Source organism: Platalea leucorodia (assembly GCF_965183815.1).
Source record: "Platalea leucorodia genome assembly, chromosome: 13".
Lineage (NCBI taxonomy): Eukaryota > Metazoa > Chordata > Aves > Pelecaniformes > Threskiornithidae > Platalea > Platalea leucorodia.
Window position 1 is genome coordinate 9612236 of NC_138835.1, and position 70765 is coordinate 9683000.

At 45.8% G+C, this 70765-nt stretch overlaps 3 protein-coding genes across 7 annotated transcripts in view; 2 read left to right on the forward strand and 1 right to left on the reverse strand.

Annotated features, from left to right (window-relative positions):
- Window positions 1–7799: 7799 nt before the first annotated feature.
- CEBPB (CCAAT enhancer binding protein beta) lies at window positions 7800–21610 on the reverse strand. The gene is made up of 2 exons (XM_082326156.1): window positions 19221–21610; window positions 7800–7886 (listed from the first exon to the last, which is right to left on the reverse strand). Exon 1 carries the CDS (start codon window positions 21349–21351, stop codon window positions 20365–20367), a length of 987 nt encoding a protein of 328 aa, XP_082182282.1. The 5' UTR covers window positions 21352–21610; the 3' UTR covers window positions 7800–7886; window positions 19221–20364.
- An 8722-nt stretch (window positions 21611–30332) lies between these two features.
- LOC309597007 (plasmanylethanolamine desaturase 1-like) lies at window positions 30333–56110 on the forward strand (the record flags this gene model as incomplete). Its single annotated transcript, XM_082325837.1, has 6 exons — window positions 30333–30600; window positions 34223–34342; window positions 45656–45747; window positions 47288–47432; window positions 48079–48291; window positions 51445–56110. 6 exons carry the CDS (start codon window positions 30333–30335, stop codon window positions 51564–51566), a joined length of 960 nt encoding a protein of 319 aa, XP_082181963.1. The 3' UTR covers window positions 51567–56110.
- A 1347-nt stretch (window positions 56111–57457) lies between these two features.
- Window positions 57458–70765, forward strand: part of UBE2V1 (ubiquitin conjugating enzyme E2 V1) — a 17948-nt gene continuing 4640 nt past the window's right edge. The window contains exons 1-3 of one of the 5 annotated variants that reach the window (XM_082325839.1): window positions 57486–57500; window positions 59116–59257; window positions 69085–69233. In XM_082325839.1, coding sequence (XP_082181965.1) covers window positions 59191–59257; window positions 69085–69233 — 216 coding nt within the window. In that variant the 5' untranslated portion in view covers window positions 57486–57500; window positions 59116–59190. Of the gene's footprint in view, window positions 57507–58092; window positions 59258–66635; window positions 66903–69084; window positions 69234–70765 lie in introns of those variants that run through there. The other 4 variants (XM_082325840.1, XM_082325841.1, XM_082325838.1 and 1 more) reach the window with 4 other exon arrangements.

Sequence of the window (70765 nt, forward strand, 5' to 3'; positions counted from 1 at the left end):
ATTTTAAAAAGATGCACTCCTTGCTGCCAGCTTTCGAGAGCAACACCATTTAAATTAGATCAGAGTCTCCTTGAATTCTTGACACTCCGTTGCTGCCTTTTATTTGCCAAAAATTGTTGGATTGATGGTATGTTTGAATTTAAAGTATGAACTGCAACTGTATTAAATATGCTGCTTAAATGTCATGCGGATAAACAGTAAATTACCTGCCTAGGATTCATTTTGAGGACAGGCCTAAAGAAAATCTTGAGGGAAAAGAACCATTGTTTTAACTATGGTACTTTATTTCTGTGCCATCACAAGAAAGTATTTTCCTGTCAAGTGGAGTTTACAGATTTGTTGAGATCTAACTTTGCCATAGCTAATAACATGCTAAAAGGGAACCATGGCTTCCTCCTTACTGTAGCCACTCCGCCTTTCAGCTGAGGGGTGTGTAAATGTCAGTGATAAAATAGTGCAGTAAACTGCCATTATAGACCTGTATTCGGTAATACCGAAATCCTGATTCCGACAGCAAGTTTTTTCTTCACAGTAATTTCCTCTTATTATTTATCATTGGATAATCTTAGCCAAAATGTTCAAATCTAGGAAAATTGAAATGCTTTGTGAACTAGAACCAGTTTCAACTGACTGTTTCAGTTATATCACCCTGAAATTCCAAATAAATCAAATTATACAATTTTAGGATTTTCTAAGTGAAACGTTTTAGCGTTGGGATTCAGAGTTTCCATTTTAGTTTAGTGCTTAATTGTATTTATAGAAACCCCTAAAGCAAAATTAAATATTTGAATCGAAGCATTTCCTTATGAACCAAAACGTCTTTTTTGTCACTGCTGCTGGTGAATCAAATTTAATATATTTTTAGAAGAAAGAGCCATCTCTGATCACAACCCAAAGAACCTCCTTATATAATCAGTGTTCATATTCTTCAGACTCCCTCATTTTGCACCATGATAGAGATGGACTAGAGATGACATGGTTATTAGTGGATCACGGTTATGCAGCTTTGCAGTTTTTAGTTGGATAAAGACTTTGAAATAACTTAGGAAAAATCTGTTCTTAGATAAACTTTCCAGGTTTTATGTGTAGGCCACCACTTGTTTGGAACCACTTTGTTAATTTATAAGAGGATTTTGAAAGGCAGAGAGGGCAGTTGTAGGTACCAACCCCAGGGAAGCAGGCCCTTAAAGAAGGACCACAAAGTTAGGACTGTTTTGAAAGCCACAGTACTGAAATAGCAGTGCTACGTAGTGAAATCATGAGATTTCATTTTCAAAAACAGTAATACATTTTTGGTTCGTTCTTCCTTTTATTTTTTATTTCTGCTTTGGGATGATCACATGCTACATTTACAGACTACTTCTGCAGCTATGGCAGCTAGGACGGTCCAGCTGCCCTGTTCTGCTCCATAAGCCCCATCTGAGAACAGCTGAACTTGACTGTAAGGCTTATGATGAAAAGCAAGGAGAAAACACGCTGTCACTATAAGCAGGAGATGTCTTGAATGGATGCAGAAGACAATGTTTGAATCAATTTCCTCTTTTTCTGTTTTGGTTGCTACAGAAACAAATATGATCTTTAGATGGAGTTAACAACTGTTCCCTGTGTCAAAGAAATGGAGACCAAGAATGAGCATGAGTGGGGAGAGGACCAGTCAAGCCTCACAGCACGGAAAGACATGAAAAAGACCTAACAGCAGAGAATAAGAGGATGTGAGCTGTGCTGTGCTCGCAATGAAATCATTGGGAATTTGCCATGAAAGCAGAACTGAGTTGTCCTTCCAGGTATGAAAAGTACTGCAAATTACAAATATAGAACTCACATTAAGAGGTTAAGACAGGAAGCTGTTTTCTTCCTAGGATGAGCCAAGAAGTTGCAAAAGCCGGGTCCCTAAACTTATGTATTCTAGCCAAGCCTTGGCAGAAGTCTTGCTTCCAGCATTCCTTGAGGGTGATATATATCATAGTTCTCCCACCATTTCCTTGAGTTCTGGTGGCCTTCCTTCTCTTTTCCATCTGATCAAGAGCCTGCACTGTAATCTAAAGTATACTGGAGTGAATGGATGTCTTTTCATTGTCTTTAATAGGCTTTGAATCAGAGCAGAGAGGTCATAGTTCTTAGGTTTATAATTTGTTTTGCAGATAAATTGGGACATTTTGCTATTGTTTTGATTTGAGCCTCAGATAGCCCTAGAAATAACAGAAGGAGCAAATATATAAAACAAGGTTCATGCCAATGGGACAACCAAAAGAGTTTATATATGTCATCCAAACAGGATCTTGGTGGCAGAACAAGGAATGAAGGCTAAGAGTCCTGACTTCCCTCCTTGTGCTTTCACCATTCGATCATGTAAACTCTCTAAAATTATCATAAAATTGTGCAAAGAGTAACATCCAGCAGAGACCAGCTCTGCCTGACTCCTATGAGCTTGCCAAGGCTGTTGGGATAGTGAGCAGAGAGACACACAATTCATTTTAGGAAGGCTTTTTCCCCCCTTTTTGTCGTCGTCTTTGTGGTGGTTTGTGAAATGCCGGGAAGGAACAGTACAATGAACAGAAAATGTTCCAAGGAAACCAGCCTTCTCCATGCCATTGCCCAACAAGCACCCAGTGTACCAACCGCGGAGCTTTGCATAGGAGCGTATGACACACATGGGGACTGTGATTTCTGCTGGCATGAGGCCTCTCTTCCCTTCTGAATTCACAGAGCAGAGAAAGGGCAGAGAATCAGAGCCTCTCCCTGCCTGGTCGAGGCTCTCCCTCACCTCCAGTACAAATAAATGCAGGTGCAAAATTATTGAGTCCATAATTTTTTTGCATAATTTAGAGCCATAAAATGGAAGCTGCCTTTGAGCATTTGGCTCTTCCTCTCTTGCAAGTTAGGGCCAGATGCAAAAGAGGACTTAAGCACCTACAACTCAGTAGGTTCCTCCCTGCTCAGGATAACATTTCTTCCAGTACCAGCAACTTTATGTCTAGACATGCCCAGAACTGCTGTGATCTGAGCAGCTTAGTACAGAGTTCCCACCTAAAACCCATTGGGATCCTGAAAGAAGTAAAGGAGCGTCTGTTTTCTCAGGACAGCCGGTTCGGGTGGAATATTCTGAACAATAGACACCAGCAGGACCAGTCCCCTCACATGATACAGTCGTAGCTACTTTCTTTTAAAGCTGACCAGGTAGTAGAGGTGCTATCTGGCTGGACGGTTTGGTTTGGACTGACAAATCTGAGCAGAGCGAGAGTCGTCCTTAGCCATTTTGCGTAAGGGTCCAGGCCTGCCCCAGTCTTGTGGGGATTGTCTAGGAGAATAAGCATTCCCTCCGGGAGTGAGATTGTAAATCTGAAAGTTTCCAACACAAAGAAGAAACAAAAACGCAAGCCCCTTTCAAGGAAAACATAAATATAGAGAATTAAGAAAACCAAAAAACTGAGGAAACCACAGTTATTTTGCTGGCTAATATCATGAAGACATGATAGTACTTGCAGCTTCCTGCTTGGACCTGGCTTGCTCCAAAGTTATTTTGTGTGTTAATCATGTGGTTTAGATGATGAAGATTAGGTCTGAGTGAGCTGGTTCAGATAAAAGGGGAAAAGGCAGCTACCAAACCTTCACCCAAAACTCCAACCTAAACTTTTCTAAGCTTTGAATAAAAAAAAAAAAGTATTAACTTTTCTTTATTATTCCTTTGTTTTGCAATTAAGATTTTATTTAAAGGTACTGTTATTCATTAGCTACAGTTATTCATTCAAAGCTTTGAAAGTGCACAATGCTGTAAGAAGGACTGCTGTTATCACTGCAAACACAAAAGTACACATTTCAAGTTCACTAAGGCACATTTCTGTCCCTTTTCCTGAACCGGGCTTTTTAAGGGAACTAGGTTTTTTAATCCTTTTTACTGCTTCCAGTATAACTGCCAGCACACTATACAAGTTTCTTCCCAGTTTTGTTTTCTATGCATCTTGGCCTGGAATGTTCAATTACAGATTTCCTGATAAAGACTCCAGCTGAGAGCTAGCAATTTGGCCAATGTTCCTCAAAAAATAGGTATATAAAATCATGTTCCAAAACCTAAACGGAAATGTGTGAGTGGTGTGATTCTCAAAAAAACGAAGAGCTGCTTGCTGCTTGGCAACTTTGAAAATTAAAACTAAGGTTTTTAGCACTTTACTACATAACATTTTTAGATACCTATTTTTCAATGGTTGTCTCAGCTGATGGCCTACCTTTGTGCTTGATTTGCACATATTTGGCATGTGGTGCTCAAGGGAAATAATGCGTCTACTCCATTATACACAAGCTGGACAACTCTTCAGATGTCAAATACATGCATAACAAGCCTGGTATTTGCTCATGCAGACATTAGGCATATAAGTACAATTGTTGTAACTACTGGCCTCATCCTCCATTGCTTTTAAGTTATGCAGACTGAGAGCCTGGCACTTCCAGATGTGCTAGACAGCATTTTACACACCCTGTGGACTTGCTATGAGTCCATGGGTTTGACGGCACAGGCATAAGACAGTGGGGAACGAGGCTCTAGGTATATACTGTATATGAACACTTCTGTTCAGAGAACCAAGTCTCCTGTGTTACAGTCCATTATAATACACCAATGTGCGGGAAAGCTGACTTGAAATATCCCATAACGGACTAGCTATGGGGGACAGGTTACCAGTCAGGGAGATACCGTAACATCAGGCATTTCACAAGGCAGCTGGACCTTGATCCTTCCAAAGTACAGGCAAACAAATGAGATGCTCAAATTAGGAGTCTAGCTCCTTCACTGTAGTCACTGGCAAAAAGAGGTTGAGCTTCCCAAATGTTAAGGAAACGAGGATTCTAACAGTTCAGTAAGATTAATCCAAGCCTTCAAGCCTTAGGGCCGAGTATATGCAAAAGTAAAGTGTCACAGAAGGACACAAGACTGGCAAGCGCTGTCTGGAGACTGCTGTTCAGTTGGTTGATTTTTCTGCACACCTGCAATTACTGATTTTGAGTGGGTATGAAGGAGGGAGCTATTTTTCGTGACAGCTGCTGTTTGTGCAGCAGTTCAAACCCAGCTTCAGTCAGGATATATTAAAAACGCAATGAGTAAGCTGGCTCTAGAGAGTGACTTCCATCATTATAGACTAAAGAGGCTTGGAATAACATTTGAACTTTTTGAATGCTTATTCTAATTCAACCACAGAATCTTCTGAGAGCTTCAGCCATCACTAATTAAGACATGCAACCATTTATCTGTGGTTAATCCATGCGCTTAGCAGTTTTTGCTTTAGTGGGACTCAGTGGTGCAAAGTGTCTGTGCTGGGGTGAATGCCACTCAGAGAAACACACGGACTAACGAACTCTACACTTTCATATTAACTCTCTTACCCCTTCCATAGTTGGGAATACTACTGTGGCCTCAGCTTTAGAGTGAAAACAAATAACCCACTTCAAAAATAAACTGCCCTAGGAAGTGTCTTTGAAATTTTTTTTAATGCCGAATTAAAAAAACATAACATATGAATGTAAATAATTTTCCCTGCAATGAATGCAGTACAAACATCCTAGTGTTTTGCTAGTACCTGAGAGCTGGAATATAAAACTGTCTATAAACAACAGTGAATCTGACAGGTCTGTTTTATTTCTTTTCCTCCTCCATCTCCCCCCAGTGTAAATTAATAAATATTAATGAAAAAGAGAAGCAATAACACTTATCTATTAATTCTTCTCCATTTATTTTCTGCTCATGCTTAATTTAAAAGTGTTTTGGTGTTATGTTTAGTCATATATATGGTTGTTTGAGCCTTTTATTAGCCATGATTCATTCTGCATATCAGCATAAAGTGGTACTCATGCTTTCAGTCTATATCTGTTCCATGATGCTCAGTTATCTGTCTGCCCTTGAGCTATCGGTAGGTATGGATTTGCATGTACACTGTTCTCCTATGACAATAGTATGTTAGGAATGACCGGTCTGGTATTACCTGGTCAGGTGAGGTTCCATTCAAATAATGTACATCCCACCAAAACAATTCAGATCAAAGGTCTGTCTTTGAACAGAATTAAAATGTAAGGACTTCTAAAGCAATTTTAGCAGTTGGCTTTACAAATGAACTTATGTCAGCTGCTCTGTATGATGACTGACTAAATTACTTATATATCTAATCTTATCTAGCTATCTGTCTGTCTGTTTTTCAGCATTTCAGTACCCATCACCATATTATCTAGGCGCCACCATAAGATTAAGAAGCTCTGCAGTGACATTCTCAACATGATCTGTTCAAAGGTCATTAGCAGAGCCTTTCCTACTGGAAAAGATCGGAGGAGAGTATGGAAGTGAGCCGCAGAAGGAGAGAAGAAGGAAAAGGAGGTGGTAAGCTGTTGGAGCCATTTTGGTTGTGCTCATCCTGCGTGGCTTGCTTAGGTAGCACTGAAGTATAGGAACCTCATGTCAGCTGCCTTTATTCTGCTACAGGGACTATAGTGCTTGTTGTATGCTGTTGTCACTCAGAGTTATCTATCTCACATGGCCTCGAGACTGCTGTCCCTGTGCTTTCTTCAGATGCTGTTTACATGCCCGGTCTTTATGATTTCTGTATTTTGCTGCCTCAGAGCAGGACATTTCTCTCAAAAATTCCTAGTAGAGAGCAAGCACTGCAACTCAGGGAACCACCTTCTCCAAACTAATATATTAGTTAAAATTTTATTTTTAGCTTAGCGTGCAAATCCTACAAACTCGTTGTGTTTGAAGAAGCAAAAAAGGGTGGTTTTCAATGTACACAAAGTTACCTAGGACCCACAGAACCAGGAAAAATTATTTTACTCCAAAAGTCCCAATCCTGCTTCACTCAAGTCAGTTGCTGTAGTGTCTCTGCCAGGAACACAGGCTGAGGACAACCTGGAGAACTTGCATTACGGAAAGCCGGCACTGGCCGAACTGTGTTCACTGATGCAGTCTGTTGCTACTGTTTCAAGAAGTATACTGGTAAGTGAAAAATTCACCAGAGCTCTTTTTTTCACCATCACAATTAGGAAGCCTGGTTCAGTCCTGAGGAGGCCAATGACAGTATGCTGACATGTTGCTCCAGCAAACCCCTGGAGGTCTTTTGTACCCCTTTTCGTACAAAAACACTAGGGGATTTACACTAGGGGATAAATAGGTGGTTCCAAAGCGAGAAAGAAAGAGCCAAAGTTGGAAGCTAACCACAATACGTGGGTGTAAGCGATTACCAAAGGCTTCCAGTAACTCTGCTATCATCAGAGACTAGCTTTATGGGTATGGCCTCAAGAAGTTTCCCTCCACTTAATTAAAGAGGCAGATAAGTATCTAGGTGGAGTGTGCAGATAGGTTCTGAATGAGTTATCCACTAAGGCTGGTTCACTGCACCTATTGTTAAAGCCAAAATATAATATCAGATTAATGCATTATATTTGCCTATTATAGCACTATGTCATCATTATATGACATGTTATAATTAAAGCCCTGCGTTAGAAACAAAACTATTTGGCTTGGGATAAGTTGCCTTTATGACTTCTGTGGTTATGATTTCCTCCTTTTCTTAACCCCTTAAAACTGCATAATATAGCTATTTGTAACTGTACAAAGTTTCTAGTTTCAGATTCTAATCTCAGGTAATTCAATGTAAATAAAGTCAAAATCTGGCACATAGTCTTTTCCTGTGTCTGAATATTTGCTAATAGAGGGAAATCCACGTTGTTTGGGTCGAAGGAGTCACAAAGATGGGCATTAGATTAAATGACGGCGTGCATAGCTCACCCTCTAGCCCTCTCAGTTGTCATTCCGCTGTCCACATCAGTTCCTGATTTTGTACAATTCCCCATTACTTTTCAGGAGAGGAAGCCACTCAGCATACTTTCACTCTTTTTTTTCCTTCCTGGAACTACATGGGGAAAAATTGGTTATTAGACTAGTTTCTGGACCTAGCTCTCGGGAAACCATGCTCACGAATGCAAATCTGCAAAATGGGTGTGTGATTGCATGCCTAACTTGGAGATCCGATTAAGATTACAGTTTGGGTAACTGACAATGCTAATACGTTTAATTAGTGATTTGCATATGCAAGCTTTTAAATTTCAGTAGTTGGTGATTCATGCGGTTAAGTGCCAGCCTTAGCCTTGCTGTGAGATTTAGACAGACAGAGTATGCCAGCAGTAGCCCCTCTCCCCCACATCAAATGCACAGAGCAAGTCTTGTCACCAGTCAAGGTGTAATTTCCCAAAAATAGCCAGGCTTTGCCTGTTTGAGAAGCACACGTTGTAGGGCGATGATGAATCTTCCTGCTGTTGTTTGGTAGCTGTTTTTATTATTTAACGTTTTGCAATACTCTTATATAAATCTAATTGATGTCTTTTATATTAGTAACTGAACTATGGATTTGTTTGGTTTGGAGGTGACCACCTTAATGAAGGTTAATGACGAGAGGACGGTTGCCAATAGCTAGGGGTGATATCCCACTGTCTTAGTCAGTCAGTTGGTGAGAGTTGATTCTGTTGCTGCAATGCTGGTAACTCAATAGTTTGCTTCCTAATTCGTGGGTGACCTTTCACCTAGACTTGGAGAGAGCTGGATTTGGCCTTGGTAACTTGCTTGTGCAGTTTCGGGGCTTAAGCACACCAGGAACTATTTTGTTATTTCTGTTTCACTTAGATCTTGGAAATGTGCGTTCTCTTCACGGGGGCAATTTCTCCCGTGCAGGAAGGCCCCAAGTGTAAGTGCCAGATGTCTCAGCTCATCAGCCTGGGTTACATACAGACTTCTGATGTATATAGCTTACTGGAGACACATTTTTAGCATTTTGTCTAAAATAATAAAATTCCTAAAGTGAAAAGTAAAAAACTAATAATAATAATATGCAAAAATGTGATTTTTTTTTTTGCATAGAAAAGTTATTTCACCAGCTTTTGCCAATGGTACCCTGGGCACTGCTCAAGGGGAAATTTCCCTCTATGGCTGCTTACTCACACACATGTCACTAAACTTGATCCCACTGTGACTGCCCCTGTTCGCACGGAATTGGTGGCTGTGAAGGGATGACTCAGAGGGCAAAATGGGATATAATGGGCCACGCACAGGCGTTCCAGAAGAGTATTTTCTCTCCGGTGCTAATTAATTTTCTGCTCTGCAAAATACTTAACAATATAAAACACTGCTAATTTCTTTTTTCTTTAAACGTTTCCATCCGCCTCTTAAAGGTGCTTTTATGAACGGCATTCAGTCCTTTTCCATGTTGACTGATGAGCCAGGCCTAATTACATGGACAGCTTATTATCATGACGTTGTCCCTGAACAGTATGTTATTACATACTTAATAAAACTGAGACGATACCCACCAACATCAGGAATTCTATACTGTCAAAGGGAAGGGAATTTGAAAGGAAAATGCTGGGGACTCAGTGAAATTCTGTGAACACAGAGCTCAGATTCCAGGGGAGAAAAGAGAAGATGATAGTATACAAGTTTGGGGGTGATTTCAAATACTTCGAGAAGTATGAGGCATGATAAAAATATGGCCCCTGCAGAGGATTTCATCATGAGGGATAGGCTTCTCTACTCACTGGGTGAAAAAAAATTACTTTCTAATAGCATCTGCCTATTTTACATATATAATGAGCCAAACTCTGTGTGGTCATGTTACTGCCTGGGAAGTGTTTGGAGTGAGGGACAATTGTGCTTCCAGTCATTTTCACGAGAAAACTTTCCCTGCTGAATTCATTCATATTCTTAGCTTTGAATATAAACTTTAAATAATATATGGTATTGTCAAGGTCTCTTATCTCATATTGCACGGTTTTTTAAACAAGTAATACCTGAGACACCCTCCTCTGTTCTCCCAAATCCAGGAAGTATCTTTCTGCAGATAAAAGAACTGAGGCAAAGAAAGGTGAAGTAACTTGCCCGAGATCTGAAACAAGTTTGCAGCAATGCCAGATACAGGACTTTGCTTTCTTTACACCAGAATCACTGGGTCATCACTCCTACCTAATGAATGCAGGGCAGAGTCTCTGCAGCAGAGGCTGAAAAGTGCCTGGGCTTAACATTTTGCACAGGACCAGCGCAGCGCCCTCCTGCACTGTGCCAGGTCCCACTGGCTTGCTCGGCTGTGTAGTGTGGCCAAAGCCCTCCTGAGATCCCTAGCTAATGTTTAATCCTCGGGGGGGGGCTGAGAGAGGTGTTTATTTGGAGGTCACAGTCACCTCCCTTCTCCCCTCAAGACAACGTGGTAGGTAGTGGGGGGAAGAACCTAGTACTGCATTTGTAAAGAAGCATATAATAAATGGGCTTTTCTGCCCTAGATTTGCACACAAGAGTGATTTGATTATAAACAACTGTGGATCTTCACAAGCTGTGGATGCAGGAGGCTGACTCGGTCAGAGTTCCCAAGACATCAGACGGTAAAATGCAGCATTCCTCACAGGCGAGCTTTACGCAGTATGAAATGTTTTTGACATGGATAATTAATTTTCCCATTTGTCCTCTTCAATTCCTAAAAAAACTTCTACATATCCAAGCGCCAGCGACAAACTCTTCTCAGAATAAAGCCTCTTTTGAAGCAAGTGAGGGTCGCAAAGATCTGAAATGCTGATATCAGAAATGCTTATTTTGGACCAGCAGAGACTAAACGTTTGAGTGGTGAGAATAGTTCATAAGAAAGAAATAAGAGGCTGTTGGGAGATGGTCCTCACCCTCTTCTTCTTTGAATGCAGATGAGGATGAATCCTCATGCCTCATGGCAGCACGGCAGCACAGCATACCCATATTTTCACAGGCAGAAGCACATGCTGCAAAGGTAACTTTTCTTTGAGGAAGAAAACCACCCTATCATTTCTAGCCTTTATAGCAGCCAAGATAACCCTCAGAGTGGGAGCAGTGTGCGAAAAATAGAACGACATCTGCCTCAGTCTGCAGAAACCAAGAAGTAGTAGACCTGAGAGGTCCATATTGCCCTCTTCATTATAGGAATCTGTTGATCAGAAGATGAGGAAGGTACTAACTTGAGAGCACAGGTACTACCTTGATTAGCAGTTTCATAGTCTTGTAAAAAGCATCTCATTTTGCTCTCCCAAGTAGGTGGACCTTTGATGGCAGGTGGAGCCTAGAAAAGGATTAATGCTATTTTTTTTCTCCACATCTAATGCTGCCTTGAATGTTCAAGTGGAGTTATTGCAGAGGAGAGGATGCTGTGGGGGACTGTAGGCTGCATCCTCCAGCCCTACTCCACAGGCTCGCTAATAGACAGTGACTGCTGGAAGGGGGTACACAAACGCATTAAGGTATTTGGCCCTCAGCGGTTCTGTGTTGCAGAATGCTGCCCTGCTCCTGCCTGTCTGGGTGAGGTCAGGTACCCTACGGAGTGCACTGCTGCCCCCTGCTACCCCTGCTCTAGGAGTTAAATTTGTTAAAGCAGGATTTTGCCTTTTTTTTTTTTTAAAGAGAAACATTTTAGTTTTACCTCTCATAGTAAACTGACTCTAATGCCAGTAAAGCATGCCTAATTGGCAGGATTTAGAGACTGATCATTTCAATTTATGCCCAGAACAGGTAGGGCAGCAATGAAAGCCTCTCCCACCCAACCCCACCCCTTCTCGCCAATGCGCCTCAACCCTGCCCTGAAGGGACCACCTGGAGGGCTGAGAAGGGAGTTCCCTCCCTCTGCGCAATAAAAAGGCACAGTCCTACAGTAAATACCAGGTTAAGCTTATGGCTGTTTAATAGTTAGTGTACCTCCAGTAATAAAGCTCTTGCAGGGCTCGGGCAGAAGAGCACCTGCTAGTGAATTAATGCAAAAGCAGGAGCCATTTGCTAAGGTTTTGCCTTTAAGGACTTGGCAGAAAACACTAAAGTGGAATTTTCACTTCATGTTACCATGAGGTCAGTGGGAAAATAGTTCCTTGCCCCTAGCCTGTCTGTTGGAAACGGTTCCCATCACTGCCACAGCTTGCAATAGCCTTCCCAGAACCATGTACTGTTTGGTATCACTTCCTTCTTTCAAAGCCTCTTCACCACATGGAGATCTGCCTTCTTGTCCTTTTTGCCAAACCCTTTCCAATCTGTCAACCTCGCTTGTGAACTGTGTCCCCTACAACCAGGCACTAGACTGTATTACAAGAGGTTTGATTGCATCATTCCCACCTATTCTGAGTGCCCCGTCCTTCACAAGCCAAAATCCACAGGACCTAATTCTGGAGAAAGGTGCAATCGACCCATATTTGTTATTGACAGAAGAAGAACTACCAAGGAGCAGTGGGTTTCCCCTGTGGGAGCATCTGTTCATCTAAGTAAAATGCTTTGGAAAAAAAAAAAAAAAAGACAAGCCCTGTACAAACACCATGTCACTGTGAGCCTTTAGCGAATCAAGCTTGTGTAATTGCAGAACTAAAATAAAAATAACATTTTCCAGTAGCCACCGGTAGCACTCAGATTGCCCAATGCAGGCATCATTGCTTTTCTCAGCATCTGCTTTATCAGTTGTCTTCCAGCCCATAGAAGTCCATGGTTCCTGGCAGCAGCTCTTGCTGATGTGGAGTGGGTTATTGCTTAAGAATCCTTTGATCAGCAGCCAGGTACTAACACCATGCTCTGAAACGGTGGCTTGCCAGACCTGGCCAGCGTACAAACTGGATGGGCTCCTTCAGTACAGTAGGAGGAAATCAGGATTCCTTTTGGCCTGTTTGAGAGTATCTCATTCACCATCTTTCTGGACATCCAGATTTTCTATCATGTTTTCTTTCCCAGGACTTACGCCTGTGCCACAGCTGCATCGCAGCAGTGTAATCCAGAGGCCAGGCAGCTGCAGCTGAGGCTCTGGAAGGATGTGTTTCTGCAGAGCACTTGGCACATCCAAAACTTTAAAGCTTGTGTTCAGCATTGTTTTGCTTCTGCTTAGGTATGACATTCACTCAAGTACTTTGTTGAATTGGGACCCAACGATAGCCGTTAGAGCATAAGGTGTATCCCACTTGTCAGATGTTTTGTTGTTTGTTTTTTTCCTGGGAAATGCAAAAATGCTGAAGCCACTGTCATCTCCTTTTGTACAGGAAGAAACAGCCAAATCAGCCCACCAGGGTAGCTCTCTCGAATTTGAAAACACATGAAGCAAAAGTGCTCAAAATTAGCTAGGGCATGTGCTGTAAAACTGAGCAAGGGATAAAAATTTTCCCAGAGACACTGTGATCTCAGGTCCATGTATATACAGATCCATGTAAATACATCCATGTAAATACAGATCTATGCATTTATCATTACTCATGTGAGTAATAATAGTTCCACTGAAATCACTACAGCTACATGTATAAAATGAAGCACATATGTAAGATCCAGATCTAAATATATAATAGGCAAATACACCTGCAGCTATGGCAACTGCCCTTACAACTAGAGATGCACGTATGTGCATACAGCTTCTATTACATCTAGGGGCTAACTGATAATCTAAAGATATATAATAAACTGGTGAAAGAGCCAGGGCCAGAAACTGCCTCTTTTGTTTCAAAGCTCAGTATTTATCCCTTGCATCTTAATTTCTGTCAGCATTCTGCACTCATTAACTCTGCAGCTATGTAATTTGCTTTGAAAGTGGTTAAGGATACTGTGCACCCAATAGCTAGAGCCATGCATGAAGGCCCTCTGCCTTCTCTTCTACTCCTTCAGGCTTTGGGACTCATCCCAGCAATCGGCATTATTCTTAACTTCAAGCACAAAAATATTTTCTGCCACCAGGAGTGGTCATCAATAACTCAACGGCAGGACAGCAGTCCTGCTCGGAAGTTATCTTTCTTCACAGAGCTGGCACAAAAGCTGGCTTGTGTGCTGAAGTTAAGCATAAGTGTCTACAGTCCAGCTTGCATTCCTTTAAGTAACCAAACTCCTTGATAATTACTCCTTTTTTTTTGTAAGTCTACTCATCTCATTGTGCCAAGTTATCCCACAGATTTTATTCTGCTCCTTGTACATTTAAATGTTAGACACGCTGAAGTATCTTAATAAATTACATTCCAGGTTCATTTTCTGGCCTTTTGTATTTCAAAAAACAATAGAGACAGGATCTGTATTTTACTGTTCCAAATAGGACACCTAGGCTCGGAGAAGTGTGGCGAATCACTGTCAGAAACATCCAGCCCCGAGTTATTGTCTAGATGGCAGGGGCTGGGGAAATCAGCAAAACAATGTTTCTGCTCGCAAGCCACCACTGCTCTCCTTCTGCTTCTCAAACCGGCTCCAGGCACTTTCTCTTGTTCTTGTGATTCCCTTCCTGAATTACTTCAGCCAAGTAATTGTTTCATCATGTTGCACAGAAATATTTTCCCATCGTGTCACCATGACATTCATTTCTAAAACCAAAGCTCCTCCGCTCGCTTATAGAAAATATATCACAAAAGTTTTGTGGACCCAGATCCCAGGTGAGCTACAGAGGAGGGGAATACAGCAGATGAGGCCTTAGAGGGATTCTTGCATTGTTTGGAGACTGATTCCCATTACTGTGATTTCTAGACAACATCAATGAGCTACTTACCAGAGGCTTAATGACCTGCTGTTGCAATATACTCACAAACCCAAGGCAGTTATAGAAAACAAACAAGCCGTTGCGCGTGGTTGGGATGGGGATAGAGCCCATAGCATCTTATAGACTCTATCAAAAAGTCAGTTCTTTACTCTGACTGGCACAACGTACAGAGGTGCCCGTGTTCGAGCTCATCAAAGCCAGGTCTGCTGACCGAGCCGGCACTTCTACAGCGTGCCTGATGGAGGGCATGTGTGAGTCTTAGCGCATTTGTTCTGCAAATTGTATGAAATTAGGAGACCTAATGAAAACCTCTGATTTAAATACCCTGAACTCTGAGAAAGTGCTTTGATAGCTATGTAATGTGTGATACAGGAATCCCAGAGGCAAGAGCAGATAGGACAGGGTAAGGTGAAAACTGGATGTAGATCTAAGTCTTCCTTAGCTTTTAATTGGCTAGAAAATATTATTGGAATTTATTATTTATTATACAAACAATTTTAATAGTAAATATATAAATTCATGAAAATTTTAAAATAAATGAGGGTTAAATTTGGTGCTGCTCTGTCAAATTGTGGCAACCAGTTGGAAGGTTTGGAATGAAATGTCTCCTTATCGTAAAGGCAAATCAATTATTAGCTTCAGCAACTATTTACCCATTTATCCTCATTTTGAATTCCAGCCCTATTGTTTTTCACATCCAGGCAGATCCACCAACATTTCTAGGAGGGGAGGAAAGCCTTTTATTCAAAACAAAACATTCAAACAATTTAGCAGGTGGGGAAATGATCACGAAAGGCATTTTGGTTTCCAATAGTTTCCAATAGATCAAACTGAGCAAATCAGAATTGCGGCAATGCCGAACGTGAGAGCTCTGCTTGACTGCGGCTCCCGGGGCCTGGCGTGCTGGCGTCGAACCCCAGGGGTGGTGCTCCTGGCGGCCGCGCTGCCGCTTCCAGGATCGTCTCAAAGAGAAACTCTCCTGGAGTTTCACATCGTTTTGCATCAGGCGAACACCGCACCATAAATTTCACATGATCCTGATGTCAAGCCAAGGCTGTATCTAATCTTTTTAGGTGTTTACATACTCACCATAGATTGCACTGCTCGTCTACCCAGGCTGGGGCAAAACAGCCTCAGTTCACGTGAAAGAATCGGGAACCTCAGAAAACCTCGGGATATTATCCAAGTGTAGAGTTTCTACCAAAGTTTAGCTTTATGTTGCAAAGATTAAACTCTCAGACTATGTTTAGGGTCCCAGCAAAGAGTTAAATAGAACTTCTTTCTTTTAATGATTTCACTTGTCTGTTCAGCGACTGTCTCTCAAAGAGAACTAATTCCCTCACATATGTAACGTATAGTTTTGGCCACATGGTTTTATTTTTACTTTATTGATTGATTGATTAAAAAAAGGTGTTCAGAATTTGAACAGAATTGTTTCCTTGGGAATAGTTAACTATATTACTAGTTTTGTTTGGATTTCCTGATTAATGTATTAGGACCCTTTCAACATCCATGCATAGGTTTAAATTTTTATTCACATTTCACATTAGTATATGAGGTTTGCCCTAAAATTCTGACTGTTAAGCATTTGCATAGACTTAAACATAAAAAAGGCTAACACTCAGGAGAACAGTAATAAATTTTTTTTTGCATTAGCAATCGGTAGCAAAAAGAATTAGAACAACATTCGTCATTACCCCCGCCGTCCACCATATGATCATCTCTGTCCAGGACAAACTGAACGCAGAACCCTGCCACTTTAGACCCACTTTGTGTCGGTATGAATGACAGGAAAATGCAAGACAATGCTTATTGTACCTTAAGCGATATCACTATAAATAACAAAAGAAGATGTGTAATTTGGCCTCATATACATTTTTTCTCTTTATTAAAGCAGATACTGAGTTGCATTGACTTTTATTCTGGTCACAGCTAACGAAACATTGCTTGAAAACTAGCTAGTATGAGAGTAACTTCATATTTTTATACATATCCACATCAACGACAGTTGTTCTGGCAATGAAATTGTAAAGGTAAACATTGTGCACAAAGCTTTTTTCAGGTTGTCATTTCGATATCTGAAGGCTATTGCAGAATTTCGGTGAGGAAAAAAACAGTGTTACCAAATGTGACCAAGTCTCCGGCCCAATAACCCTTTGGTGCAGGTGTGCGATTTGGGTGATTTGATAGAGGAGAAACAATTAGTACAGAAACAAGCGTAAATTTTCCTGCATCTTCCAAGAGTCACTAATGGAAAGCAGTGGGAAAAGTGTGAAAGCAACACCACAGTGTCAGAGCTGCAGGGGTTATACATGCTTTGGGCAGATAAGCAGAGAGTAGTATTTCTATTCATAGATAGAAGAACTGCTAAGAAAATTATAATTGTATTTTTAAATACTTTGTATTAAAATGATACATATGATTCCTTTTGCAGAACTAAGTACAACTGAACTCAAACACCTAGCAAATGATAAACCAGCACTAGACGCTTTGGAAAGGGGATGTTAGTGCTAGGGATTTGATCTTACAGACATAGGAAAAAACTGTTATTTTAGTAGTAATGAGAAAGACCTGTATCAAGCAGTCAATGTAATAAATAATTTGAAGGGGGGAGGAAGCCCAAATGAAATGCTGTTTATAAACTTCCATAAAATTCAGAACAGACTGCTGGAGTACGTGCCTTAAACTTCTCTGCACGGTTTGCCTGCATATAGACTGCAAAGTCTTACCACAAGCTGTACCGAGTCGCTTTAGGAAAAGAAACTCAAGAGACCCTGTCAGAAGACAACTGAGACGCATGGAGTACTGCTTTCAGCCAACAGAATCTTATTTGTAATGGGAAACCGTATCAATATTTGGAGCTGAGCCACTGTTTGGACAGGGATTTTCCAATTCCCCCACTGTGATTAGAAAAGGTATTTGGAATCTTTTGTCTATTTTAGTGCTCGGAGTTTTTTCAGATTAATTTCCAAACTATTTTTTCCAGACTATTTTGTTCTAGGAGATGTTTTAATTACAGGGGCTTTTTCATATGCTTGTTTATAGAGCAGGGTATTTCATGACCTCCATGCATTTAATAGTGCTACAAAGCTCCTAAAATGTAAGTTATGTGGGTAATACAAGATTAAGAATGAAGGATTCGGGAATTCTTTTTGCAACTCTTTCACGGATTCCTTCTGAGGCTAGTGTAAAATTGGTGCATTCGTGTCCTCGATTTTCCTGTCTGTAATTGCATCTTTCTGACAAAAACTCATTGCTGCAGATTTCCTCCTGAATGAGAAATCTGTAATCCTAATTAAGAGATACATTGGAATACAGCAGTAACTTAAACATCGTTCTTTAAATTGCAGCAGCACTGCCCTGGCTCTCCTGAACGGCGGCAGGCAAAGTTTAAGGACGGGATTAGCTCATTCATGCCTGATAGAGCTCTGTCTCCAAAACTGGACTATTATTTAAACAAATATAAAGACCTTTAGTACATCTTATCTTTCAATCTACCCTGCCTTCCAGCCCCCACAAACTGAACTTTTGCTGGAAGCTTTATCATTTAGAAAGCAAGCAAGCAAGCAAGCAAGCAATGTATCTGAGGACATCTTCAGTCCTCCAGCAATTCCACCCTCAGCAGCACTCCGCTCTGACTGGGAAGGCTGCTTCAAAGTTTGGGTAACATTACATGGCCTACAGCACAACAAGAAAATCGCATCTAACGATGTGGATAAGTTTCGTAACTAGAAGAATAGTAGAATAAACAGCCACAGGAGGCTGGAGTAATCATCGTCACGAGGGACAGTCAAGACAAGATCTAACGTCTGTCTTGCCTGCAAGAACTTGAGTCATGCTGGTGCAGGAGCTAGCTCAACCAAGAAAATCTATTCTTAGGGTCTCATAAAAACAACTTAACTTGACTGTACAAATTAAAAAGCAAACGGCAGAAATCTGTATCAGGACTAACACTCCACTGCTTACTACTGCACAGCTCCTAGCAGGAGCTACGGAGGCACTGCGGGAGCAGGGAATGTGTAACCGATTTCAGTAAGGGCTCTGGGAGATTCACCCGCAGGAGGCTATAATCTTAAGTGTCAAAAAAAGCAGAACAGTTCTTTCAGGAGAAAACATGCTTTGCTTAAAGAAACACTAGCAGTAAGCCACAAATTCAAGATTTGTCCTTCTGCAATCCACTTCTGTTTGGATTGGAATGTATAGCAGCAAATTCAAGTCCGCTGTCTTTATACTGAAAAATCCCTCTGTGTTCAGCTGTCAGACAGAGCATAGACCATTAAAGAGTTTCTTTTCTGGGGCACTGGGAATCTGGATCTAAAAACTTAATGCTTAAATTTGGCCTAACAGGAAAATGGAAAATGCTGAATAAGACTCGATCATTTGCCCAACTCCCTCCACATAACCAGCTTGAGACTGTTAACGTCTTACAGACCTCGACACAGCCGCATACGGCGGGGGGACTCACACAGCCCGGGAGCCCGGGCAAGGCTGGCTTGTTCCATCGGCAGGCAGAGCCTTAGTTCTCTCTAAAACAAAGTTACGGCCTGCTACAAACCTCCTCCTCCTCTGCCACCCCCCCCGTTGTCTGTCGCTTGCCCCCGACAAACACGCATGCACACAGAAACAAACACCCCTCCACAGAGAAACTCCATCAACAGTTTTTAGAAAAATGTCTCAAGAGAAAAGATAAGGAGTTGTTCATGTGCCTCTCACCTGGCCGGGGTTCAGGAGAGATTCCTGAGCAATGACTGAAATTACCGACATCCAACAGAAATGCTACTTTCTCATGTTTATTCCTGTAAACTACAAACATAAGAAATGCTGAATCATAACTTAGAGAATATAAACCCTGTAAAGGAAAAAAAAAAAAAAAACTTTCAAGCTTCCTCCCTTACTTTTTCTTCCTCCCTCCCACTTCAGACTTGGTGTTACTTTGCCAAAGACTGGTCATGGTTTGGATAGCACATCTCGCTCTGCACGCTCAGGACAGCAAGAAATGCAAAAAAACCCCAACACAAACACCTCCTCCCCAAACAACACCCAAGCGGCAGCTAAAGCAAGTGATTAGAGGAAATAAAATGAGGCAACAAGAACTGGCTAAAGCATCCAGCTCTGCTCTTTGCTGGGTTTCTCCTGAGGTTTTTGTTTTTGTTTTCTTTTTCTTTCTCTGAGTCACAGAGAAAGTCGGAAAGACCAACAAAAATCCTGATCCCTGGTCACAGCATTGAGCCAGATTCAGCTAGAATTTCAAGCCTGCGTTTAATCTACCTTTAAATGTGCCTTCAAAATAAAACAAGCTACTTTTTTTAACCTAGTCATAAAGTTTATTAAAATTGTTCATTAATGCTTCAAATGTAGCAAGAATGCATAGATCCCAAAATATACATATGTATTTTCTTATAGAAATAGATTATTCTTTATAATAAAAAAAACTGTAGGAACATCTTTAACAGATTACTCAATTCATGACTGACAGTTACACGAGATTGCATCATGTACACAGCATTCCCAGCCATGCTTATAGGATTGCATCACTTTGCCCTTGCTCTCCTCTCGCTCTTTTAAATAACCCCAGCGCCCAGCAGCCTGCAGAGCCCGCCCGGGGCCGGGGCCGGGGCCCCACCGCCGACAGCCCCCGGCCCCCGGCCAGCTCCCCGCGCCGCGGCGGGACCTTCCGCCAACATGTAAATAAAGACCAAAAAAAAAAAAAAAAAACCCACAAAAAAAAAAAAGAAAACCAACCCCAAACCGTCCAACCCCCCCCGCCCCCGGGCTCTCCCTCGCCCCGGCGCCAGGGGAGCGCAGAGCGGGGCTCGGGGAGCCGGCGGCTCCGCTCGCCCCGCGGCCCGGCCGGGGGTCAGCAGCGAGGCGAGGAGGCGAGCAGGGGCTCGGGCAGCTGTTTGAACAAGTTCCTGAGGGTGCTGAGCTCCCGGGAGAGCTGCTCCACCTTCTTCTGCAGCCGCTCGTTCTCGGCCGTCAGTTCCAAGACTTTGTGCTGCGTCTCCAGGTTGCGCATTTTCGCTTTGTCGCGGCTCTTGCGCACCGCGATGTTGTTCCTCTCCCGGCGGAGCTTGTACTCGTCGCTGTGCTTGTCCACGCACTTCTTGGGCTTGTTCTTGCCCGCCGCGGGCGCGGAGTAGCCCCCGCCGCCGGCGGCGGACTTGGAGGACTCGGAGGGGTTGGGGGTGCCGGGGGGGCTGGAGGAGGAGGAGGTGGAGAGGTTCCCGCTGCTGCCGCTCGGCACCGACTGGTAACCCAGGTAGGAGCGCACGGTGCTGCCGTAGGGCGAGGACATGCCCCCCGGTCCCGGCCCGGCTCCCCCTTCTTCCTTACGGGGCCCTTTGCAAGAGTCCAGGGTCTCGAAGACCGGCTCCACCTTGGTTTCCACGATCTGGGGCGGGAAGCAGCCCGGCAGCCCCCCCGGCTTGTGGCTCTGGCTGGCGCAGGGGTGGCTGTGCCGGGCGAGGCTGATGTAGGTGTAGTCGGGCTTCTTGCTCCCGCCGCTGCCTTTATAGTCCTCGGCGAAGAGATCGGAAAGGAAATCTTGGCCGCCGCCGCTGCTGCAGGGAGGCTCAAAGTTGCCCCCTGCTGCTGCTGCGGGAGGAGGCGGCTGCGCCGGCTGCTGGGATGCTAAGGGGTCCAGGTAGGGGCTGAAGTCGATGGCTCTCTCGTGGTCCCCTACGGTGAGCTCGGTCATGGAGCGGCCCCCGGCCGCCCGCGGGTGCAGCTTGTTGAGAGCAGCCAGACAGTCCGCCTCGTAATAGAAATTAGCCACTTCCATGGATTTAAAGGCGGGCGGCTGGATGGGGAGGCATGCTGCGTCCCAGGCCACCAGGCGTTGCATGAAAGCAAAGGGGGATGCGGGGAGGAGAAAACGACGCAGGGGGGGCCCCCCCGGCAGAGGATCAAGCTGCCGCCGTCGGGGTGGGGGGCTCCAGACCCTGCCTCAGTCTCTGGCGCTGGGCACGGCCCCCGGCTGCGCTGCCCACCTGGGCTGGATCAGTCCCTGCGGCGCGGCGGGGCTTCACCGCTCCGGCTGCTGCGGCGGGAGCTGGCGCCTCTCCTCCGGACCATCTGGTTCTGGGTCCCGTGTCCTAAAGTCTCTGACTTAGGAAAGTTCCTTTCCTCAGTTATTTATAGGGGCGGTGGATCCCATAGCAACAGGCGCGTCACCGCCTGGCCGCCTGCCGCGCTGCACGCCCGGGAGCTGCTGGCCCCGGCCCCGGAGGAGGCACCCGCGGCGGGTGTGCCGGGCCGGGCCGGGCCGGGCCGGGCCGGGCCCCGCCGGCGGAACGCGGGGTCCGCGGGGCCGGAGCGGCCGCAGGGCCCCGCAGGTGAGGGGAGGGTCGCGGCTGGCCCGCTCGGCCCCGGCGGGGACACGCGTGTGCGGGGACGCTGCCTGCCCCCCTGCGGCCTGGGCTCCGGGCTCCGGGCTCCGCACCTGGGGCGAGGCTGGGGGCGGACAGCGCCGGGGGGCGCGCACCCCGCCTGGCTCCCCCTTTGCCCCGGGGGAAACGAAGGCAGGAGGGATTTTTCCAAGTCCCTTTGCCAAGGCAGGGGAAAAGCTGCAAATGAAAGACAGATCCCGTTATTCTCCGTCCAGTGCCTGGCTACGGAGAGCCCACGGGCGGGCGGGAGCGCCCGGGCGGCCGCGCACGGAGCCGCGTCCCCGCGGCGGGCAGGGAGCGGAGCGGCGGCCTTGGAGCGGGGCACGGCGCTGCTCCCGGCTTCGCGGCTGCCAGCGGCCAGGGCCGAGCAAACCCGCGCTCCCCTCCCCGCCTCCGTGCAGGGACGGTGGCCTTGCCGCGTGTCGCGGTGTACTGACCCGGCGTGACATGGTGCCGCCGTCGGGGTACGCGGGAGTCTGTGCGCTGACACCGGTGCAGCGCGATTCGGGAGGAAGGTGGGATACGTGCAGAGAAACATGGAATCCGAATGTTTTTAGAATCGCGGGGTAAGTTTGGGAAGGAAGACTGAATCTTGATGTCCGTTTTAATTAAAGACACCCACCTTGGGAATCAAACTTATATTTTCACTCTCTTACTCCCACATTTACCTGTCTACAAGCTGGTGATTCATCCCCAGAATAAAGGACATTAATTTAAAACAAAACATATAATTAAAGGAAGTAGGAGTGTCCTTCACCTCAGTAAAGAAGACCTAGCACTGCAGGGAAAATGACACTGCCTCTTAGAATAATGTGAAGCAATCCTGCGGTGTGGGAAATATTGTAACGTTAAGCCAGAGGAACAGGTATTGCATTATACGATTCAAACAGTCAACTGTTCATAATGTTCAAACCTCAGAACTTTGAAAAGAGGAAGAATTCAAGAATCAGTCAGTGGACCATCGGACTTTTTCTTTCTTTTATTTTTTTCGTTCGCTTTTTCTTTTCACGTTTTAAAAGGATTTTTTTTCTTTCTGTAACAAAAGCACCCTAACAGGTTTTCAGGCTTCAAATATTTCTAGTTCCATCTTTATCTACCAAGTTAATCTTTGGTGAGTGCACCAGAGATTAAATTGGAGCTGGGCCTGGCCAGAGAGCTGGGTCTGGAGGTTGTAGTTGGAGCCCATACCTTCGTAAATACAAACATCTGTATTGGGTGCAAATACTGGCAAGTTGCAGTGAGCCAGGGCTTGTTCTTCTGGCTGTTTACTCCCTCGTTCTGCATCTTTATCCTGCATTCTGATCTGGCAGTTACGTCCAGCGGCTGCCCTAACTGGCCCTCGCAACTGAACTCTTGGAAATCGGTCTCATGTGCTTCCTACCTCCAAAACCCCTCAGGGACCCACAAGCAGAAGGTCTCCTGCCGTGGCGGCCTGCTGAAATGCATGCTTGGTCTTTCCTGGCATTACCCCAACGGGTCTCCAGCTTGCCACGGCCGTTGGCTACAATCGAACGCTAAAACTGGTTGGTAAATTTCCTGGGCAATTTTTCAAGATATTTTTGGAGATCTAAATTTGCCCTCTTCAAATTTCTGCCCTATTCTCTGCTGCTCTGCAGCAGAACGTTGTACTCTGCCCGGGCCGCTCTTCCCTAACAAAATAAGATGTCTGGGCGACTGTCATGTGAAAGAGATTCTATCAGGGATGGTGTGGCCCACACCTCCTTTCCAGGCCAGCGCTGAGTAATGCCGGAGTCACCCAGATCACACGTCAGCCAGGGCGGTAATTGAGGTTGGATGCCCAGCTTGTCCTCTCCTTCTCTTCTGCCCCCTCACCTCCCTCCTGTACCTGGATCTCTTTAAACTTCCTCCAGCTCACCTCAAATCCCAACATCCACTCTCGTGGAGCCGACGTCCGTTCTCAGCTTCTCATGGGAACCTTGTTGGCGGGACTAACCACTTATCCAAAACCCTAGCATTCGGCAAGCAGGTTTTGAGCTAACTCTGGTCTCTTTTAAATTGTTTCTGCACTTGTCATAACAAATGCATGGCCAGAAATGGAGTTTTTGAAATGGGTACAGGTGCAGAGCGAGGCTTGCACCGCAGAGGCTTGGGTAGAGGTCTGGGCACACCGAGCTGTCCCTGGCTTGGCCCGGCCAGATGTGCAGAGGCTGCTAATAATCGTCCTGGAAAACCTCCTCAGAGAGATGCTTTAGATAGGGAAAGAGATGCAGACATTCCTGGGGAAGGGATCCGGGCACTGATCTCACTCTGTGAAAAACCGGAGGGCAGCAGCCCTTCCGCAGCACGTCTCCCAACAGAGCAATTCTCAGCAGAAAGGCAGCACTTCTGTGAAAAGCACCTTCTTTCTAGTGATTTCATGATTTCTTTTTTTCAAAACTAGTCAGCTGAGGAGACAGCGTAACTCACAAACTACTTAGTAGGAACATCAACATTTTTGAGCAGAAAAAAACATTTCTGATGCAATAGAATCCAGATTGCTCTACATTCATGCGTGAAACAATATAGATACTGGGAGGGTAACGGAAGGATACTAGAACGGTGAAAAGGCGGAGGGAAGAATCTCATCCACACTGCTCATTTCTGTCATTAATTAAATTCTACTCTCCAGTTTGCCTTTTGTACTGTGGAAGCCACAACTTTCCAGCTCCAGGCTCAGACCTACAATAAAGCATTGCAGAGGCATTTTCTTCCTGGAAATTGTCTTCTTTTCCAGGATTTCTTGCAAGCTCTCCAGTTCATGCGCTCCAGGTCTACAGCAGCTGTCCCTGGAAGGACAGCTTTGCGGAGATGCTATTAGTTTAATGGTGACAGCTCAAACACTGAAGTGTTTGTAAGGAGGTCTGTGGACAGAGGATCATACTCTAGAAAAAGGCTGTCTGTAATTTCTGATGCTTCTTGCTGCAGGCTTGCCTCATGTATTATTTGCCTTGCAGTAGCTCTTAGCAGATCAGTGAGATCAGAGCTGCGTCACGCGAAACCCTGTGTGAACACAGCTGCTCACCCCGAGACCTGCAGCCCAAAACAAGATAGAGGGGCAGAAGAGGGGCGAAGAGGAAAGAAGTTAATGCCGAAAGATGACAGTTGCATCAACGAACAAGACGCTGTCGGTAGGCAGTATGTTGGAGGTGAGCTAAAGAGGGGAATGTGCGGGGTTCCCGAGCAGAGCAGTCTCCCTGCATGCGGGCAGGCTGGGAGAGAGCACAGAGGTGGTGTGGGAAGGTCTCTGGGGGGTAGGAGGGGACCTTGCCTGAAAGACTGACTGAAGTGGAGCAATGTTGCAATAAAGGCTGCAAAATGGAGAAGTAAAATTGAAATTCATTTCTGCGCATGTTGTGCGCTCTGTTTTTTCTTCTTCCTAGCCCCAGGTCCCTCTTTATACAGCCGCACACCTTGCGCCAACAACAGCTCATAAGTTGTACCTGGCAGAGGCCAGATTTCAATCTATTGCTTTCCACTTGCCTTTCTCCACTGTAAAAAACAGCGCTTGTGAAATGTCAGACAAGGACAATGTCTCAACTCAGAGAGAGGTTGGCTCTCCTTCCGTCTCCCCCCAGCTCTTAGGCCAGGCTCGAGACTTTGCCTCATTCTAACATAAAAACCGATTGCCACATGCTTTCCTCTCTTCTGAAACCGCAGCTGCGATACTCTGCCTTGCAGTCCCCAGCGGCAGGGAGCTCCCCAGGCGGTTGCAGGCCATGTCTCCTGGCCTCCTTCTGTTCTTTTGTTACAGACCAGAGTCCTTCCCCTCCCTTAGTGCTCCCTCGCCCCTTGTTCCCATGTGACATGGTGATGCTCGGGGATTTGTTGGTCTTCTGCTGATTTTTCTGCTCACCTCTGACCTAGCATGCTTGGCCTTTGCTCAATCCCTCTTTATCTACATGTTGCTCTTTGCCCTACCGAGTGCTGCAGAGACGACACCTGGGGATTGGCACCGCTGCCTCCAGCCGGTGGGACAACATGAGCGAAATACCTTCCCCTACCGGACTGAAAATTTTCCAGAGCAAACTGGAGGTCAGAGCACCCCCGCTGTGGCTCAGCGAAAGAAAGAAAAGGAGGGAGAGCCAGAGTGCACGCAAACGCCCGTGGAAGGGAAGAGTGACAAAGCAGAAGCTACAGCCTCCAGTCCTGCATTGCAGAGAAAGTCCATGTTGAAGCCATTTGGGTGGCAAGACGTGAGCTTGCTTTCTGAGCAGGGACAGTAAGAAGTGACCTTGTCTCTTACGAGTAGCCTGTTTCCTTGTATTCAAAACAAAATGGCAGAGAAGCTGCTGTCCACTAATTTTCCAGAAGTTCTCGATAGTTGTCTGACATTTCCTAGGTAATCGTAGCCTCCTACTTTGATGAATTTGTTACAGATCACACGTTAATGCTTTTTTCTAGGGTATCCAAGCTTTCAAAAGATCCATCGGGGGAATAGGAACCCTATCCTTCCAGGATACCCTGCCAAGCGTCAAAAGAACCCAGTAAAAGGAGTTGGTAATTAATTTAGGAAATTGCCAAAAGAGGAGAACTCTTCAGAGGTCCTGAGGCTGCAGGCCAGGTAGCTGGAACTCCATGCTTTGTATTGCCAGGGGCAACATGAACCGAGGGAAGCCTTAGAGTGACAGGAAAGCGGGCCTAAGTGAAGAATTAAAAGATTTTTCTTCATTAAAAGCATTAAAGGTCTGTGCCCTAGACAATACAATTACTTCTTTTTCATCTGCTCTCCTCTGGTGTGGAGCACCATGGGGAAAGCGGGGCTGCCAGGGAATCAGCTAGGACTTGTTGGTTGTGAGTGCTGGCATCTAAGAACAGCCCCTGGGCTGGTCCGTGTCGCCTGGCAGCTGGCCTCGGCGGGCTGGCTACCAGGTGGGGATAGCCACAGCGCGCCGTCCTCCGCACACCTCGCTTCTTGGTCCCTGCCATCTCCCTATCTTCGCATTTACGGCTTTGGACGGGAGCCGTAGGAGTGGCTGTTCCCGCTCTCCCACCCACTGACGCTTTCCCATGCCGGAGAGAGTCCAGCAAGGGAGCTGCAGCCAGTTTCTGCTCCCTCCGTGCCTTGTGGCTCAGGAAGAGCCCAGAATTGCACAAGCGAGGGTAACGGGCGGGAGAAATGGGTCTGAAAGCTGCTCCGTGCTGACGAGCCGGCCCTGGTGGGCAGCTCCCAGGTACGGAGGCGTGAGGGTATGATCTGACCGGGGTGAATTCGCAGGGCGAAACAGTACCCAGGGCTGTGCCAACTGAAATCATCGCAACCACTGAACCTGCGGAGGGGCGGCCGGCCTCCCCGCGGGCCCCGCTGCTGCCGCACGCGCTGCTGAGGCTGCGGCCGCGGGCGGCCGGTGAAGGATCAGAGGATGACTTTTATCAGGAATGTACAAACAACAATGTTGTTCGGGAGATGTCTGTAATAACTCATTAGCAAACGGGCTCTGCACCTGGAAGCGGGGAAGGTTTTCCCGTGGGCGCCCCGTGGCCCGTCCCCGGGGTGGCCCCGGCGGGGTCCGCTGGCCCGGGCGGGGCTGACGCGACGCACGGCGGTGTCGGAAGGGCGCAGGGCCTCGCGCACCTCCTGCCCGCGGCACCTCGGAGCCCGCCGCGCCGCGTCCTCCCCGCGCCGCGGCCTCGCCGGGCAGCGCCGCCGTTACCGGGCTTGTGGCGCCACCTAGCGGCGCGCGGCGGGGCCGGGGCGGGGCCGGGGCGCCGGCGGGAGCGGGCAGAGGCGGGGCCGCGCCGCGCCGCTCCGAGTTCTCGCCGTTGGGGCCCCGCAGCCGAGGCCGCGCCTTCCGGAGCTGCGCCTCCGCGGGCGCCTCGGGAGGAGCGGGGGCGGTCTGCCGCCGCTCCCTCTGCCCCGGGGCCGCAGGGCCGGGCACCGCGCACGCCCAGGGTACCCCGGGGCGGCGGGGACCGTCCGCAGGAGAGCAGCGCCATGGCTGGGTGCTACCGCGAAATAAACTGGGCAGGGATTCAGCTCTCTCAAAGGCCTCCTGATGGTAACGTGGCCTGTCATATCTTCCCATATGGTCCTTATCTTCTGCGAATAGCACCAAGATTTTCCTGCAGAATTACTCTCTTAACACAGACTTCTGTTCAGAGTCTCAGCCGCCTTGTCCTGATACCTGTACCAGGTCGCCAGTACCTGATACATCACTTTTAAGGTGATGTTTCTAAAAGCCGTCGCACTCACGCGGTGCTGAATCCTGATGGCTGCTCCCCTTCTCGGGACGTGGTGGTACTGTGGGGTACCGGCGCTTGGAGTTCCACCAGAGTTTGTGAACTAACTTACTGTCTCTCCCTCCTCCCGCAGGTAACGATAAAAAAGGAATATTCTTCGGATGTGTCCCAAGCGCTGGTTTGTCTCTGGGAGCGGACCAAACCCTCTCCTCGATGGCCAGCTGTCTTGTCACATTGAGGTGAGATTACAAGGGGCTTCGAAATGCCTTTTTCCTTTTGCGAGGTTTGTCTTTAGGCAGCTACACTGACGTTATTATAGAAAGATGCAGCTTTATTCCAGCAAGGCAAAACTAATAACCGTTTTCCAAGATAATTTTCTAACCCATCCAAAGCCAAACCTTGCTAGCAATTTGCTGCTTTCTTCATGCTGACAGCCCTTTTGCCTTGACAAAACAAGATGACTAACAGATGTTGAAGGTATCATGGGAAACACTCCCAAGAACCGTACCTCAGTTGAAACCGTTTATCTCTTTCCTCTAATTTGCACATTCATAATGGGGACATATGGTCACATACCTCGAAACACATTTAAAGTTGCCATATGCTACTGAAGTGACACGAATTCATTCACATTTACACCACTTCCATACTAGCATTATCGAGGTCGCTGTGACCCTAAGAGGATCTTAGCAAAACCCTTAGCATCAGAGCATCTCAGCCTCACAGATGTCTAATGACAACATCAGCATCCCTCGATGCCAGAACATTCCCGGCCGTCAGCCTAAACACAGCCCGCTCCAACACATCGAGGCACCCCAAGCTAATGTCTTTTAATTGGCTTGTTACCCAATTAACAGAAAACACAGAAAAATCCCCCCTCAGATAAATACCTTTTTCTGTGTCAGCAGCAAATCATTGTCATTTATAGTTTCCAGAACTTTTTATATATATATATATATATATATATATATATATATATAATTAATGATAAGTCCAGGACTCATTGAATTCCTGAGCCATTTTTTCATTAAGAACCGCTAATTTGAGCACATGATTCCAGCTAATTATTAATTAACTTGCGATCCTCCGAACAGCGGGGCAGGCTCTGGGAGGCGCGCAGCATGCCTTTTCACCTGCTTCAGAAACGTGATTTCGGAGCACCACAAAGAGACGATCCTCGAGCAATCGTTGACCGTTGGCTTGGTCAAGTTTTGGGATGTTCCCGGGTGGTTTGGCGCGACTGACGTTTCTCTTGCAGCGCTCTGGGGGGGGGGAGCCCGCAGGCAGCCCCCGCCTCGCATCCCGAAGGAGCAGGGTCAGCGTTCACCCCTCGGGTGGGTGTGATGTGCTGGTCCGCAGCCATCGGGGTGCGAGCGGCCGCAGGGCCCGGCCGGCACCGGCCCAGGGTCGTGCTTTGCTGTCGCTTACGCCGTGCTGCCAAGGCACAGAGCAGCAGTTTATCCAGCACGGTGTAGCGTTTGCAAACGCGTCACCTTTGGGTTCCACAGGCGCCCGGCTCAGTGCTTCAACCTCGGTAAATGGATCCGTTTTTCATGTTTAAGTGGAATCTGTCTGATTATTTGAAACACTTATTTTAGCGCTATTTTATTTGATCTTCAAATCAAAAATTATTTTTTATAGACATGATGTAGTACTTAAATATCCCTAGGGGCTTTTTTTTTTCTGTCTTTTTTTTCCATGCAGGAACGTATGGATTTGGGACCAGCGAGTGCCTCGGTGAGCGGCCCTAGCGGCATCCCTTAGGAGCACCGCCCGGATGAGCAGGCGGAGGGGCCCAAGCGGGTGTTACTGGCGCGGTTACGGCCGGGGCGCGTCCCGGCAGGCGCAGGGGCCGCCAGAAGCCCCATTAACGCCGAACGCCTAACGGGGGCCGGCCGCGCCCGCGCACGGGGAGGCCCGGCGGGACCGAGGAGGGCGCGCGGGGCGGCAGCGCCGCCAGGGGGCGCGCGGGGCACGGCCGGGGGGGGGGGGCACTGCCGGGACCGCCCCGCCCCGCCCCGCGCCCGCGGCCCCGCCCCGGCCCCGCCAGCGCCGCCGCCCGCTGCCGTGCCGGCCCCGCCGCCGCGCCATTGGCTCCGCCGCGCCGGGCGGCGCTGCCCATTGGCCCGGCGGCGGCGCGGCGGCGGCGGCGATAGGCGGGAGGCGGCGGGGGGGCGTGGCTAGCGCTGCCGGGGCGTGGCTAGCCGCGCCCGCCCGCCCGCCCCCCCACCGCAGCGCCGCGGCGCGGCCCCATTTCCCGATGCTGCCGCGGGCCGCAGCGCTGGCGCCGGGCGCCTCGCCGGGGCCTGGGCGCCGCTCGCCGCCCGCCGGCCTCCAGGAGGAGGCGGAGGAGGAGCCGCCGCGGGGCCGGGCCATGGCGAGCGGCGGCGGCGGCGCCGAGAGCGTCCCGCGGCGGGCGGAGGCGGCGGGGCCGCCGGCGGAGGCCGCGGAAGAGCCCGAGGGCGGCAGCCGGCGGTGGGGCGCGCAGCACGCCGGGGCCCGCGAGCTGGCCGAGCTCTACTCCCCAGGTGAGGGCGGCGGCGGGCTGCGCCCCGCGGGCCCGGGCGGGCGGCTCCCCTCGGGGCCGCGGCTCCCCTCGGGGCCCGGTGGCTCCGGGGGCGGTGGCTCCCCTCGGCCCCCCGCTCCGGCCGCTCTGGGGCGGCGCGGCCCCTCCCGGCGCGGCTGCAGGGAGCCCCGGCGGCGCGGAGGGGGCCGGGGCCGGGCCCTGCCGGGCGCCGGGGCTGTCGGCGGGGGGATGCCGCGTGCTGGCGGCCCCGCGCCCGCCCGCTGCCCGCCCTCCTCGGCCTGGGCAGAGCCGGCGAGCGCGGCGGCTTAAAGCGGGTCTGAGAAACGGGCCGTGGAGCGGGCGACTGGCTGCGTTTCTGGTGCCTTCGAGGGCCCTTTCGTCGGCTCCCGGCGTCCTGGAGGTGTTTTGTCAAGCCCCTGGCTTCCCCTGGCTGTGCGGCCTTCAGGCGACGCTGGGTCCCGTCCTCCTTTGCGTCTGGCGCCGCTCACTTACAACCTGAGCCTTGATGGGCATGGTTAGCATGCCACTTCTAAAGCAAACTTCCGAGAGGTCAAGAAAGCGCTGTTATGGAGAGGTTACGAAAAGGTGCCAGTATGGGACTGGAGTCGGTGTCTCAACTGCGGACCCGTGGTCCAGCTCCTGGGGGGGGAGATCTTCAGACTAGAACCTGCCCAGAATGCTCATCCCTTTAAAAACAAACAAACAGTTAACCTTTCCGTCTGGAAGCAGATGTACAAATTTGGTTGCTAAGTAAGGTAAGAACAGCAGCTTTTGCTTCAGAATATTTGTTCAGTGACCTACTGTGAGATACCCGGTCCTGGCGCCTCAGAAAGGGCAGGAGGGATCTTTGAATTTTTGTTTTGGTCCTGTCTTCCTGAAGCTTGCTATTTCTCAGAGCCCAATAAAGTGACAGCAGCTGTTTGATTATGCTATGGGAATAACTGCAAACTCCATGTAATAGAATAAGTAATTTGTTTTTAGCGCACGGTGTGAGTGATGCTAGGTATTTTTGCCGTTCCCAGTGAACTCACTTGCAGGTGAAGGATTAGGAAAGGGAAGACACAGTTTCAGCATCTTGCAGTTTCCAGCAGGTCAGCTGAACAGCTTAGTTTGCACATTCAAGGCAATAGAATTGAAAAAGCAGTTGTTCGTACTTGTACAGAGCCAAGTAATGGTAAGAAAACAAAAGGCATTCATTAGTTTGTCAATTTTCTAGACTGTTCAGGGCAAGTCTGCCCATTTCAGCTCGTGTTGGTTACCTCTTCCTTGCCTTGAGAGAAGGCGGTGTGTGACATCTTTCAGCTGGTCTAGTTACACCGTTCTGATCCAGGCAGTAGTGACTGGTTCCTGTGCTTTACAGAAAAGCAATCACTAACTTTACTATTGTGCTGTGCTCTTGCTCATAACAAAAATATTTTCCTCCCCAAACCACTTGCCACCCTTATCTTTAGCTGTCAACAGAAGTTCCTGGAAGTCTGTAAAGTAGTATATGTATAGTGATATCTGTCAACTGTGAGCTGTGATAATATATTAGATGTGCAATTTTTTTCTGGCATTACATTAATAACTTACATAAACAGCGTCAGAATACATGTTACAGTGGGAGCACGTGATGTTGAAGTACTGAATTGTTAAGAGCGGAGGTTACATATAATTGTGCAGAGTGAATATGACTCTGGAGTGTTTCCACGATTTCTTTACGCATATACTTTGTGGCGTTGGACCTTATTCCTTCACGTGGGACATACTTTTAAATGTGAGTGTTCTTTAAACACAAATATTGGTGCTGACTCCGCTCCTTCAACTGCTTCGCCTTCCCAGTCTGTCCAGAGCTGGGGCTGCGTTTCTGCACTCGGATATCTCCAGGCAGTCGTCTTGGGATCTCTGCGTTCAGAGGACAGTGGCGTTTGCATAGACTGAACTCAGGGGACTCGCTAGTAAGGAGCCTGGTGTTTCCCCGCAGTCGGCTAATTGTTCCATGAGGATCTACCCACTTAGCTCCTCTAATCAGGGTGTGGTTTCCCTATGAAGGAAGTGAGTGTTAATTAACTCTTACTTTTATTACTCCAGGGATCTTTTTATAGAATCTCCCACATTGTGACCTGATGCTGTCTTGAAATATGCTTGTTCTTGTGTCTTTAAATTAATTTTATGATTTTCTTCTTTGCTGCTGCAGAGGATGTTAATTTATATGCTTATGGCCTTCCTAGGACAGAACTGAACTGTAAAAGTCTTTGTTCACACTTGTTTAACGTACTGCGTTGTAAGCACATTGGAGATGATACTGATCCTCCTTCGATGTTCCTAGTTTCCTTTTCATTGCATGGTGTAGTTGAGAAGAAGGATTCAGCATTTAGGAGGAGAAATTTGACCAGACAGTAGGTCAGCGTAGAGGAGTAGTAGGAAAGGCGCTCCTGTCCTGAACGCATGGCAGCCACGTGAGCGTGCCCCTGCTCCTGCGGGAGGACGTGCCCCTGGCAGGTCGTCCTTACCGATCGTTCCCCTGCACGTTGCTTTGCCTCAGACTCGAGTGGTGCAAAGGGTACAACGCCATGGGAGGGAGCGGGGAATGGGCTGCGGGGTTAACTGCCCTGGGCAAGAGGCGGCTGTGCTGGCTGGCCCCCTAAAATAGGTGAAGACTGACCCGTCTGCTCCTGAGCTTGTTAAGAGCTAACTACAGCCAGGGCCCTTCAGGGCCAAGGTGGCAGCTCAGATCTCCTTGGATTTAGGCATTAAAGGTCTGTTTCTGATGCCTTAATCCATGCGTGTCTTGCATTGAGCGTTCCCTTGCTCTGAGCATCGGTGCCTTGTGAGGGTCTAGCAGTGATTGACAGGCAGAAGCTTTCTGCTGTTAATCTGAATATTGAAAGTGTTACTCTGATGCATCTGTTCTCTTTTTACAGGCAATAAATGAGGTTTTTGTAGAGGTACGAGTAGTACAGCAAGGTACAAGAGAGAATTTGTGCCAGTTCTTTCTCTTTGCTTGTTATGTCTCTTGTCATCTCGGAATGGCTGAGAGGTCGTAGCCTCCTGCCTGGGAGCAGGAAGGCAAAGACACGACTGCAGGAGTTCAGTAAGCAAGCCAAAGAAGTATACTTGCAATGTCAGGAAGGCAGTTCTAGGGCCCCCGAAGTACAGGATGATGCTTTTTCCTGTTAGTACAACAGCTTTATTTACAAGCCCTGAGATTTTAAATATTACAGATCATAAGGTGATGTAACTACAGGGCATCTGAGGCCAGAAATTTGTTCCCAGATTCAGCCATACCAGCAACACTGAATATTGAATGAAATGCAAATTTGAAAAAAGATGTGATGTGGAAGAACATTATGCCAGCAACCGCAGGGAAAAGGAAACTAGGACAATGTGAGATGATGCCTGATTTGTCCCTGTTATTTGGGCAGGGGCAGAGGGAAGGGGTTAGCATTGGCTCGGGGAAGAGGAATGTCATTTAACAAAATATGCACACCTCCCATGGATAAATAAGTTTGTTTCAGTTCCCTGTCAGACAAATGGAGTGAGTCATCCAGGCAGTAGAATAGTCTCTCTGTATTGTTTCAGACTTTAAAATGTCATCTCAGATAGAAGTAAAACACGCTTTTTTTCCTTTTTTTTTCCAACAGGAAAGAGACTACAAGAATGGATCTCTGTCATCTTATGCTTCTCTCTGATCTGTTTCAATTTTTACAATCTTCTCTTCTACTTGCGACTGGAACACACGCCCTCTGTTATTGTTGGGATATGTAAGTAGGAACTGTTCGCTGCCGTGAACAAGGCAAGACTGTCTGTTGTAATGCTGGAAACAAATGGGTGATCTTTTAGGCTTCACTTACTGTTGGAAAGGGAGAGGGATGTTTGCGTGTGCAATTGTAGTGCCTCTGAAACTGAGACCATCTGCAAAAATTGTTACTGCTTTCTGTCTTTCATTTCAGTGGCTTCTCAGTATCTCAAAGGTGACGTTTTTAATGTAGCTATTTAAGTTTGGTGTTCTTATGTAGTCATTGCAAGTGTGAGGGCTATTGAGAGGGAAAATAGCTGTCCAGACTGTCAGAGTTGGAAACAAAATTCATTGATCGACAAAAACATTTGCAAGAGCTCTTCAGAAAGCAAAAGCCGAAGAGAAATCTTATAAAAGGTGTTTCAGGCATCAAACTGGCTTGATTTCTGGGGACTGATAACTAAAACTGAGTATTTTGGAGTATTATGCTTTCATGTCAGGATGTGAAGTTTGGCCTTTATCCTGAGTGATGACTCTTTTCCAGCAATATGAGAAAAGTTGCAGCTTTCTTGTGGTAATAAATGTGACTCTTGGTCTCTTATTACTTCGTTTGGTTGGAAGCCTAAGCAAGCAAGCTCAGTCTCCTGTCTTTACCTTAGATGTGTAGAGATTTTTAAATTGGCTGGATTTTGGCAGTACAGAGCTAGCTGGTCTAGATGCAGTGTGAGTTGGTGATTTCACCTTTTCAGTGGAGGAGGAGAAGAACTAGTAAAGGATTCTAGTTTGATGCTGTACAGCTTTACTGATAGAATTGGGAATTGCATGGAATTAGCTGAAGGAAAAACTTTCCTCGGAATAAGCTGGATGTGAAAAGGGACTCCACAACATTCATTACATCATTCAAAGCCTAAACCTGTGCACAGTTTGAATGTTGCTTAACACTCAGGGCAAAAAGTATCAGTGTTCACATGAGCTTTGTGTTATTAGTGCAGTATTGAAATGCTGTTGCACAGAAATGTTCTTGAGAATAGGCAGAAGAGAGGGCGGTGGAGCGCGCTGAGCTGGCGCAGGCGGTCATCCGTGGCTGACTCAGTCTGTTGGCATTATCTGGGCAGCAAACAAACGTTACTGGTAGCTGTGTGGCCGTGTATGTATGGGAGGGGACATGGGAAAAGGAAAGAGGATTAAATTTAGAAATCGGAAGAGTCAGCTCTGCAATGCGCGCCTTTCATAATTTTCTGGTAAACTTCTAATGTGGGATGAGGGAGGGAAGAGAATAGTAACTAAGCGTTTCACTAGTCTTCTACTGTATTTGTGATGTGTACTGAATGCAATAGTAACTTCTTGTGTTGGGCATATATAAATATTTACCTATTTTCATATGAATTGCCTTGTTAGCCGAAAGAACATATTGTGTCATTCATTAGGACACCATATAAGCTAGCTACAGGCATTCAGCTTCTGTGCTTTATAATAAAAGTAACTTTTCTATAAAATGTGTGAGGTGATGTACGTTTTAGAAGAGAATGGCACTTGTTTGTAATCACTGTTGCATATTGCTAATGATTAAAAAAAAAAAAAAAAAACCCAAACCAAACCCCAGCAGATTCAAATAGCAATATATGATAGATGCTATGCATTTTTGCCGAAGCTGAGAAGTGGTAATTCCTGATATCTGTTTAAAGGTAATAACCTTTGTGCTGGGGCCGAGGTGGAGCAGTGTCCTCCCACTGTGAATCATACCAGCTCACTTGGCCTGATTTAGTCTTGCCTGCTCTCAGCTGGTAAGGCCGTGGTGTTGGGAGGGTTGGAGAACATGGCATGACAAATGCTCCATAAGGATGAGGACAGATGTAGACAAGAGAACGGGTGATGATGATTAACCTGTGGTGCGATCTGATTGCAGCTGCCTTTGATCTCAAAGTTAATATTGATAAAAGCTCGAGTTCTCTGATATCCTGGTTACCAGTTTAACTGATAAAGCAGCCAATTCACTGATAATATTATTTAAGTAGTAGTGAATGATTAAAGTAGCAGAATCTGGATTCTGTGTAAATAAAGTAGCGTGGAAATAACTGATAGCGTGTACAAAAATGAGCGCAATAAAATAAGCGCTGCACACTATCTTGGTTTGCTGTCTTCCTTCGATACATTATTTCTCCAGGTAAAGCGTGAATGATGTCTATAATTCCCAGTGATGATTAGGTTTTATTAAGTTTCGTGAAACTCATCTCTGTAAATGTCCTGATTCCTAAATACTGCATGCAATACAATGGGTAAGATAGGAAATATTGAGTCACAGACATAGTCAGATGTGTTCCTATTGAAAGGTTTCCCAAAGCTCAGATTAGAATATTGACCTTTGAGTTGAGATTGCAAAACAAACATTCTGCTAATAAAGACATAGTTCCAGATTAAGTTCATATCAGTTCTTTGGAAATCTGAAAGTAATCAGTGATCCAATGGGTTGGATCTGATCTGCTGCACAGATCTGTTCATTAAGATGCGTTGTTGGGACCCCCTGTGTACTCTTATGTAAATATATTTTTTCTTTTAAGAAATAGGGAGTAGTTTGAACCTTCCGCATCATTTCACCTAGCCGAAACCCTATATCTATAATTAAAGGCTGCATTATATCTGATTTTTTCATGCCTTCAAAGGCACACATAATTGTAATGTGGTTAATACTGTAAATATCTTTATCTAGAAATTCTTGGAACAAAAAAGATCCGATCCACCTCTTACTGGCAGTCCGAAAGCACGCACTTCCCTGTGTGCTGTGAGCAGGCAGTCTGCTGAGACACGGACCCGCGTGGCACGCCGTCATTTGCTGCGCTGAGCCACCTACGCGTGCTCGCGCGGTGGAGTGCGGGAAGGCAGGCGAGAGCTGTGTGGCGTTGTTTTAGAATAGCTTTTGAGCTGGGTGGTTTTCTGCTGACTAAAGACGATCTTGCCGGAAAGGAAGAGGAACCTGTGTGAGTCTCTTGTCTTCCAGGCTGGTTTAGCAGAGACATGAGACGATTCCCTTTCCCTCCTCGCTGTCAAAAAACAAAAATAACAACAAAAAAACCCAACCAAGTAGGCAGGGATGGATTTTTTTTGTTGTTGTTTCTGTGTTAAATCCAGTCATGCCCTATTCTGAAAGTCTTCAGCTGCTGAGGAGCTATGAAAATTTTCCTTTTCATGCAAGCTGACAACTATGTAGATTTGATTTTGGTATTTTATTTGCATGCACACGGTTAACTCCAGGGTAGGCTTGGTAAGGAAGGCTGGGTGTGACGGAGGTTTGATACCCTCGTTTTTCAGCTGCGGCTGAGCTGTCCCACTGCAGCGGGGCACCGTCCTGGCAGTGCTGCAGAGCCAGAGCAGCCTCTGCCGCTGGAATAAAGCTCAGTAGCGTCAGGGACAAGGCTGGCATAGGTATTACTTGTGTGATAAGCAGAAAAGCCCCACCAAAACATGTAACATTAGGCTTGAAAGCTCTTACACCTTTAGGTGAGTGTGTGGTGTCCAGCATATTATTCCATATACAGGAGTTGTGTATATATAGGTGGTGTATTAATAGCATCTAGATAAAAGGTTTGGCAAGTTACACGATGGATTCTGGTTTTCATTTTTCCCTCCCTCCTCACGTCTTTGTATAGGGTTTTAAAGCCTTTTTTCTGAATTGGTCGACTTGTTTCTGACATTTGACTTTTGTCTGCAGCCACATTTGTTCTTAATAGATACTGTTTATTGCGTTCTTAAAAAAAATTAGTCAAGTTTGTGCTGTAACCTGTTTATATGCATAAGAACTGCCCCACGTAGGGCAGATGTCTTTAGAAACATCTTGTGACACAACATGAATACAATTAATCATTGCTGACTTGAGAGATGGGGAACTAATTTTTTTAAACCCGTTTGAGGTACACATTTCATTACTGCAAATGTTGTGAGTTGGCTGGACAGAGCATGCAGAAAGAAATCGCTTAGTTCACTTTCAAAATAGAAACTTGTTCTCATCAAGGCCCGAAACCTTTTTGTTTCAAGCTTGAGCAGCTCTGCAGAGCTGCGCTTGGTTAGCTGCATTGCAGAGCCGAACGATGAGTGTGCAATAGGTATGAAAGCTCTGGCACACACAGGAGTAAAAGCACTCCAGGGAGGGACCACGAACGCTTTATGAGATGGGCTGCTGGGCATGTGGATCGGCCGCTTCAAAGTCCTGCTGCCTTACAGCAAGAGACAACTGCAACGACGTCACTTCGCTCTGGATTTACTTTGTATGTTAAAATGAGTTTCCACTTGAAAATTTTATTTAAAAGGTCCTTGAAATGACAGCAGGGAAACCTCGGTTAACAAAGGGAAATTATCCTTTACTTCAGTGTTGGTCCAGATAAGCCAAATCTTTGTCACCTCTTTCTCACCCCACCTGAAGTAGCTATCAGTTACTTCGTAGCTGTAGGTAACTTTGTGTTTTCCATCCTAAACTGTATAATCTCTTAAAGATGGAGTCTCCGCAAGTTGTGATTAAATAGGCGAAACTTTGATTCTACGTTTTGTTCCCCTTTGTATTGCACAAATACAATTGCATTGCACTAACACAATTTGCATTCTATCTTCTTCTGTCGATCCATTTTGTAGCAGTTGTGTTAACCTGGGAGCTCCAGGCCTTTCCAGCGCCGAAGGATCCTGGAGGCTGTTGGTCTTGCAAGCGGAGTTACGGAGTATAGTTGCTGGTTTGCGCTCGGGCAGGTGATGTTGACAGCAGCTATCTGTTCTTCGTGTAATTTGGATCAGGGGATGAACTTCTCAAGGGTGCTAGCGGCTGTTCTCGGGCAGGATGGGTGAAGGCCGTACCCTGACGGGGGAGAGGTGGCCCTCCCTGCTGAGACTGCGTACCCTGGCAGCGGGGGGCAGCCGGTGGCACGGCCCCGTCCGTGCGTTCCCGCAGGCGCGCACAGCGGGCCTGCTATGGCTCTTGTGTCGGCAGAGCGACGGGCACAAAGAGGGCTCTGTGTGCTTGCCGAGTTGTCGGGGGCTCTCTTAAAGCTGCAGGGGGCTTTGGCTCGAGGATTTAAGACATACAGGTCTCAGTGATGCGCTCAGGATAGAGCCTCTTGCACTTCAAAACGCCAACGCACGCTGGAGCGTTGCCCTAATGAGGGAGTGGGGTATAGCGAACGGTGACAGTGGTCTGCTGCGGGGAGCGAGTGCAGGCCTTGAGCAAACCCCGCGTTACGGCTGCCTGCGTCCCGCGCCAGGCAGGTGTTCAGGTATTCGGTCTCTGGGTGCCAACCTGCACGCACAAAACTGCCCGGTGCTCCCGAGAGCTGAGCTCGCCCTGCTTGGTTCCTGGGAGCATTTTAAATGGATGAAACCAGAGGATTAGTTTCATTAGTCATATTAATGAAAGTATTGGATTTTTTTTTTAGTGAGGGAAAATTTGCTCTTGGCTTTCGTTTAGTATCCATTGTTCTCTGTTCTTTTAATCACTTTCTTCTGGGGTGGCTTAATTGCTTTTTCTAATAACGCATTTTTGGGGAAAAGCAGTACACACAATAGTACTTCTTGTTTAAGAACCTGAGGCCTAAGTAAAGTTGTGATTTTGTCATTTAAATGTGATGGGTGCTTCGCAAGCACTCCATCAGCTGGAGAAATAGTCTATTAGCACAAAGCAAGCTATTCCTACTAAGATTAAAGATATGAAAATAAAATTTGGCAGTTCCTGCCATTAAGTTTATCGGGTAGTGATTCTTAGCCAAGTCGTGCTTTTGGTAGGTGAATATTTGGTTTAGGAGCTGCTGCAGTTCGCTGCCGGGGGAGACGGTACCCTGATTCCTTGGGGATCTCCTTTTCCCACCAGCTGCCTGGTTTCTGCCCGGAGGCCGGCGTTTGGGTCTGTGGTGAGGCGAGAGATGTGCCCCGTTCCAGCGGCATTGCTGGGAGGCAGTGGATTATAGCGGGGACTAACTGGAGTATATGGGGGAAGGAAAAGAGATGTCTGCTATGAGTAGCGTGCCAATCTTGCAAAATAAGCTCGTGTGACTTAGGATAGACTTTTCCCATCTCTGGAGTGCGTGTGTTATAGACATGGCTTATTTGAAAACCCAGTTATAACGTAATATAACTACTATAAATAATAATAATACATATAACATCAAGGCCCTTCTTTTATTTCATAGTTCAGCTGTGTTCTCTGCTTACTTGCACTGTTAGGTCCAGTTCTGAGTGAATGTTTCTCAGCTTTAAATAGCCAAAATGATTAACTCTTCTTTTTTTGCTTTTAAGCTGCTACACTTTATACTTGTTGAAATGTTCAGGGATTATTTTCTTAGCCTCATGACTTGCCATTGAATCAAACCCCTGCCTTCTCTGTACTGAAAAGCCACTAAATGTGGAATGCAGATCACTAAGGCATTTTATTTTTATAAGCATATAAGTAACAAACAACTGTTACTTTAGCATGCTGATTTTTAGGAAACAGAATTTTTTCTCTTGTGGAATTGGCCACTCCCCCGACTCGTTAGTGCTGTAACACTCAACTGGTTCCTACAGTCACTGATTAAAAATGACTGTACCTCCCAGTGATCTTACACAATAGCATCAAGTTATTTAACAACATCTTATGCTGTTTTTTTTCCTCTCCACAGACCCTAACGGTATTTTTACAGTAAATATGAAACTTTATATACTCTACTGTAAAGCTTCTGGGTTACAATTTGAGAATTATATCTATGGAAAGCCAGGCTTACACTTGGCTCTGTAAAATTTCGGAGAAGTACACCTTTTTGTTGCAAATATGCAAAATAGTTTTCTCTCTTGAACACCTCGTACCTCAAACGTCCCTCTCTCACTTGGCTTCCTTCCGCCGGCGCCTGGGAGCAGCCAGTGGCGTCTGACAAGGGAAGCCCTTAAGGGTGCAAGTTGTAGCCTCTCGATCTGGTGCTTCAGCAAGGAAGAGGAGGGGTGGGGGCTTTGCTGTGAGACAAACCCCTACGTATTGTCTGGTTTCTGCACAGAGCACAAGCGGGAGCAAAGCCATCTTGTGTCGATTGTACGTTTGGGGCGGTTGCCCTTCCAGCGCGGCGACCCCCCGCCCAGCGGGGGACTTGGCGGCGGGGTGGCAGCGGTCGGGCTCTGCCGTGTCCCCCGGCTGGGACGGGAGGCCCGCGGAGGCATCCCGGGGAGCTGCGGTGCCTGGGGCCTGCGCGACGCAGCGCGAGTGCGGGGGGGCTGGCGGAGCGCAGCCGCTCTGGCTCACGTGTGTGTCAGTCGTGTCTTCGCTCACTTTAAAACACCTGCTACTGGTTGAAGTTCATTTGTACACCTTTGGTCTCCCTGTATGCTAGGCCCTTCTCTTTTTTTTTCCTGATTCAGCAGTCTGCTTCCAAAACAAAGAAATCCTGGCATTTTGAGCAAGTTCTGCACCTCGCTTCTTAACTACACTGCCTTCTTCCTCTCCCCCTGTGTTCTCTGGGTGCTCACCTCCTCTTCAGATATCAGCCATAGATGGGCTGATCCTCCATCCCTCCGCTCAGCAGCCTGGAGTAAAACCGGTGTGTACAGAGCAGTATTTCTCTAATGCTTTCCTGATCTCGCTTCTAATGAGTGTGTGAATCCACCGTTGCAGTTCATATATGTCTATACTGTGGATATCCTGCTTTTTCTGACTTTATCGTTAACTCTTAATTCATGTTCAGGGCTGTCAATCTTATCTCGCCCTCCCAACCTTGATGACAGAGCATCAAGATCTTATACTGCCTTAGAGAAGTAGCTGAACACCTGTGCCTTGGTTTTTCCATTTTAACTAAAGACAGTGCTAGGTATATGAGAATATTGAGTTCAGTTCATTGCTGTCTGATGTGCCTTCTGAGGCTGGAGAGAGGGTGCAAAGAAAGTGTTACGGTGCTAGTCACGTATAAACTTTGGTACAGTTTTTGCTCTTTTATTACAACTCGTTGTACACAACCGCTGAAGAGTGAGCAAGCCCTTCTGCGATACAGCTGAAATACAATTTCTGGTAGTTAGGTTTTGGGTTTTTTTTTCAGATTGCTTTAGTATAATGCACTGCTTCAGGCACCCTTCATTCTTTCCTCTTAGCTTTCTACCAGCTGACAAAGTAGCATGCAAAATATCTATTGCACTGTCAGTATTTTGCCTCTATTTTTGTTGTTCTTCCTGCTGTTATTTCAAGCTCTGATAATGCAGTGTGCTGGAGGCAACGCGGGTTAATAGGGTGAGTACCTCAGCCAGAATGGTGTATTAGTTGTTGCAAAGTGAAGTGGTGTTTGGATATCTTCCCCTTGAATCGAGGCTGTTTGCTCTTTCAGCTGCTAGGTGGAGATCTAAAAGCTATCGTGCTCCACCCTGTCTCGCTGTAGCTTACATGGGTGGTCTGAAACAAAAACAAGTGTACAGAATTTACTGCTCATAATAATAAGCTGTCTTCAGTACAGTAGGGTGATACACAAAGGATGAAGCGTCTCCTGCTGTATTTCAGAGTTTGAGCCAACTAAATAATGGATTCAGCAGTGGGATTGATTTATAATACGAAAAGAAAGCCTTTTGGGGTAGTAGGTGCCACGCTAATCCTGATTGTATTTCTTCACCCTTTTTGAAAATGAAAGGCGAGGGGAAGGACTGTAGAGGTGAGGGGTATGTCTGAGGAGGGGCAGATCTGAAATACGCTGTGCTGCGTGCGCTGTAGGTGACCGCTGTGCCCTGCAGATGGAGACCATTTGATCAATAGTAACAGAATAACCTCGTCCTCTTTTATGTTCTAAAAATTACCTGCTCTTTAGCAATCCTGCTAATGTTACAAGCACTTCATTAAACTGGGCTCTCAAGGCACCTGGCCTAAGCGTCCTGATTGGAGTAGGAGAATCAAGGAAAGTCCAGATTGTGACCAGGGTAAATAAAAGTGTGATTTATGGGGGAAGGTGCACATTCGTCGCTTTGTTTCCCGGCATATCTCAGATTGCTTTTAAGTTTCTGTGAGAGAGGGAGGAGTAATAAGATGCCTTGGAGTCAAAGCAAGGTGAACCAGTACACCAACAATTTTAACTTTTGGTTTGGATTACAAGTGAGTTGGAATTGTCTTGCCTAACATCTTAGCAGGCAGAGGGGTACCTGCCCATCACAAAAAGCCTCACCGCTATAAACGAGAAGCTGTGCTTGAAGAAAGTCTTCAGACACAGAGAGAAACAAACGCTGGCTAGCGGAGGAGAAAGCCAGGAGGTCTCCTAGCTTCACAGACATCTGAAGAAGAGTTGGTGAGGCAGGCAGAGCAAAAAAATAAATGTCCTGCATCCCCTCTGGTTTTGCAACTGCCTGCTGTTTCTGGTGCAAAGACTATGTTAGAATGGGCAACTTCTGTAAACAACCTGCTTTTTGTAAACATCAGCGGGGAAAACTGAAGAACTATGTTCCAGCCACTCTGACCTGGCCCCGTGACTACTCCTCTGGTCTGCACGGACTCGGAGGCTTCTCTGAGAGCTGCCGGGCATGCCAGTAGTAAGTGACAGTGCCTTATGCTCCGAGCACCAAATGAGAGTAGGGAATTGCTGACTGAGCTGCTTTGAAACATATGTTTTGAACACACAATCTTTGTATTTCTGTTGCTGTGACTCATTTAACAATAGACTGCATGATCAGTATATGGTGCTCTAATTGGCATGAACTTTGTATATGATTTTGAAGGATTTGCATTGAGATCAGATGCTATTAATTCCCAGGTATATCATATTTGTACAGTACGCAGTAGCTGTTTCGAAATCTGGGTTGTGCTTCTGCTGAACTCTTTTAACCAGACCTGCAGGTAAGAAGGATGTGCTGCCTTCCCCGTCCAGAGCCTGAACGCTGGCTCCGCAGAGCCATGTGTGTTTTCCCGATAAAACACACTCCGCAAGTATGCTTGTGTGCCTATTCGCCAGGTGGTTGATCTCAGAAAAAACAAACAGAAAGATCTTTCTGATATTTTTATTAACCTGAAGGGATGGCACTGCCATGAAAAAAGATGCTGATTCTCAGTCTGGTTCATTCTTCAGCAAATCTGGACTCCATCCAGACTTAGTTAATCTCTCTTGACACCTGCTGAGAGCAAGATGTGCAGGCTTGAACTGGTACCTCTCGGTGTCTGGGTTCTTTAAAGGGCAGGGTCACAGTCAGACCCTAAAGCCCTCAAGCATAGAGGTCCCCAGGCAGTATCTCGCTCTTTGCTGCGTTGCTATATTGCTATGCTGTATGCCACATTCCCCCAGCCTCTCCGTTAAAAACAAGGGAACTTCTTCGGCAGTCTTCTCTGAATTTTCTTCCTCAAAAGCATGAAGAGCCTGGCAGTAGAGCTCATGCAGGAGGGTGTCTCAAACTGTGTTGAAGACTTCATGACTAAAGGGATTGGGAACCTGGGAGTCAGACGACTTCTGCGGGTGAAGAGTGATAGGTGTCTGTTAAACACCATCTGACAGATCTATGACTAATTGGAAAATACACAGCTGTTCTGATCAAATAACATCTCTTACATCCTTACTTTTTAATGTCAAGATTAGCCAGAAACTTGGACAAGTAGATTATCCAGAACATGAAGGCAAAAATAGGGCTTTATGTGCAAGAACTGAAAATCACCTTTACTTGACCACAGTTTTAAACTTATTGTGGTTGGCAGCTAGAAAAATTTTTACGCTTGTTCCAACAACCTCTGCTTAATGGTGTATCTAACTTAGTATGCAGATATCGCAAGTGCACAATGTTCCTTGCGGGGAATCGTTAGCATGGTTTCTGGGGCCTTGCCTGTAGCTTTGCGGATGCCATGCTCTTGAAGTTGTTTGATGTTCCAGTCTGGTTTTGTAAATAGCATTGCTGTACGCAGGAGCGGCTCCTTAATTAGTTCTTATCTGTAGTCATTGGAGTTCAGTGCTTGATTACAGACATAAGGGACACGGGAGAAGAGGAAGGGTCTGCAGATAGTATTATCTGTTGGGATGGCTTTAACGGCTATTTTATGGCCAAGTCATCTGTTCAACACTACTGAAGAAGAGGGTAGGCAGATCTAAGTGATTCAGTTCTAACCTACTAGTATTTTCCATACCAGCAGATGTAAAGATTTGTCAAGCTCTTCTGTAGAACATGGGTTAAATGCAAAACCTTGGTGTAGATTTAACGAAGATCGTAACTATCCAAACGTTAACCTCTTTTTCCTAGTTGCCTGACCTTATGTTCATTCAGATTGGGTAGATCTCATGTGGTTGTAAGTATCCAAGTTAGAGGTAGATAAACAAGTGAACTTGTAAAACAGATATAAAATGTGAATATGTCAGTAAAAATGCTTGTGTATATCTAACTGTCTCTCTCCTCATTCAAGTTGCAGGAGTTATTACGGCTGACTTTCTGTCAGGATTATTTCACTGGGGAGCAGATACCTGGGGATCTGTGGAGCTACCCATAGTTGGAAAGGTTTGAGATTCTTATCTTTAAGCTTGAAAAAGTTATGAAATACTTTTCTGAAATACTTGCAGTATTCCCAGCTGTGTTAGTGTATATAAGCCGTATCTTTCTTGCAGTCTTGCCAACGTAACCAGCTCCCCTGCCCCCAGAACCCTCCTCCACTGAACGGCAGGGTATATCGCTGGTAAAGCGCCATGTTTACACTTGGCCTAGGTGACATGTGCAAGGTGACACTGTTCCATTTTATCACCTTGTTTAAGGTTTGCACACAGTTTTGCAATACCAGTGTTCGCAGACCTTCCCGGGGTCCTGTGGGAATGGCCTGTGACACCGCAAGCACAGAAACCTGGCCAGACCAGTGTAGATCTCCCAAAAGGCCAATAGAGAGATGTGGAGAACTGCTCCTGTAGCTGAACTCTCTAAAAGTTGTCTTGGAAAACATGAAGACGCTCCAGTAAAAATCTTTCCAGTTCTCTGTGCTACTGGCCCCTATTGTAAATGTAGTAGTATTAGAATGGTGATGACTGAAGTTTTAGATTTGAGAGGTATTATACATCTGTGCCTACAAATGCCAGGTGCGTAGTGGAAGGGGCACTGACTTCTATAATAAGCAATAATCTGTTTTTTAAAATAAACTTCTTCATAGCTACCAGTAATTACTCCTCAGTGCAATATTAGAAAGATCTCTATTAAAAAAAAAAAAGTATATGGGATATTCTTTGTGATTATCCAGAAGTACATGAACTAGAATGGCAGAATTAAGACTGTTGGTTTTAGGCTTGTTTTGGTTCACTTTCAATAGACTTAGTAGTCCTTGAATCTCTCTATCTCTGGACCATAGTTTAAAAAAAAAAAAAAGCTCTGCAGGAGACTATGCACTAAATAAACACGAGTTCAGATTGATCAGGACACCTTTGCATGGACTGTACATGATAAATGTGTTAAAGGCAAATAAGTATACTTGGTTTACTGTCCCAGTCCTACCCATCACATTTGCTCTGTCTGCTCTGGGATCATGTATCCAGCTGTGATTTCTACTCCTACAGGAGACTTTTGTATAATCTGTTTGACTTTCATTGGTTTGTCTAGTCATTTAACTTGCATTTAGGCTGTTAATACTGTCATCTGTAGCCCATACAAAATGTTAGGCTGAATTTTCATTTTTTTAGTGTTTTCTTGGTTTATGCTGCTTAGCAAGTGACTTATATTTTGTGAATTACACAGGCTTATTTTGTCTGTGAAATTAGGATGGTGATGCTTTGGTTTTGAGATCTAGAGACTAGAGGTCCTAAGTGAAAACTAAGCAGAATAAAACTGAAAAACAATGAAAAACTGGATTTGAGTCTGGGAACTGAATTGCTTTGCAAATGTAAATCAAATTATCTGAAGTGTTGTCATCACAAACGTTTGAATCCTGCTTACGTGGTTTGTACTGTGGAACTCGGTCATCAGATTTGAATGCAGGCAAGGTTTTTTTGGTATTTTATATTTTTCTTTCCAAGATCATTATTGAGCCATGGTGTCATGTTTATCAATTCTGTTTTTTCAGGCTTTCATCAGACCCTTTAGAGAACATCATATTGACCCCACAGCAATTACCAGACATGATTTTATAGAGACCAATGGAGACAACTGCTTTATGACGCTAGTCCCGTTGGCAAACATGGCATACAAATTTGTTTCTTTTTCCCCAGGTAAGCTGTTACTCCTGACTTAGGTGGATTTAGCAATTTTGTTGATATTTAAACAAACGTTTGTCTGTGTGAGGCTATGAGAAATCAATGAATGTGAGATGACAAGTAGTAGCTGTTGGAAGCATGATGCTCCTGGGAGGAGGGAGGGAAGCTTTTTTTTTTTTTTTCCCTTGAAGGTGGAGCAACTAGAAGGTGGGACAGCTAGATTCTCTAGCTCAACAGAGAATCTGTGGCTGAGGAGTCTTGCAAGGAAGCATTAGAAGTTACAGTAAATATTCTTTTTATAAGAGGGATCAGACTGTGCATATAGGGAAACTCATTGTTCTAAAGTGTATAAAAGTGCTTCATCTCTGTCTAGAAGTACTTTATTTGCCAACTAGAAGTGCAAGAATTAAAGGATTAATTTAATTGTATAGCTGGTAAACTCAGTTTAACTTTCTGTTTATGGCACGTTGACAGATGTTGGCACTCACCAGCCTGTCTTGTGACACACTGGCTCTCGTGACACTTCTGCCAAAGTGGCTTTGTTGGGGCCATTGTTAGTTCCTGCAGCACCAGGCAGCTCTGTCTGGGCAAGACATCATTTTCCTAGTAGAAATTTACCTTTTCATAAATTATATTTAAAGATACGCATCTTGTTTTGCAGAGGCATTATATGAAACATGTCCTTGGGAGTGTTATGTCTTTGCCCTTATCATCTTCATAACCATGACGAACCAGATTCACAAGTGGTCTCACACGTACTTTGGTCTTCCACGCTGGGTCATATTTCTACAGGACTGGCATGTTATCCTGCCACGGAAGCATCACAGGATCCATCATGTGTCTCCACACGAGACGTACTTCTGCATTACAACTGGTACTGCCACCTGGTTCATACTGCAAGCTCTCTTTAGTACTCTAGTGCGATTCACCTGGCAAGATGTAATTTAGTGACAGCCTATTAATTACCTAGAAAGTGACATGGCGAAGTTAACTGTGCTCTTAGCTGCACAAGCTCTTAGCAAAACTCAAGCTCTTAGTTGGTTTTGTTGCATAAAAAATGTGGGGGCAAGATTCGTGATTGGCTAAAAGGTAACTTTCAGCCTGATGGGGCAGTCAGTGGTACTGAGATCTGATTGCATGGTATCTTGGTAATCTCATGCTAGTAATGGATTTTGTTCATTAAAGTCTTAAAGCTGAAGTTCCTTCAAAAGAGCATATTGTCTGCAAGTGCAACTTCCCTTGAATGTTCATTTCTAAAGCAAGGCTTCTGGTTTTTCAGCATTCATTCTGATTTGGGGTGGAGGAGTGGACAGGCTTGCAGAAAACCGGCTTTAGGTTCCTTTTATATCTATATTCAATTTTATGCCCACTGTACAGGCAGGTATACTCAGTCACCAGTGTTGCATAATCCTGAGTAAGTTACCAAGTTAATCAGACAGCTGGAAATAAACCACTCTGGTTCTTCATTCTGTCATTGGTTTTGACAAATAGTTTATGTCAGTTTTGAAATCTCTGCAAGAAACAAATCCAGTTCTTGTGACCAGAATGTCATGTAAAAACACGGTACAATTAAGAAGCCTGACTTGACAGATGATGGCAAAAATCTTGCCACCCTAAGAGCTTTTTTTCAGTACTACTATGTCCTGAAATTTTAAACCTGACCATTATTAGCAGTCTTGGGCTAGTTGCTTTTTTTCCCCTCATTAAAAAAAAAAAAAAAGCATGTGCTTCTGTTCACTCCATGCTTTCTGTAAGTGTTCATACCATACTAGTCTGACATAACACACCATGATAGATTGCATGCTTGGATTTTCCACTGGAGCAAGGTGTTTCTGCAGCCCTAATTCTTTTTCGTCGAGGGTAGAAGTGAGGAGGAGGACAGAAATATGCAATCAATGTGCTATTTAAAAGGGGCCTTTACTGAGTAAAATAGGACTAGTTATTGTAATGCACTTGTTAGTGACTTGACTTAAGAGTAGACAGCCAAGACCAAAGCGTGTACTTGGTTTCAGGGCTGACCTCTGTATGTAAAGGTCCGCCACTGTATCCTTGCCAGGGAAGGTGTCGGATAACGGAGCTTTCTGGCATTCCCAGTGTTAAAGCTTTCGGACTGACTGCCCTTTTTAGACACCGGGAAGGAGCCATCCATTCCTTGAGGGGTGATGGCTCTGCTAATGGGAATTGCATGGGCGGACTTCCTAAAGGGCGTCAGTATACAGTGAGTTGAGTGGAGCTGCAGGGTCGCAGGTGAGCTAGGAAAGGTCACCTCCAGCTACGGAAGGTGGCTGAAAACAGTGCCCTTTTTGATAGGTGGTTAAAGCTGTAGTTGTGTCTGATTGGGAATGATCTAGCTCTCCAGAAATATGGTATTTTTCAGCAGCGAATATCCTGAATGTTCTCTCCTTTAGTATTTCTGTCCTGTAATAGCTATACACATAGTCTAAGACATCACCAGCAAGAACAGTTGTTTCCCTTCTGCTGGCTGTGTCACCGCTGTGGGGATGGTACCCGGACCCGGCAGAGCTGGCTCTGCCGCAGCTTCCCCTATTCCAGTCTTGCTTGTGCTATCTTGCGTTTTAGCGCTTTCCTCTAACATGAACCACTGCTGCTAGCTCACCGTTTCCATTGTGGTAACAACTTCTTCATTCCTGCTTCTCCTTTGGTTTTGTGTTCTTACACTTTTTTTCCCTTTTCCGGAAATGTACCTGGAGTAAAGTATAATGTGTGCTTACAGAACAGTTCTGTAAGTGTGGGATAACTAATATAACCCTGGGTATGGACATCTCTTCCTGGTTGTATGAAAACTTCAACAGGGAAATAACATTTCCTGGTGCTGATTTCTTTTGGTTTTCCTAGTTTTACAATATTTAATGAAACAGAGGTCTAAAGTTACTATATGATACATTGTGATAAAACCCTGTGAAATTGCCTCTTCATGCACTCTCCTGTCAGTTATATATAGTTAGGTTGGCATCCAAATACAGTATCAGAAAATCAAGTTAATGTACTAATTAATATCCTAAAAGTGGGACATAAAACCCTTCTGAATTCAGGGTGAGGCCTGTTAAGCCTGTGTGAGTTCCAGCCTCACAGGCTGTACAGTGCAACATTTCTACAAAGTGTTCAAAATACCCTAAGTCTGTAGGCTAGGAAAGATACATTAAACTGCTGTTGCATGCAGAACATGATGGCACTTACTGCCATTTCTACATAAAATGGTAAAAGCCTGTCCCATATCAACCTGGTACAGCCTTTCTGGTCACTGGGAAGCAGAAGTGCTGTGTCAGCAGAGTTGCGCAGTGTTGGGAGTGTGCTGCTGCGGTGCTGCCCTTTAATCCAGGAAGCGGCCAGCGTCAGCTACCATTAAACACAGCGTGGTGCTACAACAGTTTCCCCATCACAGGTTTCATTAGCTATCAGTTACATGAACTTTAATTTTGCCCAGGGAGAGCCTAATACATTTAAGTACCTTAAAAATGAAAATTGATGTTGGAACTATCTAAACTTGAGGCTTCGTTTAAGAAAAAACTTTGTTTGCTGAGCCTTAGTGGTGCTTAGGTCCCAAACAGAAATCTTGATTTTTTTTTTTTTAATTATTTCCTTTTTTCTAGAAACTGTGGCATTGATAATGTATTTGAGATTTCAGAGCCATGTTGTGTGTATTTACTTTCTTGCTGTACTACCTAATGAGAAATGTAGGGAAAAGCCGAGCTGGCTTTGGTGGTGGGGAAACTAATAGAGGAAAAATGGCTGAAATTGTTGGGTTGGGGTTTTTGTTTGCTGCTTAAATTTCAATATGAAATCTAAGGTGCTGCTAATACAAATGTCTTGCTTCTAACACAAATCATTCAACTTGATAGTCCCTTTTCTGATAGCTTTGCAATGGCCATAGAGCAGTCCACCCCTGAACTCCCCTTACATTTTACCTTGTGTTTAAATTAAAGAATGTTATTAACTAAACATTGCAAGACATTGAACTTTGGATGCTATGACAAACTAATCCTTTTTTTCCTTTGCAATCACTTAGGTTGGCTGAACTATCCGTTAGAGAAGATAAGATTCTGGAGGTGTTTGGAGAACATTATCCAAGCAGTTACTGGGGAGAAGCCAAGAGCAGATGACATGAAATGGGCTCAGAAAATTAAATAACTTCTGCCAGCCTTCTGCAATCCTTAACTTGTTGCCAATGTTGTTTTTTAAAAAAAAAAAAAAAAAAGCCATCAGCCAAATTCAAGACCTGCAAAGAAATAACAGACTCTAAAGCACAAACTAAAAAGTGCTAACACAGACTGTAATGAAAGAACTAATTCTTAAAACAATACTTGAAGATGATTACTCTTACTGAGCACCTTTTCATTTAGCCATGTCTGCTTACATCTTAGAAAATATTTCATCACTGTATCTCATAAGGCTATTGGGCAAGCCAGAAGGCAGGACAGTCACTCCATTGGTACATGGTGGCGTAGTAAACATGTGTTGTATCAACATTATTTAACACTTCAAAAATAGCTTGTTGCCTAAGACCTATAGGGGGAATGGTGACGACAGTTTGTCACTTCGTGTTTGAGTCCAAATACACTGCATGAAAACAGTGTGTCAGAGTAATGGAAGCCTATAAAATCATCACTGTTCAATGCACTTAGTGACTGATGAACTTACAGCTCTGTCTTCGCTATCATGTTAAGTCTAATTGATGTCATGTGGAACAGACTTTGAGAATCCCACTCCACCAGTGGGCCGCGAATCCTCAAGTGTCTTCAGCTTCCCTGAAAATAAAATTGTTCTACTCTCTACGTGGAATTGAGCAAACCGTTTCTGCATAAGCCTTCAACTTAACAAGCCTCTGAGGAGAGGGAGGGCACCCAGTACAACACATGCTCGCGTTTGTTCGTGTGGAGTGCTCACTGATGAGTCTTCGATTAAGTGTTTCCTACCCTGACAATAAATGTTTAAAATAGTTCTAGCATTGGGCACATTGCAAATAGCTGTATTCAAGAGCTCAAGGTATCAAACTTGTAATGTTAGAAGGGAAATGTCAATGACTGGTGTTTTGTTCTTTTTTTTTTTTTAAGGTGCTTGCTTGTTTCTGTAAATAATATAAAGCCTTAATCTCTTCTGGTGTAATGGAATAATATTTTAATGTGATGTTTGAATGTATATAATATATTTATAACAAAGCAGTTGGATAATACTAATCATGTTTGTTAAGTCTTGTTGCTGTTCTTCATTCATGCATTGTCAGCACTTAGTCCAAGAACTCGATCACTGGTTGCAAAATGCTTCATGCTATTCCAGCCACCTGAAACACTTTGCAGTGTGTTAAGTCTTGTTTTGGTTGAAGTGATCAGTTGTTTGTCAGCATTGTAGGAGCTTGACACTATATTATACCAGACTTCAACACCTTTCAAGAAGCACAGGTAATTCTGCTTTGGATGCTAAGGAGAAACTCCGCTGGATTGTGGGGGGAGAAGTTCCCCTAAAAACATCCAACAGGCGCTTTATCAAGTTAATGCGATTTGGATCTTGTTTAATTTTTTCCTAAATGAAAGCTTACTGATGGTCAAATCTAAGACTATTTTCCCTTCCCTGGTTGTAAATTATGTTGAATTCAAACTGTCTTTTCTATAGAGCATGGTAAGGTGTTTTTGACTCATAGGTTTAGACTGACCTTGATCTCAACTTCTTTGGTTAAATGGACCCTAGCTTCTGAAAGGGTTGGGGCTTGGCAGCTCTTCTTCAGTGGAAACTGCTGAATGCAGATGTCTGAGCTGGGTTCTGCAGATTAAAATTGCAGTTGGTACCTTGGTTACAAAATACTTAACATGTTTAAATGATTCAGACTGTTGGAGAACTTTGTACCATTACATGAAACTATTGTTTACTCCAGTTGTCATAGTCAGTATCAGGTCTGCGTGTAGCTTTGACAGTAAAGAATACTACTTCTTCAGGAGGAGTCTCAAAATGCATTTAGTTGAAATGGAAGGAAGAGAGAGGAATACTCCCTTAATGCTGTTATTGTGGAAGACAGGTGTGTGACTTCATACTATCTTTGGTGAAAAGAGCAGATTTTCCCCCTTTTCCTCCCACCCATGCCATCAAAAGCCTTGGCGAAGGCGGCTGCGTGTAAGAACACAGCGCTGGGGGAGCAGCCAGGAGGCCGCAGGCTTGGGTAGGGAAGATGGTTGCAAGCTGGTGAGTTCTTTGTTAATTCTTGCCTACTTCTCCCAGATCCGGGTGTTTAAGAGGTTTGGTTCTGTGCCAAAGCTGTTGTCTCAAAGTTGTTCCTAGGAGGCGTTTTATCGATACTTGTTTTAATTTCCAGGCACTGATTGTTCAGCTTTATGTTAAAAAATTGAGATGTGAGTATAAATTTGGGCGGGAAGAAAGGTAACTTCCACTATTGTGGAAGTCAGTGTGATAATCATTACTCTGAATCAGTGAAGTTAGGTCCACTAATATTTGCTATTTATGGCTGAAACTTATTTTAAATTTCTTTGGCCTAACAGGTGTGACAGGTATTGAACTGAATATATGCTGAACGCTGGTGAGGTGAGGATGCAAACCACCACGTGTCCAGAGCAAAGCACGCTTCTCCTTCCTCTTCTCCCCTTCCAGCGTGAGCATCCTGCAGTTTGAGAGGTGTAGGAATGCTTAGGGAACGAACAACTGCAGTCGTTATTTCTGCTATCTTGACAAAGGTTTAAATTCACACCTGCTTCTACCTTGAGACTCTTATAATCCATATTCTAACAGATTTGTGGTCCTTGGTTGTCTGTCCCTCCTGCCCTCATCCCTTCCTTCCCCTTTCCCTCGCCCTCAACCCCAGTTTAAGTAAACTGGTGTCAAAGCCCAGCACAGAACTGGGTGGATGCTCAGGACTCCTGTGTAAAACAGCCTTAAGCACCAAGTCCTTTGAGAGCTCATCTCTTACTGCAAATTTAAATGCCACGTGAACAGCAGCGGTGCAGCGTATGTAACAAATGGATTTGAAGCACATAAATTATTAGAATTTGTACTTCAAGAGTGCTGTTAGAGGCAATTGCTGTTGCCCAAACCTCTCAGCCACTTCATCTATAGTCTTACTGGAAACAAATCTGAGCTACTAATACCGCTGGCTGCTGGGACATCTATCTGTTAATCTTGCTTAATTATGAGAAACTGGGACAGCAGTTAATCTCTGGATGCTGTTTTACCTGCTGACGCTGTGCTCGAGTCCCGCGGCAGCTCTCGCTCGGTGACTCGAGGCATCCGACATCACTGGCGTCTCCCCGGGTCCCCTGTTAATGCCACCGTTCGTAAGGCAGCGTCGAGGGGCACAGCCTGAGAGCAAGGCTGGGTTTGTAATCCTCGATCTTTGCCTCCCTGCTGTGAGCTGAGGTCTATCTGAAAGCTTTCCCCTCCTTGGAGGAGGGTTAGTGGATGTCTGTATGAATTGGCTTGGTTTTCAGTCTTCAGCTGGTTTCTGGAAGCCGTTCTACCTCCTTTAAGTAGTAGATGCTTCTGTAAAATCAATGTGACAATTCTGGAGCAAAAGGCTATGTGGATCCTTTTTAACAGATGTAAATCTGGCTTAAGATAAATTTGTCTTAAATTGATTAGGAACAGATTAGAGCTAAAGCAGAATAAGGCACTCCTTTTAAACTCCACAGAGATGGCCTGCATTTCAGTTTAACAAAATGCTTTTAAAAGGTATTTGATTTCAGTCTGTCACTTCCACAGCAAGATGCAGTTGGTCTCCTGCTGCCTGGACCTTCAGGAGAAGGTCTTTCAGGCCTTCAACTTCTGCCAAGTCTGTAGTTGCCCTCCAACGAGCCGGCCGCTCGTGGTGATGTATTCCTAGGAGCAGAGGGATTTCTTTACGTGCATCTGTGGCGTTGCAGAGATCCTACAAGCAGAGCTGTTTGGGGACTCATTTGCAAGGGGAAGCGTTGTGCTGTGGTAAACTGAGGAAAATGGCTGCAAAGTGCCTTAAAATCCTGCTTGGCCTTTTCTTAAGCCAGTCTTCAGGGCAGCCTGCAGGGGCTAGGTTTGGTGCTTGCTTTGAAGGTCCCATGGACGCATTTCAAACCGCTCAGCTTTCCGATGTCTCTGGACTTGTCCAATTTTGTTTCATTTTGCTGCTGGGTCAAATTATCTGTGTTCTCTCCGCTCGCCTGCAGCCTTGACCTGCCTGCTGCCTCTGTGAAACGCTGGGGACAAGCAAGGAGAGCCCCTTCGCAGTCAGCATTCGCTGGAATAAACCTGGAGCAGTCGCACCACACGAGGAAAAGGGGTACTGTAAGCCAGCCTAGAAACCACACATGCATTGACGGAAGTGTGTCCTTCTGGCACGTCTTTGTTCTGCACTATTAAAATAAAAAAGAAAAAAAATTCAAGAACTGGTCTGGCCCACAGCTGTTTGCACAAGACAGCAGGGCCAGCATCAGCAGACTTGCCTATGTGAAATAAAGCCAAACTAGGAGCCTGTGGCTCAGGTGTGGTGTCTGTCTGTCCGTAGTCCTCCTGGAACTTGACTAGCAGCAGGCCTAAAAGGTGGCAAGAGAGGTCTGGTTGGTAGGGGGTTAAACTAGGCACCCACCTTGCTGCCCAACGCTGATCCAGCCGGGGCAGAGGGGCTCTGGCTGCTCGGTGTCCGACGTGGTTATCCTGGCGAGCCGGGCCCTCCCGGGCTGGCCCCCAGCTCCCGGCCGGGTTTGCTGAGCTCTCGTGCCACCTGGCTGCTTTGCTGCTGGCTTCGTCTGCTGCCGCTCGGCCGCGTCTGGGATGCAGCACTGCAACTGCATGAAATAACATCTAACCAGCAAGACCGACATTGCTGTTTTAAAGTAGCTTCGAAGAATAATTGATAGAACCGGTACCTTGGCTCTGTTTGCTGCTAAAAGCTGAGTACATTAAAGTTGACTTAAGTGAGTAAATGGCTTAAAATGCAATGGGTCTCTAAAACACTTTGCGCTGTAATTGTTTCTGCAAATTTTCATATGGTGTTTTGGGGCACAGTTTTTGAATATGTGTTGCAAGACAAAGCAGAATTAATTTCCCTTTTTTTTTTTTTTCTTTCTTATTACTGTATTAACTGGAGAGGGATAAGGGAAGACACGCTGTTGATTAAAACACGGCGTTGTAGATCTTCCTGATGTTCCTTACGTCTCTTCTGGCTGCAGCTGTTCTAGATTCCTATCAGCTAGTTTAGGCCTGAAAACGTTTTTCTTTGCTGTGTATCAGCCAGCAGCGACCTCCTGAAACACAAGAAGAAATAAGTGGATGTGCTTCATGTCTGCTGTTCTGCAGAGAGGATGCCTGAGCCCCTGCGCTCAGGCCGTCCGTCCGTCCGTCCATCTGCCCTCTGCCCCCGGACTGTAACCCCAGCAGGATGAAGCCCCTTACCCCCGCGGCCTGCGTGTTCCCGCGCACCGGTGTCGGGCTGCGTGCTGCTGGAGCGGAGATGGCTGTAGGCTGTAGATGTTGGAGGGCGAGAAGCGAAAGGCAGCCAGTTCCATCGCCCTGGGGCTTAAACACCTCGGGAAGGGGCTGGGGCTGCAAATGCATGAACAGCATCAGATCATTACAAAGTGACTATGACTATTCGTAAAGCAGGAGGAGAGCTAATGCTGCTCGTCTTCTGGCCGTAATGAACATAGTTCGCCAATTATTCATATTAATTGCATTTGAGTTTTATGGGCTGTTAAATGCTTGAGAGCACGCTGGTGTTTCAGAGCTCCCCGGGGAGCTCGCTGGGGTTGCTTTCCCCAGGGCTGCCTGCCGGAGGCGGGGAGCGGGGCAGGGGGAGCCCCGCGGAGCCGCTGCCACGGCCGGGGGCCGCTCCCCTCGCCGGCAGCCCCCGTCCGAGACGCCCAGGGCCCCGCCGCTCCCGGGGAGCCCGCCCGCGCGGCGGAGCCCCGGAGGCGGCGTGCGTGCACCACAGAGCTCTCCGTGCCGCCGCCGCCGCCGCCCCGCCCCGCCGCGGCGTCTCCTTAGCGCGCCCGCCCGCGCCGCGCCCTCGGCGCCGCACTTCCCGCGTTGCGTTGACGTGGTGGGAGGGGGCGGGGCTCCAGCGGCAGCGGCGCAAGATGGCGGCCACCACGGGTGCGGGTGAGCGGGCGCCGGGGCGGCGGGGCCGCGGGCCGGGGGGGGCCGGGCGGGGCCGCTCCTCGCCCCGGGGCGGCCGCGGACCCCGCGGGCGGCGGCGCGGCGGGCTGCCGGCGGCCGGGCGGCCCGGCTGGGGGCGGCGGGGCTGGAGGGGCGGCGGCGGGCGCTAGGCCGGGAGGCGCCCGGCGGAGGGGCGAGGGCGGCAGCGGCCGCGGGGGAGCGGGCGGCGGCGGGGCCGGCCCGGCCCGAGGGGCGCGGCCCGGAGGGGGCCCGGGGCCCGGTCGGGGGCGGTGGAGCCGCTCCCCGCTCCTTCGCCGCGGCTCCCGGGAGGGCCCGGCCGGCGCCTCCCCGGGGGCTGCCGAGGCCTCGCGGTGGGAGCGGCCCCGGCGGGGCGAGTCCGGTCCGGGGCCGGGAGGGCTGCGTGGAGCCCGGCCGGGCCCTGCGGGAAACCCGCCGCGGCTCTCTGCGACCTGGCACCGGGAAGCGGCGCTGGGCCGGGCTGCCGGGGCTGGGACCGGGACCCCCCGCCCGGGGCCGGCCGGGCCCGCAGCCCTGGGCTCGGTCCCGCGGGACGGAGGCAGCGGCCGGGGCGGCGGGCGCGTCCGGCCTCGCAGGGCGCCGTGCGGGCGTTTTCCTCAGCGCGCCCCCCGGCTGGCGAGCGCGGGGCTGAGCTCGGCTCTGCGGCCGCGGCGGGCTCCGAGCCGTGGCGCGAGTTACGGGGCGAAATGAGCCGCTTTACAAATCTTTCTCACTAATAATGTCTTCCTGTTACATCAGAAGGATGTAACTTCCTTGTCGGGACGTGTATGCTTCCAGAAGTCGGTGTGGGCTTTTTCCCCTTTAAAATTGCACCTCGCCTGCTTTGAGTAGTTAAACAAATCCTGGCTTTGCTTTTATCAGTACATTAAACGAAAACTCCGCAACTGGATTCTGAATGTGGTTTTTGGTTTTTTTTCCTGCTGACGTTCTCTAATGAACTTTGACAGATCGAATAAATTAGTTTCACTTCTGTTTAGCCAGTTTCATTTTCCTGTTTTCATAAGTCCATACAGGGTTTCAGATATACCACTGTAATATTTGTTTTCAAATTGCTTCCTTTGAAGCTTAAATATGAGATCACCAGAAGACTGCTCTTGAAGATACAACAAAAATATTTTGGAGTTCTTTTTTTATGGATAGGTCTCTATCAATGACTACTTTCAACTTTTAAGAATGACTGTCACAATGCGGATAATTCATAGTAATCAAGTTTATAACAACACTTTTAAATTGCAGCTTCTGCTGTCCTGAGAATTACATTTTACAGGTCTGTGTTTGAACGTACGTGATTGTTGGAACACTGATTAAAATATACCAAAAATGTAGTGGAGCCTTCTTCCCCCTCTTATGTCGCATTATTCTGGCTACCATACTTTCTCAATAATCCTTTCAAGCTGCTGACTTTTCGTTTTCTATTTGGCTGGAAGAACAAGGCAAATAATTTTCTTTTTAAGCCAGTGCAGCTTCATGAATTAATTGTCTGGGTGGTCACGGAGGGGTATGTGTGGAAAGGGACTTGGACTGCGGTGATAAAGCCCAAAGCTCGTTCTACTGCACAGCTTTCCTTTTGCAGCCCACAGTCTTTGTGATAAGCTGTCGTTAACCATCATCTGCTAGCCACATTGTGTCTTTTGGATCGCTTCCTATTATGTCATGGATTTCTGAAAGCTGTCTCGTTTCTTCAGCGCTGGAAGCGTGGAGCAATACGCAGCCAGGTAGATGTGAGTAGGGGCCTCAGTTTCTTGTGTCTACAATGTGGGCATCTGACAAGCACTGCGCTTCGGCTACTCGTGAGATCCTGTGTGTTTAACTGCTTCTGGGGAAGGAAAAAAAAAAAAGAAAATCAGTGTGTGATTTACAAATGTGCTGCAGTAACATTGAACTTTTGCAGTAAACCCTAAATTCGGTATGGGAGATCCTTCAGGTACAGACCAGCAGCTTACATTGATGGAGCCTTAGAGCTTTGTCCAGCTGTAAACCGTAGGCTGCCCTACCAGCAGCGGTCTGCGTTTTCTTGTTGTCTTAGTAAAGGATGGAGATCGTCCTCTTCTGATAGAGAACAACGTAGTGTCCTGTTACCGACAGTGGTGGTGGCACTGCAATGCAGTTTGTGTGGTTCCTTCTTGAGGCTGCACTGAAGGCATTGCCTAGCACATGCAAATAGAGCCTGGAAGTGACACCTTCTTCTTCTCCACTGCTGATTGATTCGCTTGGGGCTTTGGGCAAGTAGCTTAGGATCTTTACTCATCTGTAAAACAGATTTTGCTAATTCTTGGTTCATGGAAACAATGTATTCATATTTGTTTATAAAACACTTGAATATGTTTGATATCCTAAGTTTATGGTTGCTCAGCAAAGCAGCCTAAACAGAGGTTGAGGATGAAAAATACTGAGTCTTTCTTTAAAAGCAGCTACTGACCCAGAGCAAGAAATGGCAGCAAATGTCCCTGTAACTTAAAAAAGTCACAGGGCTGGTCCTGGGAGTTAGACAGGTAAGCCTTGTATTTGTATTGAATAAACAGGTAGAAATGATTAACGGAGGGGAAAAAAAAAAAATCCCTTATGGAAGAAATGTTATGATGCAAGGTCCACCAGTATCACTTATCACTTAGAGGAGAATTCTGCGTTGCTGATAACGTGGGTCTCCCGCACACACAATTAATGTATGAATAAAAAGATAATTGACTTTAATCATTCTAATAAGGCTCATCATAGGAGACTGCAAACGCCCAAACTGTAAGCGTATGTCTGTGCATCCTTCAGACTGAAGTGTCGTGCAGGAACGCTCCAGAGGTGATCTAGCTGGGAAATCGAGGGTTCCTTAGAGGCTCTCGTACTCCGTGGCCCCGCGGGGAACCTGGGCTGCGTGGAGTCTGTGTTGCAGTCAGACTACAGGAGCTTGCTCCACGTCACTGTCCTGCAGGCTCCGGTATTATAATGGGTCAAAACCTGACCTTGTTGGCCTGCGGAATCCTGTTTTTTCTCACTTTCAGTCTGTGAAAAATTTAACGACCTCATTTAACCCACTTTTCTCTCGTAGGGCCGTCTAGGGGGTCTGTTGCAGGGCTATGGTAGACACTGCAGTTACCAGCAGCGTGGAAGAACTGAGTAGTAAAATGATTTGCCCAGTTTTAAGTTATTCAAAGTCAGAGGAATGTGAAGAACTCCAGAAGGACAGTTCATTAGGTGAAGGGGCATGATAGTTACTGATATATTTGGCTTAATATATCTAACAGAGAGAAGAGCACAGATTGGTTTTAGTACAGTATATTAAAAGTATATATCTGTAATTGTTGGGGGACCCATAACATCACTGTAAACTCAAAGTTATGCTTGTGAAAAGCAAATGAGACATTACAACGCAGAAGAAAGCGTGTGTTGAAGGATATAGAAGGTGTACCCTGCCTCTGCAAATGGACCGTGATGTCTCCTTTGGAGTGCACTGCGCACAATAGTCATCGTTATCTCAAAATAAATACTGCCAGTCACCAAGTACTTTCTCAGTCTGTAAGTAAAATACTCAAGGGTAGGGATAAAGTAACTGAAGAGAAACTGGGAAGATAAATTATGCCTTCTTAAATAAGATGGACTGTAAAAGCACCTGCAATAGCAGGTGCTAAAGGAGTTGATTGCAGAGCTGCTTTGTGTATTGTAATGGAAGGATACAGTAGATTAAATAAAAAGGTAAATAGTTCAAAACTCTTGCAAGAAGATACTCAGTTGAATCTTTTCATGTATAATGATATAAATTACATAATATAGTTGAAAAATGCCATTCTGGCTGAGAACTTAAAATGATTCATTAGGGTATTAAATATGTAAGTAGGTATGGATCACAGACAATACAATACCGACAAATTTTGTAAGGTGTACGAAGGCTGGGACTTTCAGGTTGTAAGGATGTTTTTTAACGATTGCAAGTCAAGATGGATTGATTCTCTTTCCACCTCCTGATTAGTTTGTGCACTTTCCTCCTAAGGCGGACCCGGGCCTGCCCCCGGAGCAAAGCCCGGGGCAGCGTGCATCCTGCCTCTGCCGCTCCCCGCCTGCGCCTGTCAGCCCTGCTGTTAAAACTGGAGTCCCGTACCCACAGGTGCCTTTGCCTTCGTCTGTCGGTGTGGCATCTTCCTCTTCAAAGCTTATCTTAAGATCGGTGAACCTACTCGTGCATTCACCTTTTGGTGGGTGGTGCGAGTTTAAGAAAGCCTAGCGATACTTTGTGGGTAGAAGAGGCAGCTGGAGGAAAGCGCTCAGCTCTCGGTCAGTAACAACCGTTTCTTCTCACAGCGCAAAGAGGAAACGGTGGTTTTTTCCCTGGTGAGATTCACTGTAAAGATTTTTTTGTCCAGGACGCTAGTTCAGGGTGACTTATTTTCTAGAGTAACTTCTAGCTGAGCTGGTAATGTTTTGCTTTTCAGCTGCAATACAAGCCACAGAATGCATCTGATTTTAACTCTTTTGCTGCTGGAAAGCTTTATTTGGCTTCAGACCTCAATGATGACTGCCAGTCTGCCTCAGACAAATGTTTTAAAGTGATCTCTTTCCAAGTAACGTGCTTAAAGTATTGAAAGATGGAACCAGTGCTCTATCTTACCCAGAACAGAAAACACCTCAGATTGTTTCAAGTGCTCAGGAAGTTATTTTGGATCTGCAAAATATCTCAGTACCCGTCTGCATTATCAGAGTGAAAATCACGACTAGAAAGACGATGCGAGAAATCTGAAGTTCCTGTCGCCTGAAGGTTTTTGTGACAGTTGCTGAAAGCCTTTTGTTCAGTTTTAAATATTCCATCACTTCAGAAACTTTATATACCATTGTGACAAGGAATGATTTACTTATTTTTTTACAATTGCAGTGCTGCAAGGGTAAGCTATCAAATTTTCCATAGTTGCAATCTCTGCAAAGAGGTGAGAAATATATTGGAAAAGATGTAATTAAGGCTGAATATCAAATACACAAAACCAAGCAACAGAAGGGGCTTTAACATGTTAAGCAACAGAGGTGTTTAAAGCTATTGGATTTCAGTTCACTTGAGTTACTGTAAATCAGGAACTTGTACAGAAAGCAGAGTTAAAATTGGCCTGGAAGGCCAGTTTGATAAGTTGCCTGTGATCGGTGAAGATGTCAAGAAACCTTCAGCAAAAAGACTGTTCCTCTTTTTTGAGCCCCTGATGAGTGAAGTGCATTTTCTGTGTGCTTTGCTGATGTGTTCTGTGCTTTAACCTTGAAGAGAAATGCTTGTAATTTGATTTCACTTTAGAAAGGAAAGAGAAATGTATTCTTGAAGTTTTTGTGAGAGGTGTATATTTTGTTCTACTGACACTGATGACAAAGATTCAAGAAGAGGATCTGCTCTCAAAGGCATATCGTCCACCTTGTTTCACTGGTTTCACTGTGCTGTTTTCAGTTTGATAAGGATTCTGAATTTGGAATTGCTTCCACTATACAACTGGGGAAAATTAAAAGATTAAAAAGGATAGTTTGTCAGAAAATGTTGTTTTTAACTTGTTAAAAACGTACTGAGTACTTCATGTGAATGTAAACTTAAGATAAGAATCTCAGACTGGCAAGATCATTCTTAAAACTATCATAAGACACATTCAGTTATGTGCCTGTGCATCTTTAGTGGTGCTGTGATATAAAGTCAATCTGAGAGTGCTTGAAGGTCTTTAAAAGTCCAAGCTGACATTTAGCTGTCTTCCAGGAGTAATTCTGGTTCTTTCCTAGCGCAGACCTTTCCTTGGTGAGATTCTGACCAGACACGGTCAGGCTCCTTCTGCCCTTGTTTCAGCTTGCTGTCTCAGTCTTGCAACTCATTGCTTCGAGAACAGCTGGGTTGGGAGGTGCTGTGGTAGCAAAGGCTCATCCGTACTGGTCCACCTGGCAGCACTGGTATTAGGTGAAATTTTTGACAAGGAAAACAGAAGGTCCTGATTCTGTGTGAAGGCTGAAGAGGATGCCACCCAAAACCTAGCAGCTTCTTAACTGCAGCTTTAAATGCTGTAAAGTACACATTCTGACTTTCTGCAAAGTTCAGTCTGTGGTTTAGTTTTGTTCTGTAGTTTGCCATAAAAATATTTCATGAACTTTTTGTAACTGGTGAACTCATGTGCAGGGTTGAGGCTTCACAAATGCATGTTTACTAAAAGGTGAACTTTTAGAAAGACTGTATAAACCTGTGTCATTGGAGATCTTACCTTGTCAGTACAGTTATAATTTAGCTTTCATAGGTTTGCTGTTGTGATTAATAGTAAATATCTCCTGTTGCTCTGAAATGTTTTTTCAGTTCCATTTCTGGGAGTATTTCTGTGCAGTCAGGCAAGCTGCAAGTGAAGCAATTATCTAGATATTATTGTATTTTTGTATCAAATGAAGCTGCTGTTTGAGAGTCTTCTTGAACCATAGCGAAGGCTAAATTACAATGCATAACTGAAAGTCCTTTCGACAGCCTGCTTGTTTTTTAATTGCCTCTTACTTTATTTCGGTTTTCTTGTGTTAAATGAAGGACTCTTAGAAAAACAGGTTTGTTTGGTTACTGCCTTGAAAGTCTTCATTGCTACACTGAAAAGATTATGCAAGGTATTTATTGGGAGGTGGGAGGATGACGTGCAGTTGAGTCATGGTTGTGTCAGCTGGCACGGGACATCTCCTAACTCTGCGTCTGCCATGGTTTAGCCATGGAAGTTATTTGGCAAATACTGTGTATGCCTCGAACAGATCGGATTGCTTTCTAGGAATCTTGGTGGACAGCAAACATGATGATGATATGTTTGCGTACGACCGCGAGTGATAAAGCTTGTGTGGTTTCTGAGGTTTGGGTCCCAGCAGGATGTGGTAGCTGACCATGAGTGCTCCGGGCCATTGCAAAGAGGAGATGGGGTTGGCTTAATGGCTTCGTGCATCTTTCCAGGCTGACCAGAAGGATGAATCTGGTCTTTTAGTCTGCCTTGCTTAAGGGCAGGTTATTTAGAAATGATTTAAAGCATTTATGTTCATATGGCCGTAGTCTTTTATATGTATATGTGTGTTTTTCTTCCTGTTGAATCTTCTGAGAATGTGTCAGGGAGGGGGCTGAATTACCATCGTTGATGTGACTCTGAACTTGCCTTCTGTAGTGGCTGAGGTACTGGTCTGCCATGTTACACCTCTGAGCTTTAGCATAGGGATAAAACATTTTTAGAAGGCAACGATGCTGTTGGGCAGGGTGGTTTGTTGTGAAGTGACCAGTCATCTCCCAGGAACATTTTATTTTCTGCAAAGTGCATAAAAACTCAAATATACGTACTTCACTTTTCACGCCTCCCTTTGCCACTGATGCTCCTGTAGTGCTCACAAGTGAGCAATTGCTGTGGAATTAATAATCATTTATGTTAACTTTTTCCGTGTGATAGGAGCCAGTGCATGATATGACTAGCTAGCTCTCCGTAGACCTCAGACTTGTCAGAGAACTCTCAAATCCTGAGTGACTCTCTTATGGCTCTGATTCATGCTGAATCAGAGGAGCTGTATCTGGGGAGGACTTGGAAATAAAGTTGCCTTCTCTTCCTGTGAGGTTGTAAAGCCAAGCCTAGCTCTGGTTAGCAAATGTCAGAATTAAGGCTGCCTTTCAGCCTTGGTTGTGTCCTCCTCAAACGTATACGTGATGATGTAATTTTTAATTACATGATCACTTGATTTTCTTCACGCAGGATTCCTGCCTTGCTTGGTGAACAGGGTGCGTGATGCTCAGAGGAAGGGTAGAAAGGTAAACCAGTATTTTCAGTTTCCTTCTTTGGTGTGTGGCCTGTGTCTGCTTACCATAAAGCTGATTCCTCCTAGGTTGTTTGTTTTGGTCTAAGTAAATATCAGTAAATTATCTTCGCACCACTGATAAATATGAAGTGGTATTGTCAAGTACTGAAGTACGGAGATGGTGCTTGTTAAGCATCATGATGTTGTCCAGAAGAGAGAGTATTTTTTGGCAACATGACGCATTCGAGGCAGGTTTCTGCTGGCTTCAGCTTATTGCTTCTGTGAGCAGGGAGAGGCTCAGGTTGGGTTTCTAATAATAGGCACCGACGGTTTGGTTTCCTTTGCGGCATCACCTGTGAAGAGCTGCTGTGTCAGACCGAAGGGTGGAGTTCCAGAAGGACCTTTTGTTTGTCTTTTGTTTGTCCTTCTTCCCTGGCCGTTTCTTTCCCCGGGCGCCAGCAGGCAGGGCTGAAGCCCAGACAGCAGCTTCAGGCATCGCACAGCCGTGAGTCATTCCCCATCACCAGCTCTCCCGTGCATCCGCTGCAGCAAAAATAGTGCAATAGGTAGTGTGTGTGTGTAAGTAAAGACGGCGCCTTGTCCTTCAACTCGTACTCCATCTGTTTCTCTTGTCCCCCAGCTCTCTTATCCCTTGTGTTGGAGCTAGACTGCTCTCTTCTCTGCCTCCCCTAACTACAGCATGGAGAGCGTTGGGAATATAATTAAAAATGGGGTGGCTAATCTGTCATGATTCAGGTATGAACTGTATGCTTGAACCTTCATATGCACAAGGTGCACAAAAGACATACTTCATACTTTCAAGACTTACTGGGAGGGGAAACGCTGGAGTCTTTCATGCAGGGGCAGTGACAGTGGTCCCCAAGAGGTCCCGTTACCACCGAGGGTTTGGGGCTCGGTTAACCTTACGGCGACGGCTTCACCAGCCCCAACGGACTCATTTCCTTTTGCAGCCAAAGACTTGTATTACTCAGCAGCCATGGTAACAGCACAGTCTCGCTGGGAGTTGAAGATGTAGATTTGGCATGGAGTTGTATTTGAGTCGTGCTCAGCAGCCCCCGTACGTGTGGTTCGGTAGAGCCAGTGCAGGTCTGGCGTCTTCTGACGCCGCTTTTCTGATTCCGGGTTTCTCTTCATGCTGTTGCTGCAGCTGTGTTATTGAATCATGTTTCCCCAGAATGTTCTTGGACATGATTATGTTAGATGTGTATCAAACTGGCCAACAAACTAATTCCTTTAGTGATTTGCTTTTTTGGTTTCTTTTATGCTTGCTTTGTAGTGAATGAAATTTGGGCAACTCTGATTCCACAGCAAAATCATCACTGACATTTCGTTTCTTTAGGTCATTAATACATTTAAAAGAGATTTTAAGATTACCAGAGTTATTTGATTTTAAGCACTGATACATTTCACAATGCCTTAGATTGCCTGTATTTTCCATGTTGCCAAGCAGCTACAGAGATGGTTTTCAAAGCCCTTGGTCCCTTTCTGACATCCTCAGAGTTCGGTGCCCCGGCCATGCTGGAAGCGCTGGCTTCTGACCGAGAAGTTTTGCTGGGTTCACTTCGTACACTGAAAAGCTGTTTTCCCGTTCTCTTTCTGCTGTACTAAGTAAGTGACAGTGAAGAAGGAGATTAATTATGATTTTCTGTTGTTACATGCTGGTGAATAGTTAACTTTGTACTATTGGGGGGACACACACACTCCAACACCCAAATCCAACCTTTTCATATGTCAGATGAAAATAACTTTATTAAATATGTCCTGGCAATAATTTTGTTGCTGTTGGAGAGAGACATGCTTCACACGGGTACCTGGAAGGATGCGGTGGGGTGACCCTGGCTGGATGCCAGGTGCCCACCAAAGCTGCTCTATCACTGCCCTTCTCAACTGGATGGGGGAGAAGAAATAAGATGAAAGGATCGTGTGTCAAGATGAGGACAGGGAGAGATCACCTACCAATTACCGTCACCAGCAAAACAGACTGGACTTGGGGAAAATTAATTTAATTTATTACCCTATTCTGATTTGATTGGTAATAAGAAAATAAAAACTAAATCTTAAAACACCTACCCCCCCCAGCCCTCCCTTCTTCCCAGACTTAACTTCACTCCTGATTTTCTCCACCTCCTCCCCGCCAGCGGCACAGGGGGACGGGGAATGGGGGTTGTGGTCAGTTCATCTCACGCTGTCTCTGCCGCTCCTTCCTCCCCAGGGGAGGACTCCTCACACTCTGCCCCTGCTCCAGCGTGGGTCCCTCCCACGGCAGACAGTCCTCCACGAACTGCTCCAACGTGGGTCCTTCCCACGGGCTGCAGTTCTTCACCAGCTGCTCCAGCGTGGGTCCTTCCCACGGGCTGCAGTTCTTCACCACCTGGTCCAGCGTGGGTCCCTTCCACGGGGTGCAGCCCTTCAGGAACGACTGCTCCAGCGTGGGTCCCCTGCGGGGTCACGAGCCCTGCCAGCAAACCTGCTCCAGCCTGGGCTCCTCTCTCCACGGGGCCACAGGTCCTGCCAGGAGCCTGCTCCAGCACGGGCTTCCCACGGTGTCACAGCCTCCTTCGGGCACCCACCTGCTCCGGCGTGCGGTCCTCCCTGGGCTGCAGGTGGATCTCTGCTCCACCATGGACCCCCACGGGCTGCAGGGCACAGCCTGCCTCACCATGGGCTTCCCCAGGGGCTGCGGGGGAATCTCTGCTCCGGCGCCTGGAGCAGCTCCTCCCCTCCTTCTGCACTGACCTGGGTGTCTGCGGGGCTGTTCCTCTTACATATTCTCACTCCTCTCTTCTGACTGCTGCAGGTTTTTCTTCCCCTTCTTAAATGTGTCATCACAGAGGTGCTACCACCGTCGCTGATGGGCTCAGCCTTGGCCAGCAGCGGGTCCCTCTTGGAGCCAGCTGGCATTGGCTCTGCTGGACATGGGGAAGCTTCTGGCAGCTTCTCACAGAAGCCACCCCTGTAGCCCCCCGCTACCAAAACCTTGCCGTGTGAATGCAATACAAAGGAGAAGTGGTGGCCTAGGGTGCATTTATGTTTTGTGATGACTGAGGTGCAGATACCTTGAAGAAGAATGAGTAATTAAATCCCCTGTGGCCTGGGTTCAAGATCCTCCTTTACCATGGGCTTAGAGTGCAACCTTGGATATGTCACCTAAGCTCTCTGTGCCATTGTTTTCCATTAATATAATGGGGATAAGAAAATCTTCCTGTTTTGCTGTGTGTTTTTAGGATAAATGTGCCAGCAATTAAGTGCTGAAATTCCTTGGTGGTGGAGGTCATAAGTACAAAGGATGCTATTGCTGCTGACAAAGCCCACTTAAATTAACTTCAGATTAACCTACTAATGTTATGAAAGAGTTTTATTTGCTTTGAATGGTATTTTTAAAAGGTCTGAGTGAGTAGAGTGATGTCAAGCCTCTCATGGTGTCATTTTGTAGGATCTTCTAAATTTTTGTACTGTAAATCATATAGACAAGTGCTAATTAGAGCTCCATAATATCGCGTGCATCTCTGGACAGAGATTTCCTTTCATTTCACTGCCTGCCCTAATATCTGGCCTGTCAGCCTTCTAGCATGTTTAATTGTGGATACCTTGATTTTGCTTGTAAAATCCAAGGTAAATACGGGGGTATCTTTTTCATAGTGTTGAAATATTGTCATTCAAAAAATAGTGATATTTTTATGTTTTACCCAAAACGTTTTCTGTAGAATGACCAAAAATATCAGTGAAATTACTCTAGCTTTATTTCTTTACTAGATTTCTCAAGTCAAAATATTTTTCTGATTGTTTTCAGGAGTAAAAGTTCCTCGTAATTTTCGTCTGTTGGAAGAACTTGAAGAAGGTCAGAAAGGAGTAGGTGATGGAACAGTTAGCTGGGGCCTTGAAGATGATGAAGATATGACACTTACAAGATGGACAGGAATGATTATTGGGCCTCCAAGAGTAAGTACCCACTTAAATATTAAAATAGTACTTTTTTTTTACTAATTTTTTTCTTCCTTCTTTTCTTCTCTTAATCCAACCACTGAAGTAGAAAACAAACAAAACACAAAGGAGTGAAAAAACACTTTAGCAAGTGATTTATGTTGAAGGTTCAAGTTCTGTATAATAATGGGTTTCATGTATCTTTATGTCTTTTTGCTTATAATTTGGAATATTTGTAGTGTCTTTCTCTGGTTAGTTCTGTTACATGTCTGCTTTATATTTACAGATCCATTAAGGCATAACTTTTGAGATTCCAGGATTCTAGTATCCTGTGCTCTTGAATACAGCAAGGTTTAAAATCCTTTGGCTAGTGAGATTACATATGGAGCTAATGTAGGTAAAATGTGGATGTTTTGTTCAGTACTGCTAGTCTTCCTGCTGTTTCTTGTTGAGTTTATGGGTTGTTTTTTATTGCAGCAGTACTGACTTGCTCTTGTGGAGTTTCAGCTAACTCAGGAAACTCAAATTTTAATGAATTCAATTTCTTCTCCGAATGTTCTCTCCCAAAGTAGCTTCTTATAATGCCCCTGGTCTTTGTGGTAGTATTGTTGCGTTCTCTCTCTCTTCTCCCCCCAAACCCTACTAAACTGTGGGTCTCTGGTCTGGTAGTGAACTTGAGGACTTTGTTGTGCATTGTATGTAGGCATGTATTCTGAAAACAAAATTTGTCTGTTGTCTCCAGTTTCACTGTCTCTCTGTTCTGTTTCCTTAATATCCTTACCATGAAGTGCAAGTAGCTGATTCTCCTTCCTGCAATAGTAGATGTCTCCTATACCTGGCCTCGGTATCACTTCTCAATAATTCCGGTTTTCTCAATCTATTATATGGAAACCTTTACAGACCTTTAATCCTGCTACTGCCCTATGTGTTTCCATTCTACCAGTTGCCTTTTCTGGCATACGATGAGGTTGCACAAGAATTTATATTATAATGGCATTACACATGCAGTATTTTCTGTCTCATCTGGAAGTGTTCTTGACTTTTTGTCTGCCATTGTTAACATCTCCCCATTTGTGATCATTTCGTTTGCTTATGATATGCCCAAATCATCTTCTAGAACAGCATTTGATGTTAGAACATCAGGAGAGTGTTAATGAGCCTGCATTAAGCATGTGAAGAAAGCTCACTGTGTGCATGCACTTTATGGAAGATTTAAGCAACCTTGAAATCTAATTTAGAAAATTAAATAGAAACTGAAATGTGCAAACAAGCATGTGCTGACTCGTCAGTGGTGATAGAAATTTGTAGTTCATGTCATACAGCTAACCAAGGCCAGAGGACTATCACAGAAGATGGTTCAGCTGTGCTTCTTTTGTCTTTCTGACACACTTAGGAATATAGATTTTTTTTCCCAAAAGTGTCTTGACTTCTTTTGAGCTTATTGCTTGAAAGTAACAGGCTGTATTGAGAGAGATTCTGGGAACTTTCAGTCATTCTTGTTTGTTAAGTGGCTGTCCTGCTTTAGCATTGTTCATACTCAGGTATATTAC

Bases quoted from the DNA above. Each gene is read 5' to 3' on its own strand.
- CEBPB (XM_082326156.1), bottom strand. From the start codon at position 21,351: ATGCAACGCCTGGTGGCCTGGGACGCAGCATGCCTCCCCATCCAGCCG.